This window comes from Lepidochelys kempii, chromosome 11, assembly GCF_965140265.1.
Source record: "Lepidochelys kempii isolate rLepKem1 chromosome 11, rLepKem1.hap2, whole genome shotgun sequence".
Taxonomy (NCBI): domain Eukaryota; kingdom Metazoa; phylum Chordata; order Testudines; family Cheloniidae; genus Lepidochelys; species Lepidochelys kempii.
The window spans coordinates 76,693,778-76,764,179 of NC_133266.1; the positions used below are offsets into that span (position 1 = coordinate 76,693,778).

At 53.8% G+C, this 70,402-nt stretch overlaps 1 protein-coding gene and 1 non-coding gene across 2 annotated transcripts; both read left to right on the forward strand.

Annotated features, from left to right (window-relative positions):
* The first annotated feature begins 35,601 nt into the window (after positions 1-35,601).
* On the forward strand, positions 35,602-40,796 carry LOC140895947 (small ribosomal subunit protein bS16m-like). The gene is made up of 4 exons (XM_073306907.1): positions 35,602-35,699; positions 38,140-38,170; positions 38,558-38,818; positions 39,638-40,796. The coding sequence occupies exons 2-4, from the start codon at positions 38,158-38,160 to the stop codon at positions 39,772-39,774; spliced, it is 411 nt and encodes a 136-aa protein (XP_073163008.1). The 5' UTR covers positions 35,602-35,699; positions 38,140-38,157; the 3' UTR covers positions 39,775-40,796.
* A 5,696-nt stretch (positions 40,797-46,492) lies between these two features.
* TRNAS-CGA (transfer RNA serine (anticodon CGA)) lies at positions 46,493-46,574 on the forward strand. Its single transcript has one exon. It is a non-coding gene; the product is annotated as a tRNA-Ser (tRNA).
* The last annotated feature ends 23,828 nt before the right edge of the window (positions 46,575-70,402 follow it).

Sequence of the window (70,402 nt, forward strand, 5' to 3'; positions counted from 1 at the left end):
GGATCTCATTACTTTTCAAATCCTTCGCTGAAAACTGCTGAAGATGCAGCCATTTCCCCAAGACAGCCCTTCGGAAAATTAAATACATTCCTTACATCTCTTCACAAAGCACATTAGATAAAGCATCAGATGCCCAGCAGTTACTGAGAAGCTGATTTCTAAAGGAGACTGAATTCACATCAAACCAGCATGATGTGAATTCAATCTCCCCTAGGTGCAGCCAAAGAGCTGCTGTGGGCAGGGGAAGTTGGTGCAGTCGATACAGCTAAGTTGCTCCCTTCATCTTGGAATACATGTTAATTCTCTCTCTCTCACACCCACACACCCCCCGTTTTAGGATTCTGGTGCTGTCGGAGGGAACAGAGCAGCTGTCTAGAAAAGGGCTTTGAAGGAAACATTTAAGAAAGCTCAAGTGAATTTGCTCTGCTTACCAATGAACAAGGCTGCAGAGTGTCGTATTGTTGTCTGTGAGCTTTCCAGGTAGTCTAGGGCCTGGAACAGGAATTTGGGGATGTGGCTCTCGTTGTTCTGCATCTGGAAAGAAAGAAGGAAGAAATGCACAATATACAAATGGCATATTCTCCCCACAGCGAATAGTCCAGAAAAGCCAAAGCATATAGCCAGGCCATGGCAACCGCCAATACGAACCCATACACCAGAGCAGCACCTCTCTGAAGTCACTGTTGTGTTCTCCAGAACCTCCGCTTTCATTTGAAAAGACAAAAGTTTGGAGGTCTGACAGTTGTGGAGGAAACTGTCAACAATGGGAACGGATTGTAACTCCTGCAGAAATGAACCAGCAGAGAGCCTGGAACAGAGTCTTGCAACCCGACCGAAGCGGATGGGTCCTCAGGCTGTGGGGTTAGAAAGGTCTCTCTCAAGTCCCCATTCACCCCTCTCAAGGCACAAGGAATTCACCTACCAGGCACTTCCCGACACTCTTCAAGAGCTGTGAGGAGCCATCCCAGGCCATGCTGCGGAACAGCGTCTTCAAATGAGCCCAGCCGAGAAACACTGCGCAGCGGAAGAGCGTCAGTTTACATCGCTGCAAGAGAAGGGGAGACCAAGAGGGTTCTCACTGAGAGAGGGATAGTGTGGGGGACACTGGACCTTCTCCACCCCTTGTGCTGTGTGCTGTGAGGATGGATGAGGCACGAGGCTCCAGCAGGGAGTGAAGCCGGGAGAAGACTCTGCTTGGGCAAGGGGCTCTGGTGATGACTGGAGTGGGGGCCCCAGGGGATTCTGGCTCTTTGCTCTGAAGGAAATAATGTCCGTGGCACTTACCAGTGTCACACTCTCCTCCTGGTCTGCAAGATGCAGCAGCAGCGGGAGCAAGCAGTGGATTATTTCCTGCTGCACGAGGGCTTTGTCCGGGTCCTGCACCCTGCTCACCACGTTGCCAAGCAGTGAAATGGCAGCTGAGCGCACACTGCCCCTCTCCTGGCAATGACACACGGGGGGTGGGGACGCCCGGTTAAAGCCAGGTAGTATCAGAGCAGAACGCGACAGAGTCATAATCCGCCCGCTGCTCCGGTTCCCCCGTGTGAACTGACTTGGGTGGGGGGAGCAGGGCGGACACCAGGCCAGCGCCATAGACATCTTGTGCAGGGCCTGACACCCTGGGCAGGACAGCGCAGCCCCAGGGTGTCCCAGAGGCAGTTTCTGTCTGGAGAGCCTAGAATCCCAGAACCCGAGAAGATTTGGGGAGAGGGAGGGAAGTCTGCTGGAGACTGGTCTGGGGAAGGGGAGAAGCCGCTGCTGGAGCCTTGCAGGGATTCGCTGCTACAAAACACAGCATTTCTTTTGCTCTTCTGTGCCCCCGAGAGCCGGGCCATTCCCGACCCACCTCTTTCCTGCTGAGAATCTCCACCTCTTTGGGGGCCTGTGTTCTCCAGACAGCTGGGTATCTGCCCAGGGCCAGGCCCCCTCTCCCCCAGGCCAGGCTGCAGCAGGGGCTGGGAGCATGGCGCTGAGACTGAGCTTTGGCGAGAAGAGCTCTGACAGGGAGGTGGCTAAGCAGGACATTCCCCACCCATGGCGGGGGAGCTCCTTGGAGGCTCCATGGCAGGCCTGAAGGGCGGGAGCCAAGGAGATGGGGAGAGAGAGACAAGGGCATCAGAGACAGGTGGAGGGGGGGAACGGGCTTCTCCTGGGGTTCCAAGCCTTACGTCATCAATGAAGGGGCGAAGGCTGACTGCAATGTCCTGGGAGATGGAGCCAAGCCCCTCCCTCTTGAGGAGGTAGATGATGTCTTGAGCTTTGTGCATGGCCTCCTTGACACACCCTCCATCCCGGTCACAAAACCTGGCCACGGTTCCTGGCAGCTGGGCCTGTAACCATCTCACCTGCAGGAATGAAGAAGGCAACTCATTACTTTCCGGGGTGACAGCCTGGAGCACGTGCTGCACCACTCCCGCCTAGGAGAAACCACGGATGGCAGAGCCCCCCAACGGGGCAGAAAGTCGTTCTCCTGTCACTCTGTGCCAGCTGCTCACTGTAACCTTTGTCGTTGCTCACCCCACCTCCCCCATTGCATCCCATCTGCAATCAGGGCTCCGCTCATGGGAGCAGGGAGCACGTCATGCCTTGATTTGCTCAGGAAAGCACCTCCACCATTTGAGGGCTGTGTGTTAAACAACAAGGTTTATGTGGGGATCTGGCTCTCGTTTCCGAGCTATTTGAGAGACATCGGCTTCCTTGGTCCCCTGGGCAATCCACGCCTCTTACCTTTTCTGGCTGGAACACAATACTGCCAAGGCCTCGCAGACTGAGCTTACATATGACGGGATTTGTGTCCTTGGTCCATTCCATGAGCTGCGCCCGGAGCTCTGATTTTGTCAGCACTGTCTCAATGGAAGGACTCTGGAGAAACTGCAAAGAGGCAAATCAACATCAGGTTGAGGAGCAGAGGTCTTCCTGGGGGGTCTGTTCCCTGGACAGTCGTCTTTACCAAAGGGCCACTTACTCCCACCCAAAGTCTCTGGTGCGTAGGGAGCCAGTTGCTGCTGTTTCAGTTGGTTCATTCCCAAAAGTTGGACTCATGCACAGCTCACAAATCAACCCCCAGGGAAAGGGGCGTCTCCAGGCCTCATTGAGCGCCATGCAGAGACCCCTGGGACAGAAGAAAAGCAGAACCTCAGAAAAAGGTGAGGAGAGAAGCATGGTCTTGGGGCACTGGAGAAACCTCTCCTCTTGTCCCATAATCCCATCGAGGCACATCCAGCCAGGAGCAATCTCACCCTGCCTCTCCCTCCCTCTCTTTGCCATGCCCCACAACCATCCTTGTGCAGAGAGGAGCTAGCTGGCGGTAAGGCTGCTGAGCTGCTGACAATGTGCCCCAGAGCTTACTGGCCTGAGCTGCTCTCCAGAAAGCCCCCTTGTGCCTATCAACTAATGTATCTCACCTCAATACAGAAAGCCATGGCAATTGTTCTCTGCTCCTCCTCCCTCTCACTCTGGACGATGGTGATTGCCTCTCTGAAAACTGCAGGGAGCTGAGGGTTCTCACACTCGATCATGGCTCTGGAACATGGAACAGAAAGTCCCTTGTGATTTTCAAGGGGGAGAGAGAGTTCCTCTCCAGTTGCTGGGCTGAGCTGGCAGCCTGGAACAGAGGAATATTTCACACGGAAATCCCATTCCCAAGAGAGACCCAGTGAGGAGGAAACTTTGGGCTCCTACCTTGCAATCAGGCCAACACCCTGTGAGTAGTAATATCGGGAGGCTATCGTGTCCCAACCCTGCTGAAACTGGATGATGGCAAATTCCTTCCAGTAGCCGGGCATGGAGAAAAGAGTCTTCACAGCCTCCACTGACGTGCTAAAGAGAAAAAAATACCAGTCTCAGGCAACGAGATCAGCCCCAGGCATGGAAAATCTGCACAAGCCCTGGGAAACACAGCATGGTCAGCAGTAGCTAGCCTCCCCGAGGATAGATCCAGTGTGATATCATGGTGCTTCCCTGCCCAATGGGCCCTGTCTACACTGCAGTTTCATTGAGTTTCTAACCAATTAGTGACAATGTAGCTTCTTAAGATGATTGGTGTCATCACTCCCTATGGCTGAATACTTGACTCTTTCCTGTGACAGGTAACAGGACTCAAGCTGGCATGTGGGGTCGGGTCCTTAGTTGGTGTAAGCGAGCAAAGCGATGTCAGTTTACAACACCTGAGGTGTCTTCCGGCGCTCTGGTTTTCCCGTGTAGATGGAAGCCCCTCACTGTGCCCACAGAGCCAGTTGAACGGGTCCCTCTTCCTCCTGTCTGCCTGTGAGGCTAAGATCCTGCAGGGCCTGGCCCCATGTGCTGACGGTGTGGCTCTGTCTGCGTTCGGGGACGGAGGCCCCCAGATTTGCTCAGCAGACAGTGATGAAAGCACTGACCCTTTGGCGGGTGGCACAGGTGGATGGATGCACAAACATGGCTGCTGCCTGAGTGTGTGGGGAAAGCAGCTGGCCTGTGGACGGCGTCAGATGAGCGAGTGTGACTCACAAGAACACACGGCTCTCAACCCTTTTCCCTCAAGAGAGACCTGCACCCAACTGAGCCTGGGCTAACGACAGCACCCGAACCACCGATGGCCATGAACGGACCCCAGGTGTTTAGCAGAACAAATCTGTTCTTCCTTTTCCTTTCAGTCATTACCTTAGGAGACTGAGGCAGCTGGATCCCTCCTCGGGGCTTGGTGTCTCGCTGCCCATGTAGGTCCCTGGCAAGCGCAGATCCATCACAAACTGCACTTGCCTGACGCAGAGGATGAGCAGCTGGGGATACATTTCCAGGATGGCTTCTCGGTATCCCCATAGGAAAAGGACCTCGTAAATGGTCTTCATGGCCTGGAGGGGGGAAAGCATTTCACTCAACTATCCCAATCTGCCCCCTGCCCCCATTGCCATTTGCGACTGTCCTTTTGTCATGTCTCATTTCCTCTCCAGCGTGTTACAAAAGAGGATTGGCTCCTGAGAGGGGAGGAGACATTTAGAAGCTCCTAAACCTTCCCCATTGCTGGAACGGAAGCAGGATGGAACCCTATGGAAAGATCAGAAGAGTCTGGGTGACGTTATTCCCCGTTATTTCTCTTAATGGTGCAGACCCTGCGCTTTGGCTTTCCAGCCGTGACTGGACGGGCTGAAATCATCCTGAGGAGATGCGTTCTCATAGGCCCAGTGTTTCTGGCCCAGTCCAACGTACTGGACATCTCAAGATCCCATGCTGGGAAGGTTTCTAGCCACAGTTTACAAAGCCAGAAACCTGGATACTTCCAATAGACGCCCGAACTGCACCTGCTCACTAAAGGGCCATCTAAAGCAGAAGACGACGGAGCCAGGGTACCAGCAGAGAAACCACTTAAGATCTGTAACTTTTACCTTGGGGAAACTTTATTTACACCTCTTTGGTTTGATTGGAGGTGGCCAGGACACACGAAGGTCTGATCTACACGACAGAGTTAGGTCAACACAAGGCCACTTACCCAGCATCACCCTAACTATGGAATTTCCTTCCCATTGGCAGAACTGCCCCTGGGGGCCAAGTTCATAACTCCACGTCCACAAGGGGCAGAGAGTCCAAGTCAATGCAGTTCGGTCGATGCAGTGTCAGCGTGGACACCGCGTCGTTTACGTCAACTGACCCTCAGGAGCCTTCCCGCAATGCCCCACCCTGACCGAGGAATCGCGACAAGCGCTTCTGGTGAGGACGTGCGCTGCTGGCACCAGGGCTGGCTCCAGCTTTTTGGCGGCCGCAAGCAGAGAAGAGAAAGAAAAGAAAAACCCGATTGAGCTGCCCCCGAAGTGGCGCTGAAGAGGAAGAGAGGGAATGTGGGGGAGGTTTAGATTGGATATTAGGAAAAACTTTTTCACTAAGAGGGTGGTGAAACACTGGAATGCGTTACCTAGGGAGGTGGTAGAATCTCCTTCCTTAGAGGTTTTTAAGGTCAGGCTTGACAAAGCCCTGGTTGGGATGATTTAACTGGGAATTGGTCCTGCTTCGAGCAGGGGGTTGGACTAGATGACCTTCTGGGGTCCCTTCCAACCCTGATATTCTATGATTCTATGATTCTATGAATGAAGGACCCGCTGCCGAATTACCGCCAAAGACCCGGACGTGCCGCCCCAACTTTCTATTGGCTGCCCCAGGTCCCTGCTTCCTTTGCTGGCACCTGGAGCCGGCCCTGGCTGACACAAGCAGCAAAGTGCAGCCCCACCCAAGGGATGGGCTTGCTGTGGCGGCTGTGAGCCGAGGGAGGTTAGGTCAGCTGAGCTGTGTAGTGGAGCTGTGGCCTGAAGCTCAGAAGGGGCGAAGCTCACACACAGACACACACACACACACACACACACACAAAGATGCACCATCCTCCCTGTGGTGGTGCGTTCGCAAAGTGACATCTCAAATCTCACTTACAGCCAGGGACACATAGCCGCTCTTCTTCTCCCGGCGTCTCTGCTGGAGCTTGTCCAGCAGCTGCCGCAGCACCTCCCTGGTGAGCTGGGGTTCTTCACCCAAGGCCTTCCACAGCTCAAGGGCACATCTGCAGAGTCCGAAACAGAAGTCAGACCTTCCCTGCCTGGCCACCTCTCGCCCTCCACAGGGAGAGGCTTGCAATGTAGGCAGGAAAGGCGTCTCTCAGTGGAAACACCGATTGGTGTGGGGAGGCTGAGGCTGGGCAAGTCCCTTCAGAGAACGTTGTATTTATTCAACGCTGAGGCTGAGGCTCGGCAAGAAATTCAATTTCTTTCATGCTGCTCTTCAATTTGCTCTCCCATGTGACACAGATTTGTCTCTGGGCAGTGCAGAACAGCATTGCAGAAGATGCCGAGGAAAGCCGGAGTTGTGACCTCTGGCTAGGGTCCAAGTTGGGTTTCACGGCCCCTCGGGACATGAGGATTGTGTTCTAAACACCTCAGATGGATGACTCTGCAAAGTGACCAGCACTAACCAGCAGGACTCAGAGTTTACACCATATTGAGATGAAAAGAGGCACTCACCCCTCTCAGAGCTATTACTGCCGGCTGTCTGCAGACTCAGGCAGGCTGCACTGCATTTACGCTCTGGTCATGTGTGGATGATTTTTTGTCTTTTTTGCAACAATAAGCCCTGGAAATTTCTGTCTTCAGAGATTTACCTCTGCTGCACAGCTCCAGAAGAATGAGTGTATTTTTTGACCTATTCCTCAGCCATGGAATAACTAGGGATCTGACGACAGGTAACAATCCTGCCCTGGTCTGCAGAGGATAGACAGATGGGGCTCATGGGCTATTTCCGTCTCTGCCTTCTCTCATGCACTAAGGAGCAGCCAGACTTCATGAGCGAGGGATGTTGAGTGAGCCCCAAAGTCATTTATTGGCCCTGTACTGGATCTGAGAGGAAGTGGGTGACCCATAGAAATCAGGACAATGCTGGAATTCTCCAGAAAACTGGCACGTCTCCATCCCGGGGAGTGCAGGAGGAGGGGTTGGCTCCTCAGCGGCTGGGCCTGGCCATCTCCTCTTAGTAAGCATGAACAGCTCTCTGCACAGCAGGAAACTCCCTCCAACTGTGTGAGCCCCACGGACCCTTCCCGGCCTGTGGCCTGTCAGTGGGAGCAGGAAGAGAAATAACAGACTGAGGTGATAACAGAGCAGCTTCCTACCTGTGCGATGACAGCGTGTGAGCCACACAGGTCAGAACTACGACCTGGGGGTGGGAGCGAGCCAGCAAGGCCGTGGCCCTCAGCGCTGCTTTTCTGGCTCTGGGATCACAGACGTTGTCGAGCCAGATTAAGATCCCTCCCACGACGTCTCCAACCTGAAAGAATGCCAGGAAGTTGAGGGATGGATTAATCAAAGAGTGGCCTCCTCCCAGAGAACCCCTCCTGGCAGCCCTGCAAGCCGCCTCTGACCTCAGTTTCCCATCTTGGCTCCTCCCTAATCTGAAGAAAGAGGCTTTGACAAGTCCAGGAACCCCAGTCTTCCTGAGGTCTGGTTGAGCACCTTAAAGCTCAGAAACACACACAAAAGCCTTCCCCAAAACCTAACAGGGGGCACAGCCGAAACTCCCCTGATGTCCCAGGGCCTTCCCTGCAATGGCAAACTGCTCTCAGCCCTGCTCTCAAAGGCTTCCCTACAGGAGCCTTTCCTCAGTCTCTGCAGCTTCCTGTTGCTCTTTCTAGCAGAATCAGTTCCTCCAGACCAGGGGTCTCAACCTAGTTTCCATTGTGGGCCACATCCAATCCTACCTGTTTGGCCCTGAGGATGTCCCATGGGGCGCAGCTCTGTACTGATTGGGCCGCAGGCTGAGAACCACTGCTCCAGACCCCAGAGCCCATCCTAGAGATGGCAGGCCGGGCTAGTTGGATGGGGCGAGCCAGCTCCAGGCCCCAGCCCTAAGGAGAACCTCTGTGCTGCGGGATTGTAAAACCTGCCGTAACAAATCTTAAAGCCGGCTCTCTACCCTCGGGCTCAGGCTCTGGCACCTAGAACAGCAGTGTAGACGTGGTGACTTGGGCTGGAGCCCAGGCTCTGAAGCTCCCCTCCTCCTTGGGCTTCAGAGATCAAGGTCCAGCCCAAGCCCAGAAGAGTCTGCATTCCTCTTTTGGCCCCACAGTGCCAGCCCTGGGAGCCCAAGTCCATAGGGCCAGGAGGCTTTCAGGCTCCTGCTGCAGAGTTTGCAGCACAGGCTAGACAGACCCTAAAGGGACAAGCCCCCCCCCGAGGGCTCTTCCATGAGGAATTGGTCATGGCTCTTGCCTCTCTCGAACAAGGAGCAGGAGTTACAGCCCTGGGTGGGGGATTCTGGTGACCTGTTCTGCTAGCGGGGTGGGAAACGGGATCAGAGCTTGGGAGAGACAGAGAGAGACGTGCAAAGCCAAATTCTTCCTGATACTTCAGCTGGAAAACAAGGCCCTGCAGCATGTCTGAGGAAACCATGTCTGCTCCTGGAGCCTAATGTGGAGGCTCGTCAGCAGACTAGGTGAGTGCTGCCTTGCCAGGGCTGGGGCTGTCACACACCTTCAGTGTGGCTGGGCGTCCTCAGGGAAGTGTCAGAGCTCCTTCGGGCAGAGACCACTTCAAAACCTGACGCCGCGGATCCCCGCGGCCAAGCGCTGAATGGCAAGGGGCTGAGCCAACCTTCAAAGCACCATGCCAGTGTGTCCCAGGAACGGTTTCCTAGGAGAGGCGATTCTCCCGTCCCCCTCTCTGCCCAGCATCCCCCTGCCCCACTGCGGGCGTCTCTTACTCTCTCCATCTTGTCTCCGTGGAGAGATACCATGGCCCTCAGCTCTTGCTCTGCGGCTCTAAATCTCTGCAGGGTGGGTGTTGTCAGACCCTGCACGGCTGTCATCAGCAGGGCGTGGAGCGGGTCTGAGGAAGGGTGCTCCTCGAGGGTCTGCAATGAACAGGGACAAAGCCTGTGGGGACTGAGTTTTTCCCTCGGGCAGCTGCCCTGGAACAGTCTGTCCCCGGGGGAGGCTGCCAGCGCCGAGGGAGCCTGGAGACTCCGGCTGAGCCCATTTCTTAAAAAGCCTCCCCAGGTGCCAAGGTTTCCTCAGCCTTTCGTCCACACTCTGTCCCCCTCTCCTGAGAAGAGACGGGAGGTTCTCGGGCAGTGCGGGGACCCCAAGGGCCACCCCATTTCCTCCCTCTCTAGCCCTTCTCCCAGGATGCCCAGCTTTTGCTGAGAAAGCCTCAATGTCCTGCAAAGCCCATTCGAGTTGCTCCTTGAGTGTCGCCGAGGGGTCACTGGAGAACCTGCCCCATGTCCCATCCCACCCCGAGCGCCTGAGGAGATTGGCTCAGCAACTCTGGCAGCCCACAGTGTCTGCGAGGAAAGGAGTGAGAATAGGGCCCAAAGAGAAACGCCCTCTTCCTTCCCCACCCCGCAGCGTGAGGCGCTGCCAGAAAACAGGCAGGAATCGCCGGCAGGAGAGAAAGTAGCTGAGACTGAAGGAGCGAGTCTGCCTGGCTGAGGAGAACCCCAAACCGTGGGCCTCCGGGGCCAGAGCCCTGTGGGTCAGAACTCACTGGGCACAATGTTACTCCTGGGGGCCCGGTTCCAGGGTCACCTCAACCCAGGGCCTGGGGTGCTGGAGGCCTTTGCCCTGGTGTCCCAGGGCAGCCCCTGGGGATTGCTGCGGCTGGCCTGCGTGGCGCTGGATTAGCACCGTCTGTCCTGGATGCCCGCAGCTGAGGACGCAGCAGAGCACACCGGAGTGGCCGACTCGCCTCCACACTCCAGCCCCCTGGCACCTGAGGAGCTCCCAGAATTGCAGACTTTTGTATGCGCTGCAGGGTGCTCTGTCCCTGACAGCAAGAGTCACAAGGGCGTCGAGGTGCCTTTGTGACTCGGACGGAGCCCAGATGTTGGCAGGCGGGATCGAACCTGGGATCTCAATGCAGGAGCCCCTGCCACAGGAGCTAAAACCCATGCGGCTGTTAGCTCAGGCTGGAGAGCAGACTCATCGGTTCTGTCTCGAAGTGGTCCTGGTGCCACGAGATGGGCCAGAACCCCACAGCCAGGAGATATGCGGGTCACCCCGACAAGGGCAGGGATGGGCCTGGTCTGACGTTCAGCCGTGCCTGTGGGCCATGGGAAGTGCCTCAGAATCAGGCACCTGAGCCAGGCACGTCTGCCAATCCCACGAAGCACCCCTGGGCTTCTTGAGGTGCCTAAACCCCCTTGTCAAACTGGGCCTCCTTCGACAACCAGAGAAACTCGTAAAGACTGGCTGGAGTTGATCACACTTCAAGAGTGTTCCTTTTCAGCCCCCTGATCAAGGGGCAGGTCGTTCTCCTGTCAGAGATCCCAGCTCCGGGAGATATGAACACACACAGCAAGGGGTGCTTTCCATGAGCACAGCCACACAGCGTCATTACCATCGTCCTAGGGGAGATGCTCGTTAATGAGGAGACGGGAGCGCGCTCTTCTTCCTGCTCTTCTGGGCTCCCTTTTTCCCACTTCTCCTTCGTCTCCGATGGCTCCTTCTTCGTCCCTGCAGCAGAAAGACACATTCTTAACGTTAAAAGAAAAGGAGGACTTGTGGCACCTTAGAGACTAACCAATTTATTGGTGCCACAAGTACTCCTTTTCTTTTTGCGAATACAGACTAACACGGCTGTTACTCTGAAACCATTCTTAACGTTTTGCTTTTCCATGTCTTCTCCCTGGTTTCCAGAGGGTGGAAGCTGGGCACAGAGCCCTGAAGCGAATTGCCCCGGCTCAGACTGAAGGTTGTTGGCAGAGCTGAGCAGAGAACTCCGATCTCATGCCTCTTAGCCGGGGGCTTTTACCAAACAAGACTTCTTCTTACCTCGGGACCGGTTTCTTTTCTTTTCTACTCTTCCTCTCCCCTTGCCCACCTTTCCCGTCAGTGACGGGCAACTGGCCTCGTTTTGCATTTAACCCCCCAAGAAGGAATGACTCAGCTCTGGTACGGTTCCCAGCTGTGACCTGCTGAGACCACGGGAGCATTTTCCTGATGAAAGGGACCCGATCCAGTGTTAGGATATAGATATTCAGGCCTGTCTGTGAAGGCCTAGACTCTAAGAATTTAGGTGTATTCTTATCGCTTGGCTAGTTCTAGAGGTATAAAAGAAAGAAATCACTGTCTGCCGGTGTAAGGGCCTTCTCTTACTGTGACAGTTTGTGGCCCTGTGCTTAGGTTCAGGCCTTTGGCTAAGCAGCAGAGGCAGCCATAAGCTGGGAAGCGACCGGTCACATCCTCACATTCCAACCTAGTCACATTGAAATAAGGTGCTATTGGGCTGTTAGGCACTATCAGGACAGGATTGTATTCCTATCACCTCCAGAGAAAGGGAAGTGCCTAGAAAATGTAAAAGGAAACTTCGTTTGATAGCATCCTGTCTGGCAAGAACTCACTTATCAATAGCTGGGATGTGAAATCCTCACTTCTGTATTGTTTTGTCATTATAGTTCCCACTTTGCTATTGTTTGTCTGTATAATCTCTCTGGTTCTGTGATTGTTCCTGTCTGCTGTATAATTAATTTTGCTGGGTGTAAACTAATTAAGGTGGTGGGATATAATTGGTTACATAATCATGTTACAATATGTTAGGATTGGTTAGTTAAATTTCAGGAAAATGATTGGTTAAGGTATAGCTAAGCAGAACTCAAGTTTTACTATATAATCTGTAGTCAATGAGGAAGTGAGTGGGTGTGGGTGGGGGTGGGCATGTGGGTGTGTGAGATGGGAACGGGGAATGGGGGTAAGAAAATTGGAATCATGTTTGGCTAAGGGTAGGAATGGGAACAGGGACACAGGTGTAATGCTCTGTGGTGTCAGAGTTGGGAAGGAGGATACTAAGGAAGGAAACTGGAATCATGCTTGCTGGAAGTTCACCCCAATAAACATCAAATTGTTTGCACCTTTGGACTTCGGGTATTGTTGCTCTCTGTTCATGTGAGAAGGACCAGGGAAGTAAGTGGGTGAAGGAATAAGCCCCCTAACATCCAGGAGAAAAGAAATGATTTCCTCCAACGTCCAGCCTCTCTGTTCCCCTTACAGCCTGGAGCAATGTTAGTACTCCCCGTCCCACAGAGCCAGAATCCAAGAGGGGGTGACGTGACATTGTCAGCTCCCCCCACCTCAGCGATGGACCTCTGCCACCCTCTCCAAGAGGATCCGGCACTAAATGGATTCCAGAGTCTGAGGTACCCATCACTGTCCCATGAGACGGCCCTGATGTGGAAGTGTAAGGGGACTGTTGGCCCCTTACTCAAACTCAGTGGGGTTTTTGGTTGGCTAGGTTCCAGTCCCAAAAGGAAGGGGAAGGGTGGATGGGAAACCAGGACTCTGATACTGACAGTCCTCAGGGGCCATGGGGAGAGGCCAACGCTCCAGGTCAGCCTAATTGACAGGGCGGGCAGGCTAATGACGGAGTCAGGGGGTCAGAAAGGTCCCCGTCCTCCGCGTGAGCTGGAATTGCCTGGCTCAGGCAGCATGGGGCTGAGCTAAGGAGAGAGCAGGGGCCCGAGCTGAGCTGGGGAGCAGAGGCGGGCCAGCCAGCGGGGCAGAGAGACAGCCCAGGGAGAGCAGACCCTGGGCTGGGAGCAGGGCTGCAGCCACAGAGCCAGCGGGGCCGGAGAAGCAGCCCCGGGGGCTGGAGGCAGAGCAGCAGCATCCGTGCTGAGGCAGGGTGGAGCCGGAGCTCGAACAGTGGGGCTGGGGCTGGGGCTGGGGCTGGGGCTGGAGCTGGGTGCGGAGAGCAACTGGGGCCAGCCAAGGGGGGACCCTGGCAAAGGGCCCAGCGCAGAGAGACACCCCCAGCGGAGGGTCCTTGCAGGCCAGACTGGGAGGGGGATCTGAACCCTGGGGGAAGGAGGGACCCACTCCCCAAAGCCCGGAGGGGTGTGGTCACCACCAGAGCAAGTGTCCGACCCGCTGCATCCCTGCGGCAGAGCCAGGGCCGGAGAAGGGGCCTGGGACCTACAAGGAACCAACTGTGAACGGCCCTGACGTTCCAGAGACATGGTTTGTGACGTTCCCTGCCACAGAGCGGGGTGATGTGTTTTCCTTTCATCTTTCCCATTTTTCCTTATTCTTTTTTAAATTAATTGCTGATTAAATAAACTGTATTTTCTTTAAATCGTATGTAATGATCAGTGGGTCAGGGAAGCGCCCAGTGCAGAGAGAGCACCCCGGAGTCGGGACTCCCGAGCCCCTGTCCTAGGTGGCCACAGCAAGGTTGGGGGTCGAGCCCCCCAGGAATCCTGGGCCCAGCCTTGTTGGGGTTACGAGGACTCTGCCAGACAGGAGAGTGGAAGGGGAGTCCTCCAGGGCAGGGAGGCCTCTGGGGAAAGGAAGTGGGAGCTAGGACTCAGATCCTTCCTCTAGCCCACTTCACCGGAGTAGTGCAGAAGCCAGGAAAGTTCCCCACAATAGCGGGACCGTTCCCCCGCTTCCATAAGGCTTGTAGAGTGACTGGTGAGAGTATTCCTCACATGCTCCTTGCTAACCATGTGGTTTGTATCCTCACCTGTAAGATCCAGTTCAACTTGGTCTTGCTTCTCCTGCAGCTTCTCCTCCTCTGACGCCACCTGGTTCTTGGCTGCTTTCTTCTTCTTCTTCTTCTTCTTCTTCTTCTTCAGGGAAAAGCACGTCCACCTTCTTGGAGAGGAAACTGTTCTCTCCTCATCGCTATCTGCCATTGAGTTGTCAGACTGGCTACAGACACAGAGTCTTTTCATGCCTGATAGGATCTTCCACGAGCATTTGCTTCTCGTGGGCTTCTCTGGCAAGGCCTGTTCTTGCTGGCTGATGGCAGAGCATGCCTCCATGGCTGCAGGTTGGACGACCACCATGTGCACATGGCTCTCTCTGTGCTCCCGAGAGGTGAGTCTTTGAAAAAAGGAACGAAGCCTGGAATAGAAAGAGGAGGAAATGGGTTTTTCTGTCCTACTCTAAAGGAAGGGAATAGTCTGCCCAGGATTCCCAGATCCAAGAGAGTGGTCTTTTGAAGCCATCTGCTCCTCTAATAGCCAGGAGTGGTTCATACAACCAAGAACATAAGCAACAAAAGACTGGCCACACTGGGTCAAACGAAAGGTTCATCTAGCCCTGTATCCTGTCTTCCGACAGTGGCCAATGCCAGGTGCCCCAGAGGGAATGAACAGAGAATCATCAAGTGATCCATTCCTGTTGCTCACTCCTGGCTTCTGGCAAACAGAGGCTAGGGACACCATCCCTTCCCATCTTGGCTAACAGCGACTGATGGACCGATCCTCCATGAATTTATCTAGTTCATTTTTTAATCCTTTTTTGTTTGAAATTTGCTGCTTATTAACAAAGGCTTCAATGGGGGCACTTCGATTTGAACCAAGGACCACTTAATGTGCAGTTGAACACTCTATCGCTGAGCTCTACCCCCATGACTAGACCCAGCCCCAGGTGAAGACACTTGGGACCATGGTGAAAGAGGAATTCTTCTGGGAAAGTTCCAGGGCCCGTGTTATGCAGGAGGTCAGACTAGATGATCAGGGCTGGCCTTAGAGCCTTTGAAACTGTGAATTTATGAACCTAAAGTTGCCTTTAACGGCTAGGATGAAAATTGCTGCTCCTGTCCAAGAGGAGATGCACTGAGGTTTCCTTGGGGAGAGGCACCAGGATCCCCGTTCCACCTTTGTCACAGTCTTTCTTGGACACAGCACATCACAGCTTCTCCCCTTTTCCTCTAGAACAAGAAACCTCCATGCACCAGATCCGTAATCCCGTCCTAGCACAGTCACTGGCTCGAGTTCCTAGCCTGACTCTCACCCCATGGAGCTCACGCCCCCTCTGCCAATGGACAGACATGGAAACAGCCAAGGTCAATTTCTGTTTTCTTTGCTCATTGCCGGGGCCTAGTTGCAAAAATGCTTCATTATTAACCCCACTCCTTTGCGCACAGAATGTTGGGACTCTGGGAACAGACAGGGCCAAGCCAAAAACCAAGACACCTCTGTTCCCAGAGAAGCCAGGAAAAGGAACAAAGGATTGTCATCTAGAAGGCTTGAGGGTCTGGAAGGATGGATTAGCAGCTGTAAATATGTTGACTTATTCTCAACTATTTCAAAATCTGGACTGTAGTTGCATGGGGAAAATAACCAGTAAACTTTAACTGAAGAAATTCCCATACGATTTATAACGTCCAATCAGAACAATAGGCCACCCAAACAATGACAAAGAAATCACAGCGAGACCCATGACAAATTTAGGCTGCAGTTTATTTAAACCCCTTTCCTGGAAAGGAATTGCAGGGGGGATTTGACACATCTATTTTATGTAGCCCAATGGGGGAATAGTAGAATTTGTAGAGAGTTTTGAAGTCTCTCTCCATGAGATTATTTCTGAGAGAACTACCAAGATGGCAGCCAGGGGATGGGAGTGGAGCTGGGTCACTTTCAATAGCTTCAGATTTATTTCTTCTGCATATCTGAGCTCATTTATGTGTCTTTCAATCATGTAAATTCTGAGACCGATCTTGTCTCAATACACATACATTAGACAGTCATGACATGAGACAGACGGTTTCTATTCACGACTTGAAGGCAAGGAGTGCATTAGGGGCAACTCCGAGGGAAATACTATTGATGGAGCTATCAGTCTAAATTCTACACCAGTTTTTTATCTTCCCTTTAGGTTATAGCCATGGAAATTCACCCATGCTAGTCTGCTGAAAGATAAAAGCATCGAAATCTGCCTCCAAAGACCGTGACAGGCTGAAGCAGACGGAGAAGGGAGAGATGCCCACATTCAAATCGAAACGGAACGCTGAGACCTGACTGTTGCAACGCTGCCCCCACCCGTCCCTGCACCGGGGGGGGGGGGCCAAGCTGAACCTGAGAAGAGCCAGAATTGACCAATGAACATTGCCAAAGAGCCCCAGTAACACGCCAGCAGCCCCCCCTCCACCATCCCCTCCAGCCCCCAGCACCTCCCGCCCAGCGGCAGCCTCGCCCGTCAGCGCCTCCCCCTCCCTCCCCACTCCTCCCGCCCGCCGCAATCGGCTGTTCTGCAGTGCGCAGGAGGCTCTGGTGGGGAAGGGGCAGGAGCGAGGGCATGGCAGGCTTGGGGGAAGGGGCAGGGGCCTTGGGGGAAGGGGTGGAGAGGTGGCAGGACCTGGGGCAGAGCAGGGGGTTGAGCAGTGAGCACCCCACAGCGTATTGGAAAGTTGGCATCTGTATCTCCAGCCTCGGAGTCAGCGCTGTGCAAGGAGCCGCGTATTAACCTCTTACGAGCCGCATGCGGCCCCGGAGCCCCAGGTCGGCCACCCCTGCCCGAGGGGAAGGAGGCACCAACCTGTCATGTGCGATTGAAGGAGCAGGAAAAGAATGTGGGAATTACCTTCTGTAAAAACTCATCTTTTGTCGAAAACCTGTGGAAAAAGCTGATGCAAGAAGTTGTTGACAGAGGGATAGTCCACGTCTCTCAGCAGCTCCTTGGGTCACCAGCCGTTGTCAACCAAGGCAGTTGGCAGACTGAAGGCAGGGCAAGAATGCTGAGGCCGAACAGTCTTTGCTGTTGGCATCCGTGACCTCACAATCAACTTAAGCATCAACACACAGACCCCCCCACCCAGAGAGACACACACACACAGGAGCTGGTAACATTTACAACATGGAGAGATGCACCCAAAATCTCGAGGACTTTTGATTTGGGGGAGGGCATCATCGGCGCTGACTGCATGGGTGTCCCGGGGCTGGAGCACCCATGGGGAAAAATTAGTGGGTGCTTAGCAGCCACCGGCAGCTAAGCTCTGCCCTCCCCCAGAGTATCTCCCACTGACCAACTCCTCCCCCACCCTGCCAGGGCCCAATATTCCCATTGCTCTGACTGCTTGCTGTGTGCGCCACGATCTCTGTGAGAGTAAGGGGGAGACGTTTATGGCGGGCTGGGAAGTTGAGGCAAATCGCCTGGCCGCTGGTTACGCGCAGCCAGGCACCAGGGCGGTTCGAAGAGCACAGCGGGGCGCGCTGCACATCAGACAAGCTTTGAAAACCCAGTTTCATGGCTGGCCAGGCTACGGGGTGACAGTTCTGTTTGTTTCTCCTTGATGAAAACCTGCCCCCTTGGTTCTCTCTATGTCCCTGTAAGCCAACCGCCCTCCCCTCCCCACTTCGATCACCGCTTGCAGAGGCAAGAAAGTCATTGTTTCAAATTCATGCATTCTTTATTAATTCGTCACAGAAATAGAGGGAGAACTGCCAAGGTAGCCCGGGTGGGGTGCAGGAGGAGGGAAGGACAAGGCCACACTGCACTTCAAACTTCTTGAATGCCAGCCGTCTGATGCTTGAGCAAACCTCTGGGGTGGAGTGGCTGGGTGCCCGGAGCCCGGCCCCCTGCGCTCTTGGGCGTCTGGGTGAGGAGGCTATGGGGCTTGGGGGGAAGGCGGTTGGTTACATGGGGGCTGCAGTGGCAGTCTGTGTCTTTCCTGCGCCTCAACCATACGCCGGAGCATCTCAGTTTGATCCGCCAGTCGCCTCAGCATTGCATCCTGCCTCCTCCCATCATGCTGCTGCCACCTCTCCTCTTGAGCCCGCCAGCTCTCCTGTAGTTCCCGGCACCTGTCCTCTCGCGCATCCCTCCTGTCCTCGCGTTCATTCTGTGCTTTCTGGGCTCTGCCACTGTCTGCCTCCATGCATTGGGCTGGGCTCTTTCAGGCTGGGTGGACGGCACAAGCTCAGAGAACGGTTCATCGCAAGTGTGTTTTTTTCCCCTTCTTATCTGTGCCAGCCCCTAAGACGGAGATGCGAGTGGCAGCCTTGAAATATTTGCAGCTGCCGGAGGGAGAAAAGGGAGAGTAAAACTGAAAGAGAGACACTGGCCATTTCAAAGGAGGGGCTGATGTTTTCGGGTTAATGCGCAGCACAAACCCAACTAACCGCCCCCGCCAACACACGCCCCCCCCTCCAATTCTCTGGGATGATCGCTTCTCCCCTCCCACCACCGCGTGGCTAACAGGCAGGATGATTTCTTTTCAGCCACAGGGAAACAGTCCAGCAGGAACAGCCACCTCTGAATGTCCCCTTAATAAAATTCCCCGATTTCAACCAGGTGACCGTGAATGATGTCACTCTCCTGAGGATAACACAGAGAGATAAAGAATGGATGTTGCTTGAATGCCAGCAAACACCGGGACCACACGCTGCCATGCTTTCTTATGCAATGATTCCAGACTACGTGCTACCGGCCTGCCGTGGGAAAGTGTCCTACCATGGAGGACGCGATAAGGCTGCCCTCCCAGAAACCTTTTGGAACGGCTTTGGGAGTACCTCCAGGACAGCTTCATTGAGATGTCCCTGGAGGATTTCCCCTCCATCCCCGGACACGTGAACAGACTTTTCCTATAGCTGTACTGGCCGCAAATGCATCCCAAGTCTTCAGGGCAAATTAATCATTAAACACGCTTGCTTTTAAACCGTGTATTATATTTACAAAGGTACACTCACCAGAGCTGCCTTCTCCGCCTTCAAGGTCCTGGAGCCCGGTTTGGGAGGGTACCGTCTCCAGGGCGATCAACAGTTCCTGGCTGTCAGGGAGAACGGTTTCTCCACTTGCCTGGTGTGTGCTATCTTCAACCTCCCCCTCCTCATCATCTTCCTCGTCCCCCAAATCCTCATCCCTGTGTCGTGAGATGCCCTTGCAGGAGTCCACGTACAGGGGTGGGGTAGTTGCAGGGGCACCCCGAGAACTGCATGCAGCTCAAAATAGAAGCGGCATGTCTGGGGCTCTGACCCCGAGCGGACGTTTGCCTCTTGGGTTTTTTGGTAGGCTTGCCTGAGCTCCTTAAGTTTCACATGGCACTGCTGCGGGTCCCTGTGAGAGCCTCTGTCCTTGGAGATTTTTTCAAATATTTTGGCATTCTGTCTTTTGGAACGAAGTTCTGATAGCACGGATTCGTCTCCCCGTACAGCAATCAGATCCAGTGCCTCCCATTCGGGCCATGCTGGAGCTCTTTTGCGATTGTGGGACTCCATGGTCACCTCTGCTGATGGGATCTGCACAGTCACCTGTGCGGATCAGCCTGCCCCGCTGGCCAAACAGGAAATGAAATTCAAAAGTTCGCGGGGCTTTTGCTGTCTACCTGGCCAGTGCATCCGAGCTGAGAGTGCTGTCCAGAGCAGTCACAATGGAGCACTGTGGGATAGCTCCCAGAGGCCAATACGGTCGAATTGCCTTCACACTAACCCAAATTCAACCCGGCGATGTCGATTTCAGCGCTGATCCCCTCGTCGGGGAGGAGTACAGAAATCGATTTTCAGAGCCCATTAAGTCGACAAAAATGGCTTCTTTGTGTGGACAGGTGCAGGGTTAAGTCGATCTAACGCTGCTAAATTCGACCTCAGCTCGTAGTGTAGACCAGGGCTAAGGGCTTGTCTCCACTTCAAACACCACTGTAGCACAGCTGTGTGCCTCCATGGAGACACCCCCGTGCCAACGGAACGCCATCGCCGGCTGCGGAGAGCTGGGGGACGGACGAATTCTCTCCTGGACCGAGCACTGTCTCCGGGTCGGGGCGCGGGGGGAGGAGGGACGTCTGTTGGCTCCGCTAGGCTGCGCAGGGGTGTGGATTTCACCCTTGAATGATGTCGTTCTGTCAACCTCATTTTCTAGTGTAGCCAGGCCTAAGTAAGACACCTCCACCCCCAGCCTCTCTTTTCCCTTCCGTATCGCTTTTTCTTTCTCCTATCCCTCTCCTTCTGCTTCTGTTCAATCAACATTTGACTTAGCCGGCCAAGACTGCATGTTTTGCAACACTGCCGTAAGCCTGTGAGCAGAGCGACAGCTAAATGCCATGCCCCAAGCAGCCTGAGCTGAAACAAGTTTGCTCAGTCTCAGAGTGGCTGGAAGGCCTTGTGCAAGGCTTGTGTTTCTCTGGCAGTGAAGCTGCAAGAGAAGGTCAACACCAGAGCCAGAAGCTGCATCTTCTATCTTTGCTGTTCCTTTCTTTCCCCATTTGGGTGTGTGTTTGCCTTATCTTGCCACCTAGGAAATGGGATTGGACTTTTACAAAAAAGACCACAACAATGACAGCTCCAGCACATCTCAGCTAACCTCTTCTATTTCCCCAGAAGGACAGCTCTTACCATCTTAAATACCATCTAAGAGACTGTCACATAAGGAAAATATTGCTCGGGCATGTAGGAATAAAATCAGGAGGGCCAAATCGCACCTGGAGCTGCAGCTAGCGAGAGATGTTAAGAGTAACAAGAAGGGTTTCTTCAGGTATGTTGGCAACAAGAAGAAAGCCAAGGAAAGTGTGGGCCCCTTACTGAATGAGGGAGGCAACCTAGTGAGAGAGGATGTGGAAAAAGCTAATGTACTCAATGCTTTTTCTGCCTCTGTCTTCACGAACAAGGTCAGCTCCCAGACTGCTGCGCTGGGCATCACAGCATGGGGAGTAGATGGCCAGCCCTCTGTGGAGACAGAGGTGGTTAGGGACTATTTAGAAAAGCTGGACGTGCACAAGTCCATGGGGCCGGACGTGTTGGATCCAAGAGTGCTAAAGGAATTGGCGGCTGTGATTGCAGAGCCATTGGCCATTATCTTTGAAAACTCGTGGCGAACGGGGGAAGTGCCAGATGACTGCAAAAAGTCTAATGTAGTGCCAATCTTTAAAAAAGGGAAGAAGGAGGATCCTGGGAACTATAGGCCAGTCAGCCTCACCTCAGTCCCCGGAAAAATCATGGAGCAGGTCCTCAAGGAATCAATCCTGAAGCACTTACATGAGAGGAAAGTGATCAGGAACAGTCAGCATGGATTCACCAAGGGAAGGTCATGCCTGACTAATCTCATCGCCTTCTATGATGAGATTACTGGTTCTGTGGATGAAGGGAAAGCAGTGGATGTATTGTTTCTTGACTTTAGGAAAGCTTTTGACACAGTCTCCCACAGTATTCTTGTCAGCAAGTTAAAGAAGTACGGGCTGGATGAATGCACTATAAGGTGGGTAGAAAGTTGGCTAGATTGTCGGGCTCAATGGGTAGTGATCAATGGCTCCATGTCTAGTTGGCAGCCGGTGTCAAGTGGAGTGCCCCAGAGGTCGGTCCTGGGGCTGGTTTTGTTCAATATCTTCATAAATGATCTGGAGGATGGTGTGGATTGCACTCTCAGCAAATTTGCGGATGATACTAAACTAGAAGGAGTGGTAGATACGCTGGAGGGTAGGGATAGGATACAGAGGGACCTAGACAAATTGGAGGATTGGGCCAAAAGAAATCTGATGAGGTTCAATAAGGATAAGTGAAGGCTCCTGCACTTAGGATGGAAGAACCTAATGCACCGCTACAGACTTGGGACCGAATGGCTAGGCAGCAGTTCTGCGGAAAAGGACCTAGGGGTGACAGTGGACGAGAAGCTGGATATGCGTCAGCAGTGTGCCCTTGTTGCCAAGAAGGCCAATGGCATTTTGGGATGTATAAGTAGGGGCACAGCGAGCAGATCGAGGGACGTGATCGTCCCCCTCTATTCGACATTGGTGAGGCCTCATCTGGAGTACTGTGTCCAGTTTTGGGGCCCACACTACAAGAAGGATGTGGATAAATTGGAGAGAGTCCAGCGAAGGGCAACAAAAATGATTAGGGGTCTGGAACACATGAGTTATGAGGAGAGGCTGAGGGAACTGGGGTTGTTTAGTCTGCAGAAGAGAAGAATGAGGGGGGATTTGATAGCTGTTTTTAACAACCTGAGAGGTGGTTCCAGAGAGGATGGTTCTAGACTATTCTCAGTGGTGGAAGAGGAAAGGACAAGGAATAGTGGTCTCAAGTTGCAGTGGGGGAGGTTTAGGTTGGATATTAGGAAAAACTTTTTCACTAGGAGGGTGGTGAAACACTGGAATGCGTTCCCTAGGAAGGTGGTAGAATCTCCTTCCTTAGAAGTTTTTAAGGTCAGGCTTGACAAAGCCCTGGCTGGGATGATTTAATTGGGGAATGGTCCTGCTTTGAGCAGGGGGTTGGACTAGATGACCTCCTGAGGTCCCTTCCAACCCTGATATTCTATGATTCTAACTTTCTTTCTAAAAACTCTCCCAGCTAAAGAGAAAGGGCACAAGGGATGCTGTAAAAAGAAAAGTCTTATTGAATATTTTACATTTCTATTGCTTTAGCTCTTTCTCTTTTTTTCTCTGTATTTGAAGAAAACACTAACAAGGATTTTAGAGGGGCGTTTGCCTTGGGACTAAGCAGGCTGAAGTTTCTAAATACCAAACTGCAAGCCTTGTTTCACCTGTTTAATGTTGGACAGTGACAGGGTCACGTTAACACCTTTGTCTCTCTTTGAGCCCCTTGATTCTCTTTAAATTACCACCAAAGTTCCCACCCCCTGTGTGAGTGGCATGGGGGACTGAGCGTCTTTTCTCCTTTCTCCCCTCTAGGATGTCAGAAGCACCATAGACAGGTGCCTGGCTCCTTCCCCTTCACACCTCATTATTCTGGCCACAGGCTGAGACAAAACAACTATCCCAGGGCACAACTGCAAAGTGGGGAAGGTGACTCGTGGGGTCGGAATCTCCTTTGGTTTTATTACAAACCTGGGGTTCCTGCATTTCCTACAAAACTAAAGCGGTTTTCTTAATTGCGTCTCTGCTAAGGCTGCGTCTATACTCCCCCTTGTGTCGGTAGAACGTATGTGGCTCAGGGGTGTGAATAAGCCACCCCCCGAGTGACACAAGTTACACGGACCAAAGCGCCAGTGTGGACAGTGCTATGGTGCTGGGAGAGCTTCTCCTGCCAACATGGCTACAGCTGCTCGTTGAAGGTGGAGAGCTCCCTCCCGTCGGCTTCCAGCGGCTCCACTCGAGACTGCCACTGTAAACTCCCCAGTGCAGCCACAGCCTTAGGGCAGGGATGATGCCCCGGGACTCCGGGGACACAGTCCGGGCCTGTCACCTCCAGGGCACTGGGGTTCTCTTCTGCCCAGGGCAGGAGTGAGCAAACGTCTGTAGGACGTGATGACCGTTGAGAAACCGGTGAGGAATGAGCTGGTTTGAGGGAGTCCAGTTGCAGGTGGGCAGATGTCCACAGAACAAAGACCAGCAGGAACATTGGAATCTATTGGTCACTGAAGCATGGAGGCCGAATAGTGAATTGCCCACGGGGACTGAACTCCCGTCCTGTCCCCAGAGCTGGTCTCAGTCAATCAGGGCTGAAGCACATTGATGGGACACCTCGGGGAAGCTTGCCCAGCCATTGCTGGAGCTGTAGCTATTCTGTGGCTGGCTACACAGAGATTCATTCTCCAGGCCCCTCAATTCAGCATTTTGCAGTGGCAAGAAATTCATAGTAAAATACAAAAATAAAATAAATCATGATTATTTGGGGAAAAAACCTGTTTCTTTCTTGATGTGAAAAAGGAAAGTTCCAGCAGCTGGAGGACACGTCTCCTGACCTGGAAATCAGACCTGGTTATTGGTGCCAACAAACCAGTGATCTGAAGGAGACTGTGAGGAAAATCAAAGGTACCGAGAAGGGAGCTAGGTGGGGAAACTGAGGCACGCGTCTGGGACTTTCGAAAGTGACAGGTTCTGACCAATTAGTTGCAAGAGACGCGAACATAAAAATGAAACAAATCAGAGTGAACCAATAAACCATAATTTCTGACTTAGGGGAAGAGGCTGGGGTGGGGGGGCTGGTGGGGGGGCTGGTGGGGGGGAGAGCAGTTTTCCAAGGCAACAAAAATAGCAAACGGTTCATAATCTGTAGTCATTTGAATGTGATTCATTTTTCCACTGAGAAGTTTCTCTGAAGGAATGAGAAATCCAGGGTCCAGGTGAAGGGAGCCGTGTCCCATTCTCCCTGCTGACAGTCCAGTCATGGCTTAGTCCTGTTTATAAAGAGAGACAAGAGACAATAAAAACAGGGGAATCGAGGAAGACAGTCAGGAAAGGGGAGGATAAAGCAGGGAGGGGCAGAGCTGGGCTCTAACTCCCTGCGTGACCTTGGCCAGGTCAGTGAACCTCTCCCTGTCTCCCTTTACAGTGGGGATAGCAACAATTACAGGCCCCACAGGAGGGGGTTGGTTTGATGTTTAACCACATGGCTAAGCAATGAGAACCCCAAATCCCCTTGTGCTTTGGGAGCCAGGTTTCCTGTTTGAATTCTGTGTTTCTGAAGACTTCAGGCCTGGGCACTGTGATTATTTACCAGTTTCTTGGACCTTAGGGGGTCACGTCACTCACAGCTGTGAGGGCCGAGCAGTTAAGGCGTTGGACTCGAAATCCGACCGGGTTTCCCTGCGCAGGTTCAAATCCTGCTCACTGTGTTTTAGCCACACTTGCTCACCAGGGCAATACATCTCCACCGACCCTGGGACGCTCTCCATACACTCCCCACCCCAGGTAAACCCTGTTCTGCTCCTTTCATGGGGATGCCTGGGATGGTGCCTCACGCTGTGTCCCTGCGGTCTCAGCTCCCGAGGCCTCTGCCCCTCACCCAGCGCCCCCCGGCTCAGCCCCACCCCTGGGTGCTGCTCCTCTCCTGAGAGTGGAAGGAGCTGAGCACGGGCAGCCCGTATCAGAGGCCAGGGGAGGCTGAGCCTCCCCCAAAAGGCCGTCCATGCGGGGGGGAAACGCTGGGGATGTGGGGGGGGTCTCCCCGCCGGAGGCCCGTGGGCCCGTGGTCAACTTACGAGCGCTGGAAGCGAAGCTCCAGAGAAGTGGGGGCCCCGCCTGCACCCCGCTCCCCTCTGCCTCTTAGCCCGATGCCCTGCTCTTGCTCTGCCTCTTCCCATCCCCCCTCCGCCTCTTCCCCCAAAACCTGCACCCCACCCCCCCTCGGCCTTTTCCCCCGCGGCCCCGTCTTCTCGTGCCTCTTCCTGTCCTGCTTCACCTCCTTCCCCAAGGACCCCCCTGCCCCCCGCTCACCGAAAACAGAGAAAAGGGACGGGTGCCTGGCCCCATGGCCCCCGGTAGCCCCCCTTCGGGGAAAGAGGCGGAGAGGAGCAAGCAGGGGGTGAGTGGAGTCCTGGGGGAAGAGGCGGAGAGGAGCGAGGGGCAGGTAGGGGGACCTCGGGGGCCAGAGGAGTGAACAGTGGGGGGGCGGGGCCTCGGGGGAAGAGGATGACCGGGGGCGGGGCCTCTGTGGCAGGGCCATGCTCTAGGCCCCGGTGGCCCCCCAACTTCTCGGGGTCATCTGAAACCCAGGATGAAGGTGACACAGGGCCTGGTTCTTCTCTGGGCTAAGATTCCATAACAGCTCTCCCTTCCTGGCAGTGTGAAGGGGCTGCACAGGGGCATAAAGCCCTCCAGACACGGCCGGAGACAGGGAAAGGGCCGTCAATGCGGAAGAGAATCAGGCCCAGAGTTAGACAAGGGGTGCAGAGAATATTCTGGATTCAGGTCATTGCACTTTGCCCTTGCTCGAAATGCTTCCTGTATTTTCTCCATTTCACTCCCTGACTCTCGGTCTCTGCCCCTTTCCCCGTTTCGTCCTCAGAATTAGCACGTTCAGCCAGTTAATCGCAGCAATCCCGCCATAAGACGGCAGCCTGAAATCTCAGCTCTCCCCTGCCCCACGCACGAGACCTGCTGCCAGCTGAACTGGAGAAAGAATGGGGAACGTCTCTGGCAGAGGGTGTGAAACAGACACCCGGAAAAGGTGAGTTTTCACAGGGATTTCCTCAAATTAGGAGAAACTTGGGGTGCCAGTTAGTGTCCAGAAAACCCTTCAGGGATCAAACAAACCAAGGCCCAGCCCACCCCGATCTGGGCTCCACGTGGGAGTGAGCAGGGGGCTGCTGAGACACACACAGACTGCTGGGCACGCACGGACTGTGGCTGGGGAAGGGGCTGCCAGACCTCCCTCGGGTGACCAGACAGCAAGTGTGAAAAATCGGGACGGGGGTGGGAGGTAATCGGAGCCTATATAAGAAAAAGACCCAAAAATCGGGACTGTCCCTCTAAAATCAGGACACCGGGCCACTCTAGACCTCCCCCACAGACTGCCACTGAGTGAGTGGGGGGCAGTTGCACAGACCTGCAGTGACCACACGGATTGTGAGGTTTGCTCCCCTCCTGTCTCCAGTGGGGCTGAGGTTTCTCCCTGAGCCTGCTGAGCCCTGTGGCCCTTCCCAGCCATGCCCGTGGGAGCAGAAAACACCGAGAGACCAGGCCGGGGAGGTCATATGGTTTATTGGACCCGCTTCTGTTGGGGAGAGAGACCAGGGCCTGAGGATGAGCTCTGTGGAGCTCGAAGGCTTGACTCTCCCCAGCAGAAGTTGGAGAATGAAAGAGATTCCCCTCCCCGCCTTGTTTCTCTAATCTCCTGGCACCGACCTTGCAAACAGAGAACTCTGAGGCAGTTCAGTGCTTCCCACCGAGCCCCAGGAGCCCGTATGTAACACGGACGTTGCACTCATTCAAACAGTGCCTAGCGCAGCTGGGGGACGGGCTTCAAGCTGCTGCCAGCCACAGCCCCTTCTGTGCCCCAAACCGGGGGTGACTGCGCCTACCGGCCAGACCCCTCTGTTCCAGAACGGAGGTGCCCTTTGGTCTCTCAGCCCGGCGCTCTCACACAACCACAGCAGCTCCAGTCACCAGGTCCCCTCTTGGCGCAGTGGGAGGGGGCAGCAGGACAGAGCAGGCAGGCCACCGAGGGGGAACTGTACTCCAGGAAGCCGTGACTCTGTCAAGGATTTAGGTGTCATACCGGGCAAGCCACTCAACATCCGCTCCTGGTGCGATACTGTGGGGAACAGGGCCAAAGCCATCAGTGATGATGGGGGGATTTTCTTGGTTTTTCAATGGTTTGCGTGCCTCAGTTTCCCTGGGTGCTGTTTGTTTAACGAGGTGGCACTGGTGGGAGAGGTAGTTTGTTGTTACAGAGGACCAGCGGTGATCTCTCCTGTCGGTTGGGCCCTCAGGCAAAGGCCTGGAGAACGGATACCCCAGCGACTGGTGAGCGGGAGGCCCAGCTTGGAAGTCACAGCCAGGTCGGGCCAGTAGTAGGACAATGGGCTGAGGAGAGAAGACCCGGTGACTGCTTCCAGCCAGGGGGAAAGAAAAGAGGGAGGAGAGGAGAGGCTGAGATAGAGGAGACCCAGGCAGCCTGTTCACCTGGGACAGAAGACAAAGGACACAGGCTTGTGGGAAGGTGATATCGGACGCTTAGCTGGAAGGAGGGGGCTTCTGGACTGGGGAGAGAAAACAGCCAGAGCCCACATGGGTGCAGGAGAGACCTAGATGGACTGTGCAGAGGGAGATTAGGCCTGAGGCCCTGAGAGTTTCCTGTGCTGTGTTCAGACGCTCAATAAACCCCTCTCTTTTACGCTGGCTGAGAGTCACGGCAGTCTCGAGATCGGGGTTGCTTTCTTCCCTCTGGGAGTAGAGGCCCCAGGGGTCCAGAGTGAGGGGACTCCCTGAGGGGGCCCACGGCAGACAGGCATGCTCAAGGCTCAGAGAAGAGGGGTTCCAGGAGGCGGAAGGGCCTACGGCTTAACCCTCGAGAGAGTGGATCTCCGAGAAGGGCTGTCACACGGAAGGGGGTTCCTCCCAAGGACTGTACGAGGCTGAGAGAGAGCACAAGTCCTGTGAGTCCGTGACGCCATCCATGGATAGATAAAGAGAGGATGGAAAGGGAGCTGATTCAGCAGTGGGGAGACTGACACTGGAATATTGCATCTCGTTCTGGTGTCCACATTTCAAAAATAACGTTAAAAAAAACTGGAGAGGGTGCAAAAAAGAGCCATATTTGAGGGATGGAGAAGACTTATAAGGAGGGATTGAAAGACTCAGTCTGTTTAGTTTTTAAAAAGATGGAGAGGTGAGCTGATGGCAGCCTGCAGTGCCTTCGCTGAGAGAAAACACCAAGTATTTAAAGGGCTCTTTAGTCTTGCAAAGAAAGGCAGAACAAGAACCAATGGCTGGAAGCAGAAATCAGAAAAATACCATTAGAACAAGGCAGAGATTTGTAAGAGGGAGGGCGACTCATCACTGGAACAAACTGGCAAGAGAAGTGATGGATTCTCCATCTCTTGATGTCTTCCAGTGAAGACTAGATGCCCTTCGGGAAGGTGCTTTAGTGCAAAAGCAGCTCTTGTGACACACGGGAGGGCTGGGAGATGCAGGGCGTCATATTAGATGCTCCAATGGTCCCTTCTGGCCTTAAGTCGACTAATTTATGAAAAACTGGTGGTTTATTGTATAGCCGGCTCCATCCCCCGACTCACCAGTCATTGAGTGCGGAGATCCGGGGGCAACAACTCCAAGCTCCAAGAGGCTGGGCAGGGGCAGGACATCAGCTGGGAGGGGAGGGGTGGGGGGGCAGTGACATCACAAAGGCCTTTTGCAGGACCTCCGCCCATTGGGCAAAGGAGGTGGGGAGGGGGTGACCTCACAGAGAGACCCCGACATCAGCGGGCAGGGCCGAGGTGCTGGGCCAGGGCAGTCGCTGAGACCCCCCCGGCTTTGCTGCCGCACGTCTCCTTCTCCCGGTCTCCCCTCGAGGACGGGGAGAGAATTAGGATTCACGTCGTAGCATGAAGAGGAGCCTCTGTGGAGTTTTCTCCTTTCCGACCCCTGGTTGTGCCAGAAAACGAACGTCCCTTGGACAAGGTCGGAGGCTGCGAGAGGTTTGGAACCTGTTGGGTCTGATGCACCTGCTGCAGGCAGGATTCTCGGCACAGAAAACACTGGCTTAAGGGGGCAGAATGTGATTTTCTACCGAGTGCTTTGACGCTTGGAATCACTGGGGACCTTGGGGTTTATCCTTTTGGGTTTCCCTTTTCCTCTTTCCTCCCTCCTTTCTCCTCTTCTCTTGCTTCTTTTTTCCCTGTTTCCCTCTCTCTCCCAAGGAGGGGTGTCTGTGGAGGGTGGGCAAGTGGGGGTTGCTCTCATCGCGGGAGGTCCTCACAAAGAGGTGGGTCTGGATCTGAGAGCGATCCGCTCTGATGGTGACCTGGCCGTCCTGTGGGACCTCTGGTGAGACCTCTCAGCTGCCCGCCCCTCAGAGTCCCAGGGCTGGTTGGCCGAGCGGGGGCTATCGACAGTGAGGAGACTCAGGTCCTTTTGGTCTCGTTTCAAATCAGGCAAATAAGTCACAATCAATTCAACGTATGGGATTAATCTTGCTGCTTCAGGGGCGGAAGGAGGCAGGGTCTTGGGGGAAGGGGTGGAGTGGGGCGGGGTCTGGGGCGGAGGGGGGGTTGCCCCGGGCCCGCACCCCCCTCGGGGCGGCTTTGGCAGCAGTATTGGTCCCACCCCGCGGCAGTGTCTCTCTGAGGTGTCAGAAGTGCTGTGAGCAGATACATCCGGGCTCCGTCTGCCCCCAGGCCTCGTTGTGCTAGGAAAAGACTCAGGGTATGTCTACACTATGGAATTAGGTCGAATTTATAGAAGTCGTTTTTTTAGAAATCGGTTTTATATAGTCGAGTGTGTGCGTCCCCACAGAAAATGCTCTAAGGGCATTAAGTGCATTCACTCGGTGGAGCGCTTCCACAGGACCGAGGCAAGCGTCGACTTCGGGAGCGTTGCACTGTGGGTAGCTACCCCACAGTTCCCGCAGTCTCCGCTGCCCATTGGAATTCTGGGTTGATATCCCAATGCCTGATGGGGCTAAAACATTGTCGCGGGTGGTTCTGGGCACATATCGTCAGGCCTCCGTTCCCTCCCTCCCTCCCTCCGTGAAAGGAAGGGCAGACAATGGTTTTGCGCCTTTTTTCCTGAGTTACCTGTGCAGACGCCATACCACGGCAAGCCTGGAGCCGCTCAGCTCACCGTCACTGTATGTCTCCTGGGTGCTGGCAGACGTGGTACTGTATTGCTACACAGCAGCAGCAACCCATTGCCTTGTGGCAGCAGACGGTGCAATAGGACTGGTAGCCGTCATCGTCATGTCCGAGGTGCTCCTGGTCGCCTGTGTGAGGTCGATCAGGAGCTCCTGGGCAGACATGGGCGCAGGGACTAAATTTGGAGTGACTTGATCCGGTTATTCTCTTTAATCCTGCAGTCAGTCCTATAGAACCATCTTATGGTGAGCAGGCGATACGGATTGCTCGCAGTCCTATTGCATCATCTTCTGCCAGGCAGGCAAGCGATGAGGATGGCTAGCAGTCCTATTGTACCATCTTCTGCCGAGCAGCCATGAGATGTGGATGGCATGCAGTCCTTCTGCACCATCTGCTGTCAGCCAAAGATGTAAAAGATAGATGGAGTGGATCAAAACAAGAAATAAACCAGATTTGTTTTGTACTCATTTGCTTCCCCCCCTGTCTAGGGGACTCATTCCTCCAGGTTACACTGCAGTCACTCACAGAGAAGGTGCAGCGAGGTAAATCTAGCCATGTATCAATCAGAGGCCAGACTAACCTCCTTGTTCCAATAAGAACAATAACTTAGGTGCACCATTTCTTATTGGAACCCCCCGTGAAGTCCTGCCTGAAATACTCCTTCATGTAAAGCCACCCCCTTTGTTGATTTTAGCTCCCTGAAGCCAACCCTGTAAGCCGTGTCCTCAGTCGCCCCTCCCTCCGTCAGAGCAACAGCAAACAATCATGCATCTGAGTTGAGAGTGCTGTCCAGAGCAGTCACAATGGAGCACTCTGGGATAGCTCCCGGAGGCCAATACCTCGAATTGTGTCCACAGTACCCCAAATTCAACCCGGCAAGGCCGATTTAAGCGCTGATCCACTTGTCAGGGGTGGAGTAAGGAAATCGATTTTAAGAGCCCTTTAAGTCGAAATAAAGGGCTTCATCGTGTGGACAGGTGCAGGTTTACATCGATTTAAAGCTGCTAAATTCGACCTAAAGTCCTAGTGTTGACCAGGGCTCAGAGCCCAGGCAGCAGACCCAGCATCCCGACCATGGGACGGTCTCACCCTCTGGATCCAGCCCCCCTCCATCCCCATAGCCCTGGGGCTGCTGCCGCTGTGTCTGTGTGACCCACCCTGGGAAGGGGAGTGCCCCACAGCTCTGGGCTGGAGAACCCTCCCTGGGACCAGGCTGGCTTGGGGGATCATTAATGGGGCTGAGAGCCTGTCACCCCAAGGGCCCAGCTAGGACCTGGCCCCAGCTCTGTCATAGCCCAAAGCCTGTCCCGTGTGAGGGGGGCCCAAGGGCCCGTGGGGAAAGAGCTGAGTGTCCCAGCCCAGGCCCTCGTGGGGCAGTGTCCCGGTCCCAGAACCCCCACCCCACGGGGAGTGACCAGGCCCCTTGGAGGCTGAGAGGAGAAACTGAGAAGAAGCTGGGCCTGGAGAATGAGCCCCTCGCTCATCCCTGGGAGAAGCCCCTCCAGGCCCTTGTAGGGAACGTGGGGCTGGGCCAGGTGTGAGGGGAGCTGGCCCTGCCTGGGCTGGGTTTTCTCTCTGGATGGAGAGAGGCCCCCAGCCTCCAGGCTGGCCCCGGCAGATCGTGCAGGCAGTAAATTCCCTGGGCAGCAGAGGTCACGGCCCCGTTAGCCCTGCCTGTGGCCCAGCTCCCACCCACTCCCCATCTGGCTCTGGGGGTCAGGAACTTAGAGCAAAGGAATGGGAGGAATAAACACGTTCATGTCTCTGCAGGGATGAGAAGGCCATGTCTCCGCATCTGGTGCCCGAGTCCCCTGAGCTGGAAAAGAGAATCCGGGATTTCCCTCGAGAGAACAATCTCCAGGAGGCTGTGACGGGATTCCTGGGTAAGGGGCGCTGCTGGGGGTTTCTCTCATTGTATTTGAGCAGGGCAGGGGGAGGGATTTGGCCCAGCAGGTTGGGTTATTATCAGTTCCTGTGTGCCCCTATTACTCGTGGATCAGAGCTTCATTCAGAGCACTGTGACTGCCCAGCCCAGAGGGGCCCAGATCCTGGGAGAGCCCTTGGGGTCCCAGCTTCCCTGGCTGCTCAGAGCAGAGCCCAAAGGGGAAGATTTCAGGAGAGCAGATAATTCATAATCATGAATCTGTGCGCCCAGTGCTGTCTCCTGCTCTCTCCCTGGCTTTATGAGCGCAGGGGCGGGTGCTCTTGGTTAACAGATGTTATCACGGATTCTCAGCCTCCCTGACTGACACCAGCTGAGCATCAGGGCCCTAGTGTTTAAGCACTTTGGGCCACACTTTCAATGGTATTTAGGTGTCTGGTGGGAACCTCCAAAGCACCTAACTCCTATGGACTTGCCTAACCTGCTTCAGCCCTTTTGAAAATCCCATTCTCCAGGCTGTTTCCCTGCCATAGGTCTGGTGCTCTTGAACAGTCCCTGGGAGGAGCTCTTTAGTGTGGCAATCCCTTAAGGTCACACCTTGATTATCATGCACATTGTCACTTTGGATGAGCTATTACCAGCAGGATAGTGAGTTTGTGTGTGTGTGGTTTTTGGGAGGGGGGTGAGGGGGTGAGAGAACCTGGATTTGTGCAGGAAATGGCCCAACTTGATTATCATGCACATTGTGTAGAGAGTTGTCACTTTGGATGGGCTATCACCAGCAGGAGAGTGAATTTGTGTGTGGGGGGGTGGAGGGTGAGAAAACCTGGATTTGTGCTGGAAATGGCCCAACTTGATGATCACTTTAGATAAGCTATTACCAGCAGGACAGTGGGGTGGGAGGAGATATTGTTTCATATTCTCTGTGTGTATATAAAGTCTGCTGCAGTTTCCACGGTATGCATCCGATGAAGTGAGCTGTAGCTCACGAAAGCTCATGCTCAAATAAATTGGTTAGTCTCTAAGGTGCCACAAGTCCTCCTTTTCTTTTTGCGAATACAGACTAACTCGGCTGTTACTCTGAAACCTGTCATTATGCAAGGCACTGCATTTAGCCGTATGGAGTGGAAATCTATCAACTGCATGAAAAAACTTGTACAGATAAAGACAGACATCATCTTCCTTTCCAAATGCAAACAGATGGACATCGTACCAAAAGGACTGAAGGTAAAAAATCCATTACAATCTACATACCACACAGACTATGCCGACAGCTTGTGCCCCACGCTCTCAAAGAAACTGCGGAATCACCTGATCAACATCCTCTACAGCAAACAGGGAAAGATTAAGAATGAGCTCTCAAAAATGGATACTCTCATAAAAAACCAACCTTCCACACAAACTTCCTTGTGGCTGGATTTTACTAAAACTAGACAAGCCATTTACAGCGCACACTTTGCTTCTCTACAAAAGAAAAAGGACACTAAACTTTCTAAACTACTACATGCTACAAGGGGCCACAGCAATGGTTCCCTCAACCCACCTAGCAATATTGTTAATCTATCCAACTATACTCTCAGCCCAGCAGAAGCAGCTGTCCTGTCTCGGGGCCTCTCCTTCTGCCCCTCCACCCCCACGAACATGATACAGTTCGGTGGTGACCTAGAATCCTATTTTCGACGTCTCCGACTCAAGGAATATTTCCAAAATACCTCTGAACAACATACTAATCCACAGAGGTCTCCCTACCAACACTACAGAAAGAGGGATTCTAGGTGGACTCCTCCTGAAAGTCGAAACAGCAGACTGGACTTCTACATAGAGTGCTTCCGCCGACGTGCACGGGCTGAAATTGTGGAAAAGCAGCATCACTTGCCCCATAACCTCAGCCATGCGGAACACAATGCCATCCACAGCCTCAGAAACAACTCTGACATCATAATCAAAAAGGCTGACAAAGGAGGTGCTGTTGTCATCATGAATAGGTCGGAATATGAACAAGAGGCTGCTCGGCAGCTCTCCAACACGAGTTTCTACAAGCCATTACCCTATGATGCCACTGAGAGTTACCAAAAGCAGCTACAGCATTTGCTCAAGAAACTTCCTGAAAAAGCACAAGATCAAATCCGCACAGACACTCCCCTGGAACCCCGACCTGGGATATTCTATCTACTACCCAAGATCCATAAACCTGGAAATCCTGGCAACAAAGCCCGTTGCCAACTGTGCCCACATATCTATTCAGGGGACACCATCACAGGGCCTAATCACATCAGCCACACTATCAGAGGCTCGTTCACCTGCACATCCACCAATGTGACATATGCCATCATGTGCCAGCAAGGCCCCTCTGCCATGTACATTGGTCTAACTGGACAGTCTCTACGTAAAAGAATATATGGACACAAATCAGATGTCAAGAATTATAACATTCATAAACCAGTCGGAGAACACTTCAATCTCTCTGGTCACGCAATCACAGACATGAAGGTCACTATCTTAAAACAAAAAAACTTCAAATCCAGACTCCAGCGAGAAACTGCTGAATTGGAATTCATTTGCAAATTGGATACTATTCATTTAGGCTTAAATAGAGACTGAGAGTGGCTAAGTCATTATGCAAGGTAGCCTATTTTCCCTTGTTTTTTCTATCCCCCTCCCCCACAGATGTTCTGGTTTAACTTGGATTTAAACTTGGAGAGTGGTCAGTTTGGATGAGCTATTACCAGCAGGAGAGTGAGTTTGTGTGTGTATGGGGGTGGGGGGCTGAGAAAACCTGGATTTGTGCTGGAAATGGCCCACCTTGATTATCATGCACATTGTAGGGAGAGTGGTCACTTTGGATGAGCTATTACCAGCAGGATAGTGAGTTTGTGTGTGTGGTTTTTGGGAGGGGGGTGAGGGGGTGAGAGAACCTGGATTTGTGCTGGAAATGGCCCAACTTGATGATCACTTTAGATAAGCTATTACCAGCAGGACAGTGGGGTGGGAGGAGGTATTGTTTCATATTCTCTGTGTGTATATAAAGTCTGCTGCAGTTTCCACGGTATGCATCCGATGAAGTGAGCTGTAGCTCATGAAAGCTCGTGCTCAAATAAATGGGTGAGTCTCTAAGGTGCCACAAGTCCTCCTTTTCTTTTTCCAGGGAGGAAAGTCACCTGGCGTCACCGCCTCCTGACTCTGAGTCTCAGAGCCTTCAGCACCCCTGCTTCACGTCAGCAAGTCCACCTGAGTTGGACACCCAAGGGCGACTTGTCGGCCCCCAGGGAGCCATGTCCCCCCACTCCCTTCCCCCGAGTGACTCCCCACCAGCACTGTGAAAGCCGGGGGGTTGTTACAGGGCAGCCAACAGGCAGACGCGGGCCAAAGCGGGGCCACCCGCTGCTTTCCAGCATACCCTGAAATCTTTTGATTGTTTCATGACGAGCAGGATCGTTCCTAGTTTTTATTGTTTTCTCCGAAGTCTGGACCTTGACGGTGCCTCGGCCGAGTGGTCCCCAGGCAGCGAGTTCCCGCGGGGGCCGATGGGAAAAGCGGCCGCGAGACGCGGGCGCGCACGGCGCAGGCGTGCTACGGCTCAGTCCCGACAGTGCCGGCGGGACTCGACCCGCTGCCGCGCTACGGCGGCCCGTGAGGCCCGGATCCGGGGGGTTCAGCCGGCGTGCGCGGGAGCGGGGGGAGGAGCCCGGCTGGGCCTGGCAGCGCCGCCCCTCCGCCACGTAGCCGCGCGCCAGCCGCGAGAGGGGGCCGGGGTCGAGGCCGCCCTGATCCGGCGGCGGGAGCGGGGCCAGCCACGGGGGCGGGCCGCAGCATAAAACCAGCGGTTTTGAATTCCCGACCCCCCCCCCACACCCCCGACACACAGAGACCGAGACCCCCCCCACACAGAGACCCTGAGACAGAGACTCCCCCCACACACACACCCCCACAGACCCAGAGACCCCCACACACACAGAGACCCAGAGACAGAGACCCCCCACACACACACCCCCCACACAGACCCAGAGACCCCCCCCACACACAGAGACCCAGAGACAGAGACACCCCCACACACACCCCCATACAGACCCAGAGACTCCCCCACACACACAGAGACACCCCCACACACACAGAGACCCGCACACACGTCCTGTGAACCGGGAGTTCTCGGCTATTTCTTAAACCACGGGCAATTAGCAGCAAGATTTGAGGAGTCCCTGAACCAGTTAATATCCAAGAATAACAATTACTGCAACCCAATCAAGTAATTTTCATAGTGTGTGTACATATAGACACACACACACACATATATTGGGGCTGTCAAGCGATTAAAAAAAATCACGATTAACTGTGCGGTTGTACAACAATAGAATACCATTTACTTTAAATATTTGGCATGCTTACATTTTCAAATATATTAATTTTAATTACAACACAATACGAAGTGTACAGTCCTCAATTTATATTTATTTTTGATTACAAATATTTGCTCTGTAAAAAACAAAAAAAATTGTAAAGATTCTTAAACCTTGGGCCGAGCGCTGTTGCTGTTTTTAGAAATCTCACATTGGTACCTTCTTTGCGTTTTGTCAAATCTGCTGTGAAAGTGTTCTTAAAAGGAATATGTGCTGGGTCATCTTCCAAGACTGCAGTAACATGAAACATATGCAGAATGCAGGTAAAATAGAGCAGGAGACCTACAATTCTCCCCCCAAGGAGTACAGTCACAAATTTAATTGATGTCTTATTTTTTTAACGAGCATCATCAGCATGGAAATATGTCCTCTGGAATGGTGGCCGAAGCATGAAGGGGCATACGAATGTTTAGCATATCTGGCATATCTTGCAACGCCGGCTACAAAAGTGCCATGGGAACGCCTGTTCTCACTTTCAGGTGACATTGTAAATAAGAAGCAGGCAACAGTATCTCCTGTCAGTTGTAAACAAACTTTTGTCTTAGCGATTGGCAGAATAAGAAGTAGGACTGAGTGGACTTGTAGGCGCTAAAGTTTTAAACTGTTTTGTTTTTGAGTGCAGTGATGCAATCAGAAAAAACCCAACTGCATTTGTTACACTTTCACAAGAAAGAGTTTGCACTTCAGTACTTGTATGAGGTGAATTGAAAAATACTATTTTTTTGGTTTTATCATTTTTACAGAGCATATATTTGTAATAAAAAAATAATAATATAAAGTCAGCACTCTGCACTTTGTGTTCTGTGTTGTAATTGAAATCAGTATTGAAAATGGATCAAAAAATATATAATAAATTGCAACTGGTATTCTATTGTTATAAGCGTGATTAATCGCGATTGATTTTTTTGAGTTAATCGTGTGAGATAACTGTGATTGACAGCCTTAACGTACATATATAAAATAATACCAAATCCTCAGAACACCAATATAATGGGGAAACGAATTCTTACCTGAAAATGACAAGTGATTTTATGTACTCATGTGGCACTTGTTGGCATTGCCCTAGCAACAAAGCTATTGAAACAGAAAAGCAGGCAGGGTGCGGCAGTGAGGCTGATGCCTAGCAGGGCTACCAGGGGGGAAAAAAAAATCTTTTCATTTTGCCTGTGCTCCTAAGAGGTTGAAAGTTACCTAAACCCCAAAGCATAAAAGTGGGAGTGGGGGCAGGTGCTTTGAAACTTCCATTCCCAGGATCGCCATGGCACATGGGTCATGAGAGACAGAGTCTACAGGCGCCAGGGCAGGGCTTGCAACTAAACTCCCATGTTTCCCTCAGGATTTTCAAACTACACTGGACCCTCACTAGAATGTGGGATTTGGGATCCATGCCAAATCCCGCATTCTAGCGCGTACTGCATTACAGTGGGGACCGCGTTACAATGACAGTTAATGACGGTTACTAAATTTGGGATCCGCAACCACGTTCTATCAGAATTTGTGTTCTATAGACGCGTGTTCTAGCGAGGGTCCGGTGTATAACTTTCAGGTTCTCGTCTCTGTCAACTCAGGCTATGTCTACCCTATAGCACTTACAGCGGCACAGCTGCAGTGGGCTAGCCCCTTGTTCTGTGTTTGGGAGTGGCGGGGATTCCTTCATGGTCTTTTTCCTCTTTCAGGTGCTTTCAAGGGTCATCATGGTGCACCTTGGTAAGTGCAGACAGGGCTTGTTAAGGGGTGCGTGCACACCATGTTGTACTGACAGACCCCAGTTTCTGCATCCCTCTAAATCAATCACAGTTAGTGGAGAATGTGCAGCCTTCACCGCTGAACTCTCTTAAGGGTTGGTAGAGCAAATCTGTCATCTTTATTGTAAATAAATTGCTTTAAGACCTCAGTGTCCTGGCAAGGTACAGACTTCGATTCCATCATGAAGAATAATCTATTGTTGCTGCGTAAGGGCAGGTTACAGCAGTTTTCTTGATTTTTAAATGAAACCAAGCTTTTCTCTAAGGCCTTTGGAATTTTTTGGCTCGACGTCTATACGCATCTGTTTATAATCAAATCGATTGTGACACCTGTTGATCTTCCCTTCAGCTCATCTCCTTATGAAGAATTATCATGGAGGACACGTAGCTATCCGATTGGCTCTTGGTGGTTGTGCCAACAGACCCTTCTTCCGTATAGTGGCCGCATATAACAAGCGAGCACGGGACAGCAAGTATTTGGAGCAAGTGGGCTGCTATGACCCACTCCCAAATAGCCACAATGAAAAGCTTGTTGGCTTGAACATCGAGAGAATCAAACACTGGATTGGTTGTGGAGCACATGTCACAAAACCGGTTGAAAAACTTCTAGGTAACTCAGTGTGTTTTCCAATCTGAACTATTTGCTTATGTCTCTTAAAAGACAATAGGTTTTCCTTGGTGATCCTCCGCATACTTGGAGTGCCAAAGACTCTTTCTTCATTTCTTTGCATGAATCCTTGAGAATATGTATATATGCAGTCACCCTTCTTTTGGCCACAGGAAATGGGATGTTTCAGAGTCGCAGCCTTGTTAGTCTGTATCCGGAAAAAGAACGGGAGGACTTGCGGCACCTTAGAGACTAACAAATTCATTTGAGCATAAGCTTTCGTGGGCTACAGCTCACTTCATCAGATGAATAGAATGGAACATATAGTAAGAAGATCTATCTACACATACAGAGAATCATGAAAAGGTGGGAGTTGCCATACAAACTGTAAAAGGCTAATTAAGATGAGCTATAATTTGTTAGTCTCTAAGGTGTCACAAGTACTCCTGTTCTTTTTGAGGAAATGGGAACGGGTCTCATTTATGGAGAGGCTGAGCTGGCCGAGACAGCAGTAAAAGGCACTTCAAGCCACTAGAGGGTTAGTGAGACAGACAATTACTCTCACTTCCTAAAAGTCTCATTAACTATTGGAACAGTTGACCGAACGTTGTCGTGAATTCTCCATCACTGACAATTTAACTTGAGATGGCATGTTTTTCTGAAATATATATGCTAAGAATTATTTTGGGGAAGTTCTATAACATGTGTTATATAGGATGTCAGACGAGATAATCACAGCGCTCCCTTTTAGCCTTTGAATCTGTGCATCTAGAACAGTCATATTGCAACTCCAGCTATAAATATCAATCATCTTTCTTTCAGGTCTTTCTGGATTTTTCCCATTGCATCCTATGACAATCACAAATGCAGAAAGATTAAGGAAGCGAAGAGCCTTGAAAGCCATAACAGCTTCTGAGGAAGAAACTCCAGCTGAAACTCCAGCTAAAACAATAATTTAAAAAACCAGGAATTACTACATGATGTTCATAGATGATCAGCCACCCATAGCAGCCATTCATATTCCAGCGTGTTAAGCACAATAAGAATTGAGCTATGTTCAGAGGCAGACGGCTATCCCTGTTACTTGGAGGAACTCGCACATCATTCATTCTAGAGTCTTCCATCCACATTCTGACTCGCTTAAATGTCTTAGGTAAGGCTTGTACCATCCCCGAAGATCACCAACCTCAGACTCTGGTAGACCAAATAAAGCCACTGAGTTTGAGTCATAGAACCATCACCCCAAAAGCCTTAATGCCAATCAGTGCAAATCTCAGAATTGATGATGGGGAGCACATGAGATCTTTCTCAGCCCACACAGTGCAGCGCATCACCCCTTTTAAAGCACTCGACGTAACAAAGCTGAGACACGCTCACTGGTCGATCGCAGTATCCTGCTTATTTAAGAAGAGCACAATACAATAGACCACTCTAGTGCTGACAGAAAAGACGCCTTCCTCAGCTGTTGCTCCAAGATGGCAATCTGCTGCTGTTCCTGCATGTGAGGAAGTTGGTGGGGCTCAAAAGGAGGGCAGCTCACAGCAAGAGAAATGGCTGAGAAGAGCTAGGCAAGTTAGAGGCACTTGAGATTCATTGCAGGCCTGTGTGTTGCTCCCTTGGCAGCACACCCATAAGGGTGCAGGGAGAACCATGGAAACTCAGCCAGCTCTCACTTGCCAGGCAGCTGGGAATTGGTTACATTTTTAATGGAGAAGTAAAATCTGAGCAAATGTATACATGGAACCAAAGAAAAATAAGATCTTTTGGGTGATACCTGAAGTCTTGCCTGAAAAGGTCCAGGCAGACATGGCTGGTTTGGATTTTGCCTATTAGTACATTTAAACCAGGGGTTCTCCGAACACATTTTTTGGTGGCCTCGGACTGTGACCCACCAATTCTTCCTGGTGGCCGCATTGACACTTTTCCCTAAAATACGTAACTGTAGGAAAAACAAATAAATATGCACAGACACGTGTCCAAATCCTTGTAATTTATTGATGTAGGGTTTTTTCAGACTCACAAATAATATGAAAAATTATATTTGTATGTTGAATATTGCTTTTCGCAGCACACTCAGTAGCTAGCTGGGAGTTTGTGAAAAGTGATATTAACAAACATACAAGTATCACTTTTCACAGCCTCCCAGGTAGCTAGTCAGTGTGCTGTGAAAAGTGATACTTGCATGTTTCTTCGTTTCGCTTTTCTCAGCGAGCCCCAGGTTTGGAGAGGGAGGCAGCAGGGGTCTGGGGCAATGGGGGGATAGAGGTGGAACCAGGGAAGGCAGTGGGGGCTGGGGGCGATAAATGGGGGTTCGGGGAGGCGTCGGGGAGAATGGTGAGCCCTGCTGCCATATGGCTGGATAAAATCATGTTGTTGGTGTAATGCAGGAAGTCAGATTAAAAAACTCACATTAGTCCTGTCCATGGAATCACAGCACTGGAAGGCCCGTCCTAGTCCCGTCCCCTGCACTCAAGGCAGGACTAAGTACAGTAGAACCCCAAAAATACGAACACCAGAGTTACAGACGGACCCGTCAGCCAGACACCACGTGGCCCCAGAAGTACGCAGTCAGGCAGCAGCGGAGACGAAAAACAAAAAACCCAACAAATACTGAGCTGTGCCGGCATGGCATCGTCCAGTTCGGCACATCGGGGCTGCCTGTCCCCACCCCCACCCACGACTTGCCACGCGGAAGGCCAGCCACGTACAGGTGAAGACGCTGAGGTTCACAGGCACAGCTGTGAGCTCCCGAGAAGGAGTGCTGGGGTCTGCACTAGCCACAGGGGCTGTTTCCCGCCTCTGGCTGGGAGGGGGACAAGCCTGCAACCTTAGTCTCAGTCCAGGAAAGAAGCTCCCTGAGGTGCTGCTGGAACCTGGCCGAGAGCGTCAGCTGGTCCTCTTTAGCTCGGGCCCCAGCTGTCCACTTGCGGGCATACCCCTGCATCCGGTTGGCCAGTTGTAGGTAGGTGACCTCAGGCGTTTTACGCTGACTCCGGAACCTTCTCCGGTACATCTCGGGGGTCAGCCCAAACTCACGGAGCAGGGCCTGTTTGAACAGTTCATAGTCCCCTGCCTCCGCCCCTGTCATTCGGCTGTACACCTCCACGGCTTTGGGGTCCAGTAAGGGGGTGAGAAACTGGAGCCTGTCTGCAGGGTCAACCCTGTGCAGCTCACAGGCATTCTCAAAGGCCGTCAGGAAGCTATCTATGTCCTCCCCCTCCTTCCGCTGGGCCAGGAAGCACTTATCAAAGCTCCTTGCAGTCTTGGGTCCCCCCGCACTCACCGCAGCCGGGGCCCCACTGCTCTTCAGCCTGGCCAGCTCCAGTTCATGCTGTCTTTGTTTCTCCTTCTCCTGACGCTCCCTCTCCTTCTCCTCCTGCTCATGTTGACGTTGTTTCTCCTCATGTTGACGTTGTTTCTCCTCATGTTGACGTTGTTTTTCATGATCCTCCAGCTCCCTCATTTTCATCTCCCTCTCCCATTCCAGCCGCCTCCGCTCCAGGGATGGGGAGCTCCGCTGGGAGGATCCCCTGCTGGGTGCCGGGGTCAGGGTGCCCTCGGTATTCGCTGGGCTTCCCCCAACCCCTCCCCCAGACATAGGTAGGAAGGGTCTCGGGATGTCCTCGGCAGCAGTCTGACCCCTCCCAGCCCAGTCAGGCCCCAGGGCCCACGCTGCGTCCCCCAGGCAGCTTCCCTCAGGGACAGGGATCGGGTCATCCAAGCGATCCCTCTCCTCCAGCTGGGCAATCAGCTGTTCCTTGGTGGACCTCCCGATGCGCAGCCCTCTCTGCCTGCACAGCTCCACCAGGTCGCTCTTAAGGCGTTTAGCGTACATCTCCCTGCTGGCCACTCGCAGGCCGGGCAGCTTCCCACGGTTTCCAGGAAAAGCCCCTCGTGTGCCAGTCCTTCTTGAGGTCACCGACTCTTTGCCAGGGTCGAGCTGCAGACTCCTCCGCCCCTGGGACCGCTCGCTGCAATCCCCTGGGGGACCCTGTTACTGCAAAAGTCTTTCTCTCTGGTCACACATTCCCAGGGGTTAACCGCCCCCCGAAACCGTCTCTCTCTGAATCTTCAGCACGCCTGGTCCCCGTCAATTCCCCTTCGTTTTACTGCTCCCCAGTCACTTACTGCAGGAAGCGCCGTTCACGGGGTGCAGTAGATCCCACCGCTACCACCAGTTGTCACGGAGTGTGGGGGAGTCCAGGCCCTGCACCCCTCTTCCTGGGATCCACTGAGACTCTCAGCCAGCCAGTAAAACAGACGGTTTATTGGACAACAGGAACACAGTCCAAAACAGAGCTTGTGGGTACAACCAGGACCCCTCAATCACGTCCTTCTGGGGGAGCAGGGAGCTTAGACCCCAGCCCTGGGGTTCCCTGTGTTCCTCTCCCCAGCCCCAAACTGAAACTAAACCCACCCAGCAGGTTCCCTGCTGCAGCCTCTGTTCACATTCCTGGGCAGAGGTGTTACCTCCCCCTCCCCCTCCTGGCTCAGGTGACAGGGTCTCAGGTCTCCCATCCCCAGGGCACATTCCCAGGTCAACACTCCCCCCTCCCTGCTGAGTCACATCGTCACAGGGTCCATGAACCCTTTCAGGGGGGCCGCAGGGCCCCATGGCTAAAATCCAAAGCCCGAACCCCAGCACCTCCCGCAGGGCTGAAGCCGGGAGCAGCAGGGCTGAATTCTGGAGCCCCGAGCTCCGGTGCTCCCCAAGGGACAGAAGCCCTGAGCCCATGGGCAGAGTTGGGGGAACACAGGGGTGTTACACCTCCCCCAAACTACAGTGCAAGAGCAGGGCAGTCCTGGGGTAGCTCCACACGCCCCCTCCACCACCTCCTCTCTCCACCCCCTGGCTAGGTCGGAGGTGGGAAGCCAGAGTCCGGCAGCGTGGGACAGCTGCTGCTCTGACTGGTGCCATGGAGCAGGCGGGCGCAGCGTTGCCTCGTCTCCTGCTGCTGCAGGGGGTTGAAGCTGCTCCCCTTTGCTCGTGCAGCTGGTAAAAGCTGCCTGGGCGGGGGGACCCGGCTGCTTTGTGGCTGGCAGAGCCCTCAGGGTACAGGGAGCGCAGGGGAGCCCTGATAGCACACAGCCCCTAGCTACCTCCTCCCTGCACCCTGAGCTACCCTCTGCCCACACACAGCCCCTAGCTACCTCCTCCCTGCACCCTGAGCTACCCTCTGCCCACACACAGCCCCTAGCTGCCCCCCTCACTGCACCCTGAGCTACCCTCTGCCCACACACAGCCCCTAGCTACCCCCCTCACTGCACCCTGAGCTACCCCCCTGCACACAGCCCCTAGCTATCCCGTTCCCTGCACCTCAAACTTTTTGAGCTGAGCCCCCCCACCTTTGAGTTATAATTTTTGGTTGTAGGCCCCCCCAAGTCCAGACAGGCGGGTGGCCTGCTGAGATGAGTCAGGGGGTGGATGTAGCATACCCTTCCCAGACCCCGACGTCGGAGCTGGCTTGAGCCTCACTGGCCCCTGCCCACCCAAAACAGAAGTCAAACTCTACCTATGCAAACTTGTTTTCCCCCCTTTCCCTGGCCCAGAGCCTCCCCCTCCCACACTGGGCCCTGGAGATTTTAATGGCATGTTGTGGGTGGCCTCAGAAAGAAAAAGGTTGAGAACCCCTGTTCTAGACCTTTAACCATTTTTGTTACTCTCCTCTGGACCTTCTCCAATTTGTCCACATCCTTCCCGAAATGTGGCGCCCCGACTTAGACACAATACTTTAGCTGAGGCCACATCAGCATGGAGTAGAGCAGAAGAATTACGTCTCGTATCTTGCTTACAACACTCCTGCTAATCCTGCCCAGAATGAGGTTTGCTTTTTTTGCAGGTGTTACACTGTTGACTCATATTTAGCTTGTGGTCCACTCTGACCCCCAGATCCCCTTCCGCAGTACTCCTTCCTAGGCTGTCACGTCCTGCTCTGTATGTGTGCAGCTGACTGTTCTGTCCTAAGGGGAGTACTTTGCATTTGTCCGTATTGAATTTCAGCCTGTGAACTTCAGACCATTTCTCCAGTTTGTGCAGATCATTTTGAATTTTAATCCTATCCTCCAGAGCACTTGCAACCCCTCCCATCTTGGTATCATCCGCAAACTTTATCAGTAAAAAGAAAAGGAGGACTTGTGGCACCTTAGAGACTAACCAATTTATTTCAGCATAAGCTTTCGTGAGCTACAGCTCATTTCATCGGATGCATACTGTGGAAAGTACACAAGATCTTTTTATACACACAAAGCATGAAAAAATGGGTGTTTTCCACTACAAAAGGTTTTCTCTCCCCCCACCCCACTCTCCTGCAGGTAATAGCTTATCTAAAGTGATCACTCTCCTTACAATGTGTATGATAATCAAGGTGGGCCATTTCCAGCACAAATCCAGGGTTTAACAAGAAAGTCTGAGGCGGGGGTGGTGGGGGGGTAGGAAAAAACAAGGGGAAATAGGTTACCTTGCAGAATGACTTAGCCACTCCCAGTCTCTATTCAAGCCTAAGTTAACTGTATCCAATTTGCAAATGAATTCCAGTTCAACAGTCTCTCGCTGGAGTCTGGATTTGAAGTATTTTTGTTGAAATATCACAACTTTCATGTCTGTAATCGCGTGACCAGAGAGATTGAAGTGTTCTCCGACTGGTTTATGAATGTTATAATTCTTGACATCTGATTTGGGTTCATATATTCTTTTACGTAGAGGCTGTCCAGTTTGGCCAATGTACATGGCAGAGGGGCATTGCTGGCACATGATGGCATATATCACATTGGCGGATGTGCAGGTGAACGAGCCTCTGATAGTGTGGCTGATGTGATTAGGCCCTGTGATGGTGTCCCCTGAATAGATATGTGGGCACAGTTGGCAACGGGCTTTGTTGCAAGGATAGGTTCCTGGGTTAGTGGTTCTGTTGTGTGGTGTGTGGTTGTTGGTGAGTATTTGCTTCAGGTTGGGGGGCTGTCTGTAGGCAAGGACTGGCCTGTCTCCCAAGATTTGTGAGAGTGTTGGGTCATCCTTCAGGATAGGTTGTAGATCCTGAATAATGCATTGGAGGGGTTTTAGTTGGGGGCTGAGGATGACGGCTAGTGGCGTTCTGTTATTTTCTTTGTTAGGCCTGTCCTGTAGTAGGTGACTTTTGGGTGCTCTTCTGGCTCTGTCAATCTGTTTCTTCACTTCCGCAGGTGGGTATTGTAGTTGTAAGTTGTGCTTGATAGAGATCTTATAGGTGTTTGTCTCTGTCAGAGGGGTTGGAGCAAATGCGGTTGTATCGCAGAGTTTGGCTGTAGACGATGGATCGTGTGGTGTGGTCAGGGTGAAAGCTGGAGGCATGTAGGTAGGAACAGCGGTCAGTAGGTTTCCGGTATAGGGTGGTGTTTATGTGACCATCGTTTATTAGCACAGTAGTGTCCAGGAAGTGGATCTTAATCGCGTCTCTGCTAAGGCTGCGTCTACACTCCCCCTTGTGTCGGTAGAACGTATGTGGCTCAGGGGTGTGAATAAGCCACCCCCCGAGTGACACAAGTTACACAGACCTAAGCGCCGGTGTGGACAGTGCTATGGTGCTGGGAGAGCTTCTCCTGCCAACATGGCTACGGCTGCTCGTTGAGGGTGGAGAGCTCCCTCCCGTCGGCTTCCAGCCGCTCCAGTAGAGACTGCCACTGGGGGCCACGTCACTCACAGCTGTGAGGGCCGAGCGGTTAAGGCGTTGGACTCGAAATCCATTCGGGTTTCCCTGCGCAGGTTCAAATCCTGCTCACAGCGAGGCCTGTGTTTTAGCCACACTTGCTCACCAGGGCAATACATCTCCACCGACCCTGGGACGCTCTCCATACACTCCCCACCCCAGGTAAACCCTGTTCTGCTCCTTTCATGGGGATGCCTGGGATGGTGCCTCACGCTGTGTCCCTGCGGTCTCAGCTCCCGAGGCCTCTGCCCCTCACCCAGCGCCCCCCGGCTCAGCCCCACCCCTGGGTGCTGCTCCTCTCCTGAGAGTGGAAGGAGCTGAGCACGGGCAGCCCGTATAAAAGGCCAGGGGAGGCTGAGCCTCCCCCAAAAGGCCGTCCATGCGGGGGGGAAACGCTGGGGATGTGGGGGGGGTCTCCCCGCCGGAGGCCCGTGGGCCCGTGGTCAACTTTCGAGCGCTGGAAGCGAAGCTCCAGAGAAGTGGGGGCCCCGCCTGCACCCCGCTCCCCTCTGCCTCTTAGCCCGATGCCCTGCTCTTGCTCTGCCTCTTCCCATCCCCCCTCCGCCTCTTCCCCCAAAACCTGCACCCCACCCCCCCTCGGTCTTTTCCCCCGTAGCCCCGTCTTCTCGTGCCTCTTCCTGTCCTGTTTCACCTCCTTCCCCAAGGACCCCCCTGCCCCCCGCTCACCGAAGACAGAGAAAAGGGACGGGTGCCTGGCCCCATGGCCCCCGGTAGCCCCCCTTCGGGGAAAGGGGCAGAGAGGAGCAAGCAGGGGGTGAGTGGAGTCCTGGGGGAAGAGGCGGAGAGGAGCGAGGGGCAGGTAGGGGGACCTCGGGGGCCAGAGGAGTGAACAGTGGGGGGACGGGGCCTCGGGGGAAGAGGATGACCGGGGGCGGGGCCGCTGTGGCAGGGCCATGCTCTAGGCCCCGGTGGCCCCCCAACTTCTCGGGGTCATCTGAAACCCAGGATGAAGGTGACACAGGGCCTGGTTCCTCTTTGGGCTAAGATTCCATAACACCTCTCCCTTCCTGGCAGTGTGAAGGGGCTGCACAGGGGCATAAAGCCCTCCAGACACGGCCGGAGACAGGGAAAGGGCCGTCAATGCGGAAGAGAATCAGGCCCAGAGTTAGACAAGGGGTGCAGAGAATATTCTGGATTCAGGTCATTGCACTTCGCCCTTGCTCGAAATGCTTCCTGTATTTTCTCCATTTCACTCCCTGACTCTCGATCTCTGCCCCTTTCCCCGTTTCGTCCTCAGAATTAGCACGTTCAGCCAGTTAATCGCAGCAATCCCGCCATAAGACAGCAGCCTGAAATCTCAGCTCTCCCCCGCCCCTCGCACGAGACCTGCTGCCAGCTGAACTGGAGAAAGAATGGGGAACGTCTCTGGCAGAGGGTGTGAAACAGACACCCGGAAAAGGTGAGCTTTCACAGGGACTGCTGGGCACGCACGGACTGTGGCTGGGGAGGGGGCTGCCAGACCTCTCTCAGCTGACCAGACAGCAAGTGTGAAAAATCGGGACGGGGGTGGGAGGTAATCGGAGCCTATATAAGAAAAAGACCCAAAAATCGGGACTGTCCCTCTAAAATCGGGACACCTGGCCACCCTAGACCTCCCCCACAGACTGCCACTGAGTGAGTGGGGGGCAGTTGCACAGACCTGCAGTGACCACACGGATTGTGAGGTTTGCTCCCCTCCTGTTTCCAGTGGGGCTGAGGTTTCTCCCTGAGCCTGCTGAGCCCTGTGGCCCTTCCCAGCCACGCCCGTGGGAGCAGAAAACACCGAGAGACCAGGCCGGGGAGGTCATATGGTTTATTGGACCCGGTTCTGTTGGGGAGAGTGTAGCCAGACAGCCAGCCCCCCCCTGCTCAGACCAGCATTGCTGGAAACACAGGAGGAAGCCGGAACAGGGCACTTAACATATATTCCAGCACAGCCTTTGAAGCTGTGAAAGCACAGGTGTGCTGCTACAATGTGCCTCTGGGAACAGATACGATGATTAAGCTCACAGCAGGCAGAGGCCCTGTGACAGACATGGCTCTTCGCCCCTACTAAATAGCGTGATGCACTCACACCAACATCCTAGGTGGGAAAATATTTACCCTGATAAAAGAAATGTCCAGTAGTCGACACTTATTGTTTCTCTCCCTTGCAAGTGTAAACTACTCTTGCGAAAGCTGGCGTCACCCCGACAGACCAGCCTCAATTTGGCATAAGAAAGGAGAAAGAGAAGAAAGGAGTACAGAGGTATAAGTAGGGGACCTACAGCACCATGATTTTGAGTGCTTTTCACTATCTATCTGCTGGTCAGATAAGTGACAGCCTCCCAAGGCTTCTGCAGCTAAGAGGGTCCCTACGCCTTGTCCCTTATTCGTCTTTCCGCGGAATTGAGTGACCGATCCTGGCTTGGCACCGCTGGAATCGAGAGATGCAAGGAGGGTAAGAAGCACCCACACCTGATCTCCTATCTTTAGTGTACACATATTTTGAAATAGAGCTCTATACTTTGTTTTCTTTCTTTGGGATTGTGGCTTCAGTTTTGTAACTTGTTTGTGTGTGTAACATCTCTACATTTAAATAAGTAGGCACTAGCAATTTTGTAACCACATGATTAGAATGTAGCTTAATAAATTTTGGTAACCATTTATGCATAAGCCTGACTTGTTTTCTCTGGTTTACTGTAAAGCAGCCAACACAATTAAAGAACCTCAGCTGTTTTGGCTCTAAAGCCTGGCCATTAGGTGAGAGTACTAAGAGCCTAGCGTTGAGTTGTGCCGCCTCCACGGGGCAAACTCTTGGGGCACCTGTCAGTCAATCCTGGCTGCCCGCTGCGAAGGAGCTCTGAGCTCTAGCAGTTAAAGTCACGGGTGTGGAGAGGCTCTTAGTGCTGCCATTGGGGCACCTGTCAGTCAGTATTGACTGCTCGCTGCGAAGGAGCTCTGAGCTCTAGCAGTTAAAGTCACGGGTGGTTAGGACCTTGGGGACAGTGCGTCCTAGCAGTTAAAGTCACGGATGGTATAAACGGGCATAGCTGGCACCTCACCAAACATCCTTGGCCGTCGGCTAACAGAGAGAGACCAGGGTCTGAGGACGAGATCTGCGGAGCTCGAAGGCTTGTCTCTCCCCAGCAGAAGTTGGAGAATGAAAGAGATCCCCTCCCTGCCTTGTCTCTCTAATATCCTGGGACCGACCTTGCAAAAACAGAGAACTCTGAGGCAGTTCAGTGCTTCCGACCGAGCCCCAGGAGCCCGTATGTAACACGGACGTTGCATTCATTCAAACAGTGCCTAGCGCAGCTGGGGGACGGGCTTCAAGCTGCTGCCAGCCACAGCCCCTTCTGTGCCCCAAACCGGGGGCGACTGCGCCTACCGGCCAGACCCCTCTGTTCCAGAACGGAGGTGCCCTTTGGTCTCTCAGCCCGGCGCTCTCACACAACCACAGCAGCTCCAGTCACCAGGTCCCCTCTTGGCGCAGTGGGAGGGGGCAGCAGGACAGAGCAGGCAGGCCACCGAGGGGGAACTGTACTCCGGGAAGCCGTGACTCTGTCAAGGATTTAGGTGTCATACCAGGCAAGCCACTCAACATCCGCTCCTGGTGCGATACTGTGGGGAACAGGGCCAAAGCCATCAGTGATGACGGGGGGATTTTCTTGGTTTTTCAATGGTTTGCATGCTGTGTGAGGGACTCAGTTTCCCTGGGTGCTATTTGTTTAACGAGGTGGGAGAGATAGTTTGTTGTTACAGAGGACCAGCGGTGATCTCTCCTGTCAGTTGGGCCCTCAGGCAAAGGCCTGGAGAACGGATACCCCAGCGACTGGTGAGCGGGAGGCCCAGCTTGGAAGTCACAGCCAGGTCGGGCCAGTAGTAGGACAATGGGCTGAGGAGAGAAGACCCGGTGACTGCTTCCAGCCAGGGGGAAAGAAAAGAGGGAGGAGAGGAGAGGCTGAGATAGAGGAGACCCAGGCAGCCTGTTCACCTGGGACAGAAGACAAAGGACACAGGCTTGTGGGAAGGTGATATCGGACGCTTAGCTGGAAGGAGGGGGCTTCTGGACTGGGGAGAGAAAACAGCCAGAGCCCACACGGGTGCAGGAGAGACCTAGATGGACTGTGCAGAGGGAGGTTAGGCCTGAGGCCCTGAGAGTTTCCTGTGCTGTGTTCAGATGCTCAGTAAACCCCTCTCTTTTACGCTGTCTGAGGGTCACGGCAGTCTCGGGATCGGGGTTGCGTTCTTCCCTCTGGGAGTAGAGGCCCCAGGGGTCCAGAGTGAGGGGACTCCCTGAGGGGGCCCATGGCAGACAGGCATGCTCAAGGCTCAGAGAAGAGGGGTTGCAGGAGGCGGAAGGGCCTACGGCTTAACCCTCGAGAGAGTGGATCTCCAAGAAGGGCTGTCACACTGAAGGGGGTTCCTCCCAAGGACTGTACGAGGCTGAGAGAGAGCACAAGTCCTGTGAGTCCGTGACACCATCCATGGATAGATAAAGAGAGGATGGAAAGGGAGCTGATTCAGCAGCGGGGAGACTGACACTGGAATACTGCATCCCATTCTGGTGTCCACATTTCAAAAATAACGTTAAAAAAACTGGAGAGGGTGCAGAAAAGAGCCATATTTGAGGGATGGAGAAGACTTATAAGGAGGGATTGAAAAACTCAGTCTGTTTAGTTTTTAAAAAGATGGAGAGGTGAGCTGATGGCAGCCTGCAAGTGCCTTCGCTGAGAGAAAACACCAAGTATTTAAAGGGCTCTTTAGTCTTGCAAAGAAAGGCAGAACAAGAACCAATGGCTGGAAGCAGAAATCAGAAAAATTCTCCTTAGAACAAGGCAGAGATTTGTAAGAGGGAGGGCGACTCATCACTGGAACAAACTGACAAGAGAAGTGATGGATTCTCCATCTCTTGATGTCTTCCAGTGAAGACTAGATGCCTTTCGGGAAAGTGCTTTCATCAAAAAGCAGCTCTTGTGACACACGGGAGGGCTGGGAGATGCAGGGCATCATATTAGATGCTCCAATGGTCCCTTCTGGCCTTAAGTCGACTAATTTATGAAAAACTGGTGGTTTATTGTATAGCCGGCTCCATCCCCCGACTCACCAGTCATTGAGTGCGGAGATCCGGGGGCAACAACTCCAAGCTCCAAGAGGCTGGGCAGGGGCAGGACATCAGCTGGGAGGGGAGGGGTGGGGGGGCAGTGACATCACAAAGGCCTTTTGCAGGACCTCCGCCCATTGGGCAAAGGTGGTGGGGAGGGGGTGACCTCACAGAGAGACCCCGACATCAGCGGGGCAGGGCCGAGGGGCAGGGCCAGGGCAGTCGCTGAGACCCCCCCGGCTTTGCTGCCGCACGTCTCCTTCTCCCGGTCTCCCCTCGAGGACGGGGAGAGAATTAGGATTCACGTCGTAGCATGAGGAGGAGCCTCTGTGGAGTTTTCTCCTTTCCGACCCCTGGTTGTGCCAGAAAACAAACGTCCCTTGGACAAGGTCGGAGGCTGCGAGAGGTTTGGAACCTGTTGGGTCTGATGCACCTGCTGCAGGCAGGATTCTCGGCACAGAAAACACTGGCTTAAGGGGCAGAATGTGATTTCCTACCGAGCGCTTTGACGCTTGGAATCACTGGGGACCTTGGGGTTTATCCTTTTGGGTTTCCCTTTTCCTCTTTCCTCCCTCCTTTCTCCTCTTCTCTTGCTTCTTTTTCCCCTGTTTCCCTCTCTCTCCCAAGGAGGAGGGTGGGCAAGGGGGGGTTGCTCTCATCGCGGGAGGTCCTCACAAAGAGGTGGGTCTGGATCTGAGAGCGATCCGCTCTGATGGTGACCTGGCCGTCCTGTGGGACCTCTGGTGAGACCTCTCAGCCGCCCGCCCCTCAGAGTCTCAGGGCTGGTTGGCCGAGCGGGGGCTATCGACAGCGAGGAGACTCAGGTCCTTTTGGTCTCGTTTCAAATCAGGCAAATAAGTCACAATCAATGCAACGTATGGGATTAATCTTGCTGCTTCAGGGGCGGAAGGAGGCAGGGTCTTGGGGGAAGGGGTGGAGCGGGGCGGGGTCTGGGGCGGAGGGGGTGTTGCCCCGAGCCCGCACCCCCCTCGGGGCGGCCTTGGCAGCAGTACTGGTCCCACCCCGCGGCAGGGCCGGGCTGGAACCAGGTACGGCCGGGGCAGGGCAGGGCAGGGCAGGGGGTGGGGGAAAGCTTGGTGGGCGGGAGCCGGGGGAGGTACCTCTCTCCAAGCCAGACCTCATAACCTGAGATCCAGAGAGGCAGGGGGGGCTCAGGACACACCCCTCCCATCGGCCTTTCCCGTTGGTTAGCGTCGGTGTGGAGATGCCTCGCACGCTGGGTTTTGTGGGTCCTACTTTCAGGCACCTCCTTCTTCCTGTAAGCAGGGGAATAGTCCCGCGCTTGTGGGGAACTTTTCTGGCTTCTGCACGACCCCAGTGAAGTGGGCTAGCAAAAGGATCTGAGTCCTCGCTCCCACTCCCTTTCCCCAGTGGCCTCCCTGCCCTCGAGGACTCCCCTTCCACTCTCCTGTCTGGCAGAGTCCTCGTAACCCCGACAAGGCTGGACCCAGGATTCCTGGGGGGCTCGACCCCCAACCCTGTGGTGGTCAGCTAGGACAGGGGCTCGGGTGTCCCTACTCCGGGGTACTCTCTCTGCACTGGGCACTTCATTGACCCACTGATCATTACATATAATTTAAAGCAAATGCAAGTTATTTAATCAACAATTAATTTAAAAAAGAATAAGGGAAAATGGGAAAGGTGAAAGGAAACACATCACCCCGCTCTGTGGCAGGGAACATCACAAACAGCGTCTCTGGAACATCAGGGCAGTTCACAGTCTGCTCCTTGTGAGTCCCAGGCCCCTTCTCCGGCCCTGGCCGTGCTGCGGGGATGCTGCGGGTCGGACACTCGCTCTGGTGGTGGCCACACGCTCTCAGGCGCGAAGTGGCAGGACCCTTCTTCCCAGTGTGGCCCCCGCCCTGTCGGGGTTACGATCCAAGCCTGGCCTGCAGAGCCCCTTGGCTGAGGCGTCTCCCTGTGCGGGGCCCGCTGCCCAGGCTCCCCCTCGCTCTCCCCAGCTGCTCACCGCACCCAGCTCCGGACTGCTCCAGCCCCAGCCCCACCACTCGGTCTCTGCACGGCTGCTGCTCTGCCCCCGCTCCCTGGGCTGCTTCTCTGGCCCCTCTGGCTCTGGTTGCTCCCACGACAGGTCTGCTCTCTCTGGGCTGCTTTACTGGTCCCTCTGGATCGGCACAGCTCCGCTCCCCAGCTCAGCTCGGGACCCTGCTTTCTCCTTAGCTCGGCCCCACTCTGTCTGTCTGACCCAGGCAAATCCAGCTCTCACAGAGAACGGGACCCCCCTGGCCTCCTGACTCCCTCATTAGCCTTCTCGCCCTGTCATTCAGGCTGACCTGGAGCGTTGGCCTCTCCCCATTGTTCCTGGGGACTATCAGTCTCAGGGTCCTGGTTTCCCATCGACCCTTCCCCTTTTAGTACTGGGAGCGAGCCAACCAAAACACCCCCACTGACTGTTAGTAAGGGGGCAACAGTCCCCTTACATTTAGGCTGTAGCTGGGGGGGGGTTGAGGATTGGCGGCATCTCAGTGTCAGATTTAGGGAGCTAAAGTGAAAGTAGCAGCCAAGCCCAGCTCAGTATTTTTGTGGAGCTAGCCCCTGGTGCCTAACCTGTTTGGAACAGCCCCCTAGGCCCCCATCTGTGTGGTCAGGTGCCCGATCCCAGACCTACATTATTTTAAACAGATGCTTTTGAAAAACGTACCAAAAGTCTAACGGGCTCTAAAAATCAGCTGAATACATTCCGGGCCTACAAGCGCTAAAATACTTTCATCAAAACAGTGTCTTGTGCTTTGAACGGCATCACGACATGGCAGGGGCTGACAGTCAGTGCTAAATGTGTGAAGACCCATTTTTCATGATTCTTGCTAAAGCCAGTCAGCAAATGTCGTCTAGGAGTAAGTGCTGTAATTATGGGGAAGAAAAATCTGCATTTTTCACACGTAACAGAATGGAATAACTGCATTCAAAAATAAAACGATGGAAAACTTGAAAGGCCACAAGCCCTCTCAGTCCTACTGCTTGTTCAGCCAATCGCTCAGACAAACAGGGGTTTGTTGACATTTGCAGGAGCGAATGTTGCCCACTTCTCGTTGACAGGGTCACCTAAAAGGGAGACCAGGCATTGACAGGGCACTGTTGTAGCTGGCATCGCAGGATATTGACAGGCCAGATGTGCTGAAGAATCATACGTCCCTTCGCGTTTCAGGCACCGTTCCAGAGCTCATGCGTCCATGTTGAGGACAGATTGAGATGTCACCAGCGGAAGGTTCATTTCCTTGTTCGGTGGTTGGGATCTTGTCGTTTCCACATTGGCGTGTTGCTCTTTTCAGACTTCAGAAAGTATGCGCCACGCCTCATCCCGCTCAAATTTTGGAGTCCAATTTCAGACTCTTAACTCTTGGGTCAAGTCCTGTGGCTGTCTTTAGAAATCTCACATTGGTCCTTCTTCGCCTTTTGTCAGATCTGCAGTGAAAGTGTTCTTAAAACGAACACCACGTGTTGGGTCATCCTCCGAGATGGCTAGGAGATGAAATCTGTGGCAGAGTGCAGGTAAAAGAGAGCAGGAGAAGACAATTCTCCCCCAAGGAGCTGAGTCACCGATTTAATTCACACATTACTTTTTTTAACGAGTATCGTCAGCATGGAAGCATGTCCTCTGGACTGGTGGCAAAAGCATGCAGGGGCATACGAATGTTTAGCATGCCTGGCACATAACTACCATGCAATGCTGGCTACAAAAGTGCCATGCGAACGCCTCTTCTCAACGTCCGGTGGCCTTGTAGGCGCGAAACGTTGACACTGTTTTCCTTTTGGGTGCAGTTCTGGAACAAAACAAAAAATCTACATTTGTAAGTTGCACTTTCACGGCCAAGAGCTTGCACTGCTGCACTTTTATGAGGGGAACTGAAAAATGCTCTTTCTTTTATTACTTTGACAGTGTAAATATTTGTAAACCATCATCCTAGAACGTGAGCCCTGTATTCTGTGTTGGCATGGACATCAGTATATTTGAAAAAAGGAGAAAAACACCCCAAAATCTTGAATACATTTCAGTTGGTATTCAATGTTTAACAGGGTGATCAATCATACCTAAAAAAATCACAATTAAAAAATTAATCATGATTAATTGCAGTTTTAATTTTTTTAATTGCGATTAATTTTTTTGAGTTAATTGCATGAGTTAATTGCGGTTCTCCCTGCCCCAGCCCAGAGCCTGCACCCCCACCCTCTTCCCACACCCCCTCTCCTGCACCCAAACTCCCTCCTACACCCCCACCCCTTCCCCCAGCCCAGAGCCTACAACCAAACTCCGTTCCACAGCCTGCAGCCCCTCCCTCCGTAGCCCCTCCCATCCCCAAACTCCCTTCCAGAGCCTGCACCCCTCCACCCATCCTGCACCCCCACCCTGTGCCCCAGCCCGGAGCCTGCACCCAGCACCCAAACTCCATCCCAGAGCCTGCATCCCAGACTCCATCCTAGAGTGGTGAATAGGCCAGATTACTAACTCATCACGGTGGGTTTCAGCCCCCTAGGATCACCTGTCAGGATTTTTCCTTCCTTTAAAGAGGGCAGAACCCAAACCCCATTCAGAAGATGCGGGAAATCTTACAGTAAAGTCTTCCCACATAGTCCCCTCTGTAATCCCATCTGTCAGAGCTTGCCTTAGCACACGAAAATAAGGCCACAGAGTGGTAACCACACAAACAAGACTTTATTTACGATGGGGGAAAGGACTAGGACAGGCTAGAGAAGGGGTGGAGTAACAAAACTTTAACTCTGGAAATGCTCCACTCTCACAAACAATTACACCCAGGAGGAAATGTTGATGTGCTTTCTACCTTCTCTTGCAGGGAGAGCGATGGACAGCTTCTGCTCTCTTGACATTGGACGTCAGGGACAGACTTCGATGATGGACACAGGACCGGGTGAGTAGACCTAACTAAAAACCCTCCCTATCCCTCTTTGCGTCGTCTCTGCCTGGATGTTAGACCCTATCTACGCGGATTCAATCCGTGCGTGGGAGTGTGCTTCCCAACCCAAATGAATATAGCCAATGGCAAAAGGTCACCAGATTCTTTTGCCAAGTCCAAGATGGCCACCTAATAGATAACACAAAACGTACATGCCTTTCTTCCCTTCTTTTACGAAAATTTGGCAGGGGCAAACACCATTTTACACACCCAGAGAATGCATTTGACCAATCAGGGGACGTTGCGGGGCAGGGTGACCCATCCAGAAGGGGGTTGTGTCTCCCCTCTGAGAACTCCTCCCTCTGTCCTCTACAACTGAAGTGGACGTCAGCTCTGTAGGACCACCCCGAGAGGGGATTTGACCAAATAGGGGAAGTGCCATAGTGGAGTGAGCTGCCTGCAACAGGATCCTGTGGTCCCTAAAAAGTCCTCACACCGCCCTTTACCAATTGGCGAGGGTTTCTCTCCCACCTTAGGCCATCTCAGAAGGTAAACGTGTACCAATCCAGAACAGGTTTAGCCCGAAGGCCTAGGCCACGATTTCTGCAAAAGACATCCTTGGAACGAGACGGGATCTTCCACGCAGTGTTGTGTTGCGACTTCCAGGAGGATGCTGCCAGCCACGCAACATGGAGCTCCAGAGATCGGCGGCTTCTGGCCTAGACCTTCGGGCACTGCCTATTCTGATCGGTACGTTACCCTTCTGGGATGGCCTATGGGGTGTGTGAAACCCTGACCGATTAGTAGAGGACAGTGGGGGGATTTCATGGAGCAGTGATGGGCCCCTCTTGCGGGCAGGTCACCCCACCACAGCACTTACCTGATTTGGTGAAATCCCCTCTCTGGCTGGTCCTAAGGGGCTGAGGCTCACCCCAACTGGGAGGAGTTCTCGGAGGGGTCACGTGACCCACTTCCGGATGGGTCACTCTGCCCCAGAACTTTCCCCCATTGGTCAAATCCATTCCTGAGGCAGATGGATGGAGATAAAACACCCCCAGATTGGTAGAGGAGTGGCAGGAGCTCTTAGAGAGGTCACATGCTACTCCTTGCTTCTACTCATATTTGCATCCTGATCCCGAAAGTCTTATATCATGGTGTGGGGGCTGGAGGGGGGGGGGGAGGAGGGGGGGCGAGGCCGGGGAGGGGGGGAGGGGGGGGGCGGAGGGGGGGGGCCCAGGGGGGGGGGGGGGGGGGGGACGAGGGGGGGGGGGGGGGGGGGGAACTGTCCTTAGCCTCAGGGTGGTTGGCCTTATGGCCAGGTGGATGGCCTTATGGCCGAGCAAATGGCAGCCCTCCCACTCAGGGCTGTGTGGCCCAACGCCCAGAGTCCGTGCGGCCACCCGCTCCGTCGGGGCTGTGTGGCCCAACGACCAGAGTCCGTGCGGCCGCCCGCTCCGTCGGGGCTGTGTGGCCCAACGACCAGAGTCCGTGCGGCCGCCCGCTCCGTCGGGGCTGTGTGGCCCAACGACCAGAGTCCGTGCGGCCGCCTGCTCCGTCGGGGCTGTGTGGCCCAACGACCAGAGTCCGTGCGGCTGTCCTCTCCGTTGGGGCTGTGTGGCCCAACGACCAGAGTCCGTGCGGCTGTCCTCTCCATCCAGGGCTGTGTGGCCCAACGGCCAGAGTCCGTGCGGCCGCCCTCTCCGTCGGGGCTGTGTGGCCCAACGACCAGAGTCCGTGCGGCCGCCCTCTCATCTGGGGCTGTGTGGTCCAATGGCCAGAGTCCATGCGGCTGTCCTCTCCATCCAGGGCTGTGTGTCCCAACGGCCAGAGTCCGTGCGGTCGCCCTCTCCGACCGGGGCTGTGTGGCCCAACGGCCAGAGTCCGTGCGGCCATACTCTCCGTCGCGGCTGTGTGGCCCAACAACCAGAGTCCGTGCGGCCATACTCTCCGTCGGGGCTGTTGTGGCCCAACGATCAGAGTCCATGCGGCTGCCCTCTCCGTCGGGGCTGTGTGGCCCAACGACCAGTGTTCGTGCGGCCGCCCTCCTCCGTCGGGGCTGTGTGGCCCAACGACCAGAGTCCGTGTGGCTGTCCTCTCCGTCGGGGCTGTGTGGCCCAACGACCAGAGTCAACGGCTGTGCAGTCTAGTGGCGCAATGGGGATGTGGGCAGCCACCCGAGGATGAATGGCAGCCAGGGCAGGGGGACCCAGACTCTCCTTACTCCCCCTTGCCCCAGCCCAGGGCCTTGTCCGTGGCCAATGTGTTTGCCGTTGAGTCAGTGGGGATCCAACAAGAACATGCTGACGTCACTCAGCATGACAATGGCTCGTTCACCCAGGTTACTTCAGAGGAGAAGTCTCTCGGCCACGGGCTGGGGGTCTCTGGGCTCCCGGCGTGGGAAACTCCCAGACACTCCGATCTCCCTTGCACGTCTGCAGGCACCCGGGGGTGCGGCTGGGTCTTGGCGCCTCGGGGCTTCAGCTGCTTCTGGACTGGAGCCTCCAAGGTGCATCCTCCATTTTCGGCGCTCTGCCTAGCGTGAGCTGAACTGCTCCCTTTCACACTGGTGCTCCAGTTGTAGCGTGTCCGGCAGGGCTGGGGAGGGGCTTGGCTTCCTCCGCCTAGACTGTGGGGTTACGTGGGGCTGGTACACCCCGGCACACGCTGCTCGGCCTCTTCTGTCTCCTCCTTCCCGTGCAACAGCTGCTTTGCCATCTCACAAGAGATGGGATCAGTGGTGGGCTCAGTTGGCTCCTGTTGGCCTCTAGATGTCTGGAAGAGGGAGAAAGGGCAGGAGCACAAATTAGAAAACACAAACCTTCAAGCAGGGTGGTTTTCCACTGCACAAAACCACCCCACTTTGCTAATGTTCATTGCAGCTTCCCGGAGAGCTGGCATTTCTTAAAGAGAGCACCCAACCCCCGGCAACCTCTGCTACCCTGGGGGCTGGCAATGGTGAAAGGGAGTCTGGGAGAATTTCTCCTCTCTCCGCCTGGCTCTGATGAGTGAGGGAACCACATGCGAGAAGCTGTGTGAATGTCGGGCTCTGTGCGGTGGGGTGAGATGTCCTACATGGTGCCCAAAGGTGGGGTTGTGCTGACTCTGCAGTGACTTCATTCCAGGGAGAGAGATGTCAGAGATCAGCTCCAGGATGCTGCCCTGTAACAGAGGGTGGCAATGGGGCAGAAGTGGGGCAATGGTGCACTCAGGAAAGGAGCAGGGCTAAGGGGGGCCCGAGCTGCAGCCCCTAAAGCCCCTGTGTGCTGCGTTCCAGCCGGGCCGGCTCTGCCTGGCTGGGGTGGGGGCGAGGCGGCTCCGCGCGCTGCTCTTCCTGTCCCCCCGCAGCCACGTCGCCGCGATGAGCACTGCACCGGGAACCTCTGTCCTGGGGGCTGCTCTTGCCTGTTGGCTCTGCCCTCCCCCCGCGCGTCCCCCCGCAGCTCCCATGGGCCGGGGAATTGTTAATCCGGCCCTGGCCCTACTCCCCAGCCTGTTCCAATCCTGCTCTTGACTCCTGACTCCAGCTCCAACCCTTGGCTCCCCTCGGCTCGACCTCCACCACTCTGAGCACGCGGCCCCAGCGCCCTTGCTCCAACCACTGGGCCCAGCCAGCCGTGCTTTGGCTTCTGAACCCAGCGACATGGAGGAGTCGTTCACCGCACTGCTTTCCATGTGTATGGCCCTGCCCTGATCAGCGCTGGTTTTCATCTGCCATTGTGCTGCCCAGTCACATGGCTTGATTAGATCCCTTTGAACTTCTTCAAAGTCTCCTCTAGGCTGATTAATCTGCATAATCTTGTCATCTGCCAATATCCACCTCGTTGTTCAGCCCCAGTTCCAAACATAAGAACATGAGAAAGGCCAGACTGGGTCAGAGCAAAGGTCCATCTAGCCCAGTATCCTGTCTTCCGACAGTGGCCACTGCCAGGTGCCCCAGAGGGAGTGAACAGACAGGAATCATCCAGTGCTCTATGCCCTGTCACCCATTCCTAGCTGCTGGCAAACAGAGGCTAGGGACACCAAAAAGTTGATAAGCGCCTGGTGTACGTACCAGAGCAGGACAAAGAGCTCTTCTGTGTCGGTCCCGGTTCCCTAGTCAAATGCAGAACCCGACACGAGATTTACAAGCTTCTGCAACCATTTATAATGTCTGTTGAGGATGTACCACGTGGTCCTGTCAGATTTCAAAGGCACTTCCTGAAAAGCTGAAACCAAGAGGAAACGGGTTGAAAAGCCTCTGGTGCTGATGTGCCTGGTGCCTAGGAAATCTCCACTCCCGATGGCCATCGCCCCCTGCTATTAGCTCCCCAAGAGTCTAAAGGCACAAGAACAACAACTCCGCTCCTCCCAAAATAGCCCTGCACAGAGAGGAGACCCCATTCTTGTCACTTCCCCCTCCGCCGGCCTACACCCGTACACACACCCCTACACACAGATGGTTGGGGGCACTTGTTCTTTCGATGGAACAGGAAAGTGACAGCCGCAGCGACATTAAACCATCCAACATTGAGGCCGAGATCCACAAAGGGATTTAGGCTCCTAATGTCTACTGAAATCTTTTGTGGCCCTGTGCCTTCATTCCTCAAGAGGTCACAGGGAGAAGTGTTTCCCATGCTCCCTCATGGGATTTCCTATGAGCTGATGACCAATCTCGGAGGGAATCTCCCTGGCCTGCAATCACTCCATTACAGGGAGGGCAGGTGATGAGGGTAATTGTCATCATCATCATCATCATCCTTAATAACTACGGCTCTTTTCAATACTGTCAGGCCTTCCATTACAGACTTTCAGACCTTTATGAAGACACTTTCCCCACACAGCTTTAAGGCAACGTCTATACTAGGAGCTAGAGATGGAATTCCCCTGCTCCCATACACATATTGTGGTAGCTCGATGACGCTCGCATGACCATCCTTCTTCCTTAAACGCTGTCCTTAGACAGAGAGGGACCTGTGTCCACATTCAAACCTGTGTTCGGGCCCTGTGCTGCACCCCTGTACTTCCCACAGAGGCACAAACACACAGAGATATTTCCTTACCTTCATACAGGCGGAAGATGCCATCTTCATTCACTGTTTCAGACAACAAATCACAGTAATGGTGGATAGTATTTCCTAGACATACAATGAATACAATGGATCTCATTACTTTTCAAATCCTTCGCTGAAAACTGCTGAAGATGCAGCCATTTCCCCAAGACAGCCCTTCGGAAAATTAAATACATTCCTTACATCTGTTCACAAAGCACATTAGATAAAGCATCAGATGCCCAGCAGTTACTGAGAAGCTGATTTCTAAAGGAGACTGAATTCACATTGCAGTCGATACAGCTAAGTTGCTCCCTTCATCTTGGAATACATGTTAATTCTCTCTCTCTCTCTCTCACACACACCCCGTTTTAGGATTCTGGTGCTGTCGGAGGGAACAGAGCAGCTGTCTAGAAAAGGGCTTTGAAGGAAACATTTAAGAAAGCTCAAGTGAATTTGCTCTGCTTACCAATGAACAAGGCTGCAGAGTGTCGTATTGTTGTCTGTGAGCTTTCCAGGTAGTCTAGGGCCTGGAACAGGAATTTGGGGATGTGGCTCTCGTTGTTCTGCATCTGGAAAGAAAGAAGGAAGAAATGCACAATATACAAATGGCATATTCTCCCCACAGCGAATAGTCCAGGAAAGCCAAAGCATATAGCCAGGCCATGGCAACTGCCAATACGAACCCATACACCAGAGCAGCACCTCTCTGAAGTCACTGTTGTGTTCTCCAGAACCTCCGCTTTCATTTGAAAAGACAAAAGTTTGGAGGTCTGACAGTTGTGGAGGAAACTGTCAACAATGGGAACGGATTGTAACTCCTGCAGAAATGAACCAGCAGAGAGCCTGGAACAGAGTCTTGCAACCCGACCGAAGCGGATGGGTCCTCAGGCTGTGGGGTTAGAAAGGTCTCTCTCAAGTCCCCATTCACCCCTCTCAAGGCACAAGGAATTCACCTACCAGGCACTTCCCGACACTCTTCAAGAGCTGTGAGGAGCCATCCCAGGCCATGCTGCGGAACAGCGTCTTCAAATGAGCCCAGCCGAGAAACACTGCGCAGCGGAAGAGCGTCAGTTTACATCGCTGCAAGAGAAGGGGAGACCAAGAGGGTTCTCACTGAGAGAGGGATAGTGTGGGGGACACTGGACCTTCTCCACCCCTTGTGCTGTGTACTGTGAGGATGGATGAGGCATGAGGCTCCAGCATGGAGTGAAGCCGGGAGGAGAAGACTCTGCTTGGGCAAGGGGCTCTGGTGATGACTGGAGTGGGGGCCCCAGGGGATTCTGGCTCTTTGCTCTGAAGGAAATAATGTCCGTGGCACTTACCAGTGTCACACTCTCCTCCTGGTCTGCAAGATGCAGCAGCAGCGGGAGCAAACAGTGGATGATTTCCTGCTGCACGAGGGCTTTGTCCGGGTCCTGCACCCTGCTCACCACGTTGCCAAGCAGTGAAATGGCAGCTGAGCGCACACTGCCCCTCTCCTGGCAATGACACACAGGGGGTGGGGGACGCCCGGTTAAAGCCAGGCAGTATCAGAGCAGAACGCGACAGAGTCATAATCCGCCCGCTGCTCCGGTTCCCCCGTGTGAACTGACTTGGGTGGGGGGAGCAGGGCGGACACCAGGCCAGCGCCATTGACATCTTGTGCAGGCCTGAGACCCTGGGCAGGACAGCGCAGCCCCAGGGTGTCCCAGAGGCAGTTTCTGTCTGGAGAGCCTAGAATCCCAGAACCCGAGAAGATTTGGGGAGAGGAGGGAAGTCTGCTGGAGACTGGTCTGGGGAAGGGGAGAAGCTGCTGCTGGAGCCTTGCAGGGATTCGCTGCTACAAAACACAGCATTTCTTTTGCTCTTCGGTGCCCCCGAGAGCCAGGCCATTCCCGACCCACCTCTTTCCTGCTGAGAATCTCCACCTGTTTGGGGGCCTGTGTTCTCCAGACAGCTGGGCATCTGCCCAGGGCCAGGCCCCCTCTCTCCCAGGCCAGGCTGCAGCAGGGGCTGGGAGCATGGCGCTGAGACTGAGCTTTGGCGAGAAGAGCTCTGACAGAGAGGTGGCTAAGCAAGACATTCCCCACCCATGGCGGGGGAGCTCCTTGGAGGCTCCATGGCAGGCCTGAAGGGCGGGAGCCAAGGAGATGGGGAGAGAGAGACAAGGGCATCAGAGACAGGTGGAGGGGGGGAACAGGCTTCTCCTGGGGTTCCAAGCCTTACGTCATCAATGAAGGGGCGAAGGCTGACTGCAATGTCCTGGGAGATGGAGCCAAGCCCCTCCCTCTTGAGGAGGTAGATGATGTCTTGAGCTTTGTGCATGGCCTCCTTGACACACCCTCCATCCCGGTCACAAAACCTGGCAACGGTTCCTGGCAGCTGGGCCTGTAACCATCTCACCTGCAGGAATGAAGAAGGCAACTCATTACTTTCCGGGGTGACAGCCTGGAGCACGTGCTGCACCACTCCCGCCTAGGAGAAACCACGGATGGCAGAGCCCCCCAACGGGGCAGAAAGTCGTTCTCCTGTCACTCTGTGCCAGCTGCTCACTGTAACCTTTGTCGTTGCTCACCCCACCTCCCCCATTGCATCCCATCTGCAATCAGGGCTCCGCTCATGGGAGCAGGGAGCACGTCATGCCTTGATTTGCTCAGGAAAGCACCTCCACCATTTGAGGGCTGTGTGTTAAACAACAAGGTTTATGTGGGGATCTGGCTCTCGTTTCCGAGCTATTTGAGAGACATCGGCTTCCTTGGTCCCCTGGGCAATCCACGCCTCTTACCTTTTCTGGCTGGAAAACAATACTGCCAAGGCCTCGCAGACTGAGCTTACATATGACGGGATTTGTGTCCTTGGTCCATTCCATGAGCTGCGCCCGGAGCTCTGATTTTGTCAGCACTGTCTCAATGGAAGGACTCTGGAGAAACTGCAAAGAGGCAAATCAACATCAGGTTGAGGAGCAGAGGTCTTCCTGGGGGGTCTGTTCCCTGGACAGTCGTCTTTACCAAAGGGCCACTTACTCCCACCCAAAGTCTCTGGTGCGTAGGGAGCCAGTTGCTGCTCTTTCAGTTGGTTCATTCCCAAAAGTTGGACTCATGCACAGCTCACAAATCAACCCCCAGGGAAAGGGGCATCTCCAGGCCTCATTGAGCGCCATACAGAGACCCCTGGGACAGAAGAAAAGCAGAACCTCAGGAAAAGGTGAGGAGAGAAGCATGGTCTTGGGGCACTGGAGAAACCTCTCCTCTTGTCCCATAATCCCATCGAGGCACATCCAGCCAGGAGCAATCTCACCCTGTCTCTCCCTCCCTCTCTTTGCCATGCCCCACAACCATCCTTGTGCAGAGAGGAGCTAGCTGGCGGTAAGGCTGCTGAGCTGCTGACAATGTGCCCCAGAGCTTACTGGCCTGAGCTGCTCTCCAGAAAGCCCCCTTGTGCCTATCAACTAATGTATCTCACCTCAATACAGAAAGCCATGGCAATTGTTCTCTGCTCCTCCTCCCTCTCACTCTGGACGATGGTGATTGCCTCTCTGAAAACTGCAGGGAGCTGAGGGTTCTCACACTCGATCATGGCTCTGGAACATGGAACAGAAAGTCCCTTGTGATTTTCAAGGGGGAGAGAGAGTTCCTCTCCAGTTGCTGGGCTGAGCTGGCAGCCTGGAACAGAGGAATATTTCACACGGCAATCCCATTCCCAAGAGAGACCCAGTGAGGAGGAAACTTTGGGCTCCTACCTTGCAATCAGGCCAACACCCTGTGAGTAGTAATATCGGGAGGCTATCGTGTCCCAACCCTGCTGAAACTGGATGATGGCAAATTCCTTCCAGTAGCCAGGCATGGAGAAAAGAGTCTTCACAGCCTCCACTGACGTGCTAAAGAGAAAAAAATACCAGTCTCAGGCAACGAGATCAGCCCCAGGCATGGCAAATCTGCACAAGCCCTGGGAAACACAGCATGGTCAGCAGTAGCTAGCCTCCCCGAGGATAGATCCAGTGTGATATCATGGTGCTTCCCTGCCCAATGGGCCCTGTCTACACTGCAGTTTCATTGAGTTTCTAACCAATTAGTGACAATGTAGCTTCTTAAGATGATTGGTGTCATCTCTCCCTATGGCTGAATACTTGACTCTTTACTGTGACAGGTAACAGGACTCAAGCTGGCATGTGGGGTCGGGTCCTTAGTTGGTGTAAGCGAGCAAAGCGATGTCAGTTTACACCACCTGAGGTGTCTTCCGGCGCTCTGGTTTTCCCGTGTAGATGGAAGCCCCTCACTGTGCCCACAGAGCCAGTTGAACCGGTCCCTCTTCCTCCTGCCTGCCTGTGAGGCTGAGATCCTGCAGGGCCTGGCCCCATGTGCTGACGGTGTGGCTCTGTCTGCGTTCGGGGACGGAGGCCCCCAGATTTGCTCAGCAGACAGTGATGAAAGCACTGACCCTTTGGCGGGTGGCACAGGTGGATGGATGCACAAACATGGCTGCTGCCTGAGTGTGTGGGGAAAGCAGCTGGCCTGTGGACGGCGTCAGATGAGCGAGTGTGACTCACAAGAACACACGGCTCTCAACCCTTTTCCCTCAAGAGAGACCTGCACCCAACTGAGCCTGGGCTAACGACAGCACCCGAACCACCGATGGCCATGAACGGACCCCAGGTGTTTAGCAGAACAAATCTGTTCTTCCTTTTCCTTTCAGTCATTACCTTAGGAGACTGAGGCAGCTGGATCCCTCCTCGGGGCTGGATGTCTCGCTGGCCATGTAGGTCCCTGGCAAGCGCAGATCCATCACAAACTGCACTTGCCTGACGCAGAGGATGAGCAGCTGGGGATACATTTCCAGGATGGCTTCTCGGTATCCCCATAGGAAAAGGACCTCGTAAATGGTCTTCATGGCCTGGAGGGGGGAAAGCATTTCACTCAACTATCCCAATCTGCCCCCTGCCCCCATTGCCATTTGCGACTGTCCTTTTGTCATGTCTCATTTCCTCTCCAGCATGTTACAAAAGAGGATTGGCTCCTGAGAGGGGAGGAGACATTTGGAAGCTCCTAAACCTTCCCCCATTGCTGGAACGGAAGCAGGATGGAACCCTATGGAAAGATCAGAAGAGTCTGGGTGACGTTATTCCCCGTTATTTCTCTTAATGGTGCAGACCCTGCGCTTTGGCTTTCCAGCCGTGACTGGACGGGCTGAAATCATCCTGAGGAGATGCGTTCTCATAGGCCCAGTGTTTCTGGCCCAGTCCAACGTACTGGACATCTCAAGATCCCATGCTGGGAAGGTTTCTAGCCACAGTTTACAAAGCCAGAAACCTGGATACTTCCAATAGACGCCCGAACTGCACCTGCTCACTAAAGGGCCATCTAAAGCAGAAGACGACGGAGCCAGGGTACCAGCAGAGAAACCACTTAAGATCTGTAACTTTTACCTGGGGGAAACTTTATTTACACCTCTTTGGTTTGATTGGAGGTGGCCAGGACACACGAAGGTCTGATCTACACGACAGAGTTAGGTCAACACAAGGCCACTTACCCAGCATCACCCTAACTATGGAATTTCCTTCCCATTGGCAGAACTGCCCCTGGGGGCCATGTTCATAACTCCACGTCCACAAGGGGCAGAGAGTCCAAGTCAATGCAGTTCGGTCGATGCAGTGTCAGCGTGGACACCGCGTCGTTTACGTCAACTGACCCTCAGGAGCCTTCCCGCAATGCCCCACCCTGACCGAGGAATCGCGACAAGCGCTTCTGGTGAGGACGTGCGCTGCTGGCACCAGGGCTGGCTCCAGCTTTTTGGCGGCCCCAAGCGGAGAAGAGAAAGAAAAGAAAAACCCGATTGAGCTGCCCCCGAAGTGGCGCTGAAGAGGAAGAGAGGGAATGAAGGACCCGCTGCCGAATTACCGCCAAAGACCCGGACGTGCCGCCCCCAACTTTCTATTGGCTGCCCCAGGTCCCTGCTTCCTTTGCTGGCACCCGGAGCCGGCCCTGGCTGACACAAGCAGCAAAGTGCAGCCCCACCCAAGGGATGGGCTTGCTGTGGCGGCTGTGAGCCGAGGGAGGTTAGGTCAGCTGAGCTGTGTAGTGGAGCTGTGGCCTGAAGCTCAGAAGGGGCGAAGCTCACACACAGACACACACAGACACACACACACACAAAGATGCACCATCCTCCCTGCGGTGGTGCGTTCGCAAAGTGACATCTCAAATCTCACTTACAGCCAGGGACACATAGCCGCTCTTCTCCTCCCGGCGTCTCTGCTGGAGCTTGTCCAGCAGCTGCCGCAGCACCTCCCTGGTGAGCTGGGGTTCTTCACCCAAGGCCTTCCACAGCTCAAGGGCACATCTGCAGAGTCCGAAACAGAAGTCAGACCTTCCCTGCCTGGCCACCTCTCGCCCTCCCCAGGGAGAGGCTTGCAATGTAGGCAGGAAAGGCATCTCTCAGTGGAAACACTGATTGGTGTGGGGAGGCTGAGGCTGGGCAAGTCCCTTCAGAGAACGTTGTATTTATTCAACGCTGAGGCTGAGGCTCGGCAAGAAATTCAATTTCTTTCATGCTGCTCTTCAATTTGCTCTCCCATGTGACACAGATTTGTCTCTGGGCAGTGCAGAACAGCATTGCAGAAGATGCCGAGGAAAGCCGGAGTTGTGACCTCTGGCTAGGGTCCAAGTTGGGTTTCACGGCCCCTCGGGACATGGGGATTGTGTTCTCAACACCTCAGATGGATGACTCTGCAAAGTGACCAGCAATAACCAGCAGGACTCAGAGTTTACACCATATTGAGATGAAAAGAGGCACTCACCCCTCTCAGAGCTATTACTGCCGGCTGTCTGCAGACTCAGGCAGGCTGCGCTGCATTTACGCTCTGGTCATGTGTGGATGATTTTTTGTCTTTTTTGCAACAATAAGCCCTGGAATTTTCTGTCTTCAGAGATTTACCTCTGCTGCACAGCTCCAGAAGAATGAGTGTATTTTTTGACCTATTCCTCAGCCATGGAATAACTAGGGATCTGACGACAGGTAACAATCCTGCCCTGGTCTGCAGAGGATAGACAGATGGGGCTCATGGGCCATTTCCGTCTCTGCCTTCTCTCATGCACTAAGGAGCAGCCAGACTTCATGAGCGAGGGATGTTGAGTGAGCCCCAAAGTCATTTATTGGCCCTGTACTGGATCTGAGAGGAAGTGGGTGACCCATAGAAATCAGGACAATGCTGGAATTCTCCAGAAAACTGGCACGTCTCCATCCCGGGGAGTGCAGGAGGAGGGGTTGGCTCCTCAGCGGCTGGGCCTGGCCATCTCCTCTTAGTAAGCATGGGCAGCTCTCTGCACAGCAGGAAACTCCCTCCAACTGTGTGAGCCCCACGGACCCTTCCTGGCCTGTGGCCTGTCAGTGGGAGCAGGAAGAGAAATAACAGACTGAGGTGATAACAGAGCAGCTTCCTACCTGTGCGATGACAGCGTGTGAGCCACACAGGTCAGAACCACGTCCTGGGGGTGGGAGCGAGCCAGCAAGGCCGTGGCCCTCAGCGCTGCTTTTCTGGCTCTGGGATCACAGACGTTGTCGAGCCAGATTAAGATCCCTCCCACGACGTCTCCAACCTGGAAGAATGCCAGGAAGTTGAGGGATGGATTAATCAAAGAGTGGCCTCCTCCCAGAGAACCCCTCCTGGCAGCCCTGCAAGCCGCCTCTGACCTCAGTTTCCCATCTTGGCTCCTCCCTAATCTGAAGAAAGAGGCTTTGACAAGTCCAGGAACCCCAGTCTTCCTGAGGTCTGGTTTAGCACCTTAAAGCTCAGAAACACACACAAAAGCCTTCCCCAAAACCTAACAGGGGGCACAGCCGAAACTCCCCTGATGTCCCAGGGCCTTCCCTGCCATGGCAAACTGCTCTCAGCCCTGCTCTCGAAGGCTTCCCTGCAGGAGCCTTTCCTCAGTCTCTGCAGCTTCCTGTTGCTCTTTCTAGCACAATCAGTTCCTCCAGACCAGGGGACTCAACCTAGTTTCCATTGTGGGCCACATCCAATCCTACCTGTTTGGCCCTGAGGATGTCCCATGGGGCGCAGCTGTGTGCTGATTGGGCCGCAGGCTGAGAACCACTGCTCCAGACCCCAGAGCCCATCCTAGAGATGGCAGGCCGGGCTAGTTGGATGGGGCGAGCCAGCTCCAGGCCCCAGCCCTAAGGAGAACCTCTGTGCTGCGGGATTGTAAAACCTGCCGTAACAAATCTTAAAGCCGGCTCTCTACCCTCGGGCTCAGGCTCTGGCACCAAGAACAGCAGTGTAGACGTGGTGACTTGGGCTGGAGCCCAGGCTCTGAAGCTCCTCTCCTCCCTGGGCTTCAGAGATCAAAGTCCAGCCCAAGCCCAGAAGAGTCTGCATTCCTCTTTTGGCCCCACAGTGCCAGCCCTGGGAGCCCAAGTCCATAGGGCCAGGAGGCTTTCAGGCTCCTGCTGCAGAGTTTGCAGCACAGGCTAGACAGACCCTAAAGGGACAAGCCCCCCCCGAGGGCTCTTCCATGAGGAATTGGTCATGGCTCTTGCCTCTCTCGAACAAGGAGCAGGAGTTACAGCCCTGGGTGGAGGATTCTGGTGACCTGTTCTGCTAGCGGGGTGGGAAACGGGATCAGAGCTTGGGAGAGACAGAGAGAGAAGTGCAAAGCCAAATTCTTCCTGATACTTCAGCTGGAAAACAAGGCCCTGCAGCATGTCTGAGGAAACCATGTCTGCTCCTGGAGCCTAATATGGAGGCTCGTCAGCAGACTAGGTGAGTGCTGCCTTGTCAGGGCTGGGGGTGTCACACACCTTCAGTGTGGCTGGGCGTCCTCAGGGAAGTGTCAGAGCTCCTTCGGGCAGAGAACACTTCAAAACCTGACGCCGCGGATCCCCGCGGCCAAGCGCTGAATGGCAAGGGGCTGAGCCAACCTTCAAAG

Bases quoted from the DNA above. Each gene is read 5' to 3' on its own strand.
- LOC140895947 (XM_073306907.1), top strand. The intron at 38,819-39,637 runs GTAACTCAGTGT...TCTTTCTTTCAG, and splicing joins ACCGGTTGAAAAACTTCTAG to GTCTTTCTGGATTTTTCCCA.